The 72,089-nt window shown below is 45.3% G+C and overlaps 1 protein-coding gene across 1 annotated transcript; it reads left to right on the top strand.

Annotated features, from left to right (window-relative positions):
- The first annotated feature begins 29,175 nt into the window (after positions 1-29,175).
- Positions 29,176-57,318, top strand: LOC120052753 (carbohydrate sulfotransferase 8-like). The gene is made up of 3 exons (XM_038999851.1): positions 29,176-29,325; positions 56,020-56,445; positions 56,632-57,318. Exons 1-3 carry the CDS (start codon positions 29,176-29,178, stop codon positions 57,316-57,318), a joined length of 1,263 nt encoding a protein of 420 aa, XP_038855779.1.
- Positions 57,319-72,089: the final 14,771 nt, after the last annotated feature.

The following is a 72,089-nucleotide window of genomic DNA, read 5'->3' as shown; positions in this document are numbered from 1 at the left end:
GAAGCCCTGCAGACAAAAGGATTGCAAAGGACGATATGTTGATCTTGGTTCTACTACGTCATCTTATCAGACGGCTGAAAATGAAAGGCTTTTGGAAATGTCATTATCCACAGGAACACAGTTCACTGTGTGACAAGAGGAAATTAATATAAGAAACATGAGGAAGAAAAACTCATCCTAGACTTCTTATCCTAGACCTTTCATCCTAGACCTCTCATCCTAGACCTGTAGTATAAAAATAGGACATTTCTACTGAACCGGGGAAAAAAGACCCTAAGAAGATTGTACCAATCACATTTCTCTTTCCCTGTTCACCAGATTACCATGATACATTCAGCTCCTCAACCAATCCTATTACTCAGAATACCCGGCGACACAAAGGCCCATTGTACCCTACTGTATGCTCCCTGCTTTTTACTACCTCAGCACTTTACAACTAAGAGGAGAAATATGATTCACCACGCTTCCACAGAGGTCAGGTAGTGTTGGTGTTGGTGCCTTACACACTCACACCTCGATTGGACATGTTTTCTCATGCCTGCCCTTAAGCCCCTGGTATCAGCACGCCCTTGGGAGCTCCGAAGCTGCGTTCCAAACTGCACCCTATTCCCTATAGTGCACTACTTTTGACCAGAGCTCTATGTAGCCCTATGGACCCTGGTCAAAAGTAGTGCATTATAAAGGGAATAGGGTGCCATTTAGGATGCAGACCTAGTCTCATGAAGCCATCCAGAGCCTCTTAGATGAGATTGCTATAGTGTGTCTCTAACTGTAGAATAAATCAATCTGTAGGGAGGATAGCTGTTATAAATCAGGAAGGATGGCGCCAAGCGGCGTTGCCCTATTCCACACCACTGCATTCATTCACACAGAATTAGTTTAAGGTCAGCCTCATCGCGGGGCGAGCACAGAAACAACCAAGTTGCTGTCTGGGCAAAGGTGGTTTTATTCACTGTAATTTCTAAAGATCAATAGCAAGCAGCCACTGATCCACAAAGCTGGGAGGTTGGTAGAGCTAGCTATTTATAGCAGTGTGTATGTGTATGTGCGTGTGTGAGTATGTGTGTGCGCGAGTGTGAGTATGTGCGTGTGTGTGCGTGAATACGTTTGTGTGCTCAAATGCATGTGTTCATTCCATAACCTGCAGTTCTCTTCCCTTGACCCACAGTCTCTTTCAGACTCACAGTTTGTTCCAGATAGAAAATAGAACCTGAGCCAACCAGGAGCTGAGCGACCCAGCCCACCCGTTCTTTACTGCAGGGGACTGGGGTTGTAAATCTTTGCACCAGAGAACTGGGTGGAAGAAAAGGGGTCAGAGAAAAGACACCTTCCATCCAAGAGATTGTAATGAGATTCCTCCTGATGATGAGTCACAGCTGTGATCTCACCTAACGCAGATAGAGTGAATAGGTTTTCACACGGAGATAACGCCACAAAATACCACATTTGAATGGTACACTCACATGGTGCGGAAGAATGAATAAATCAATTAGACGTCCAATAAATTGGATGGTGGGCAGGGTGAGAGGGAGGGAAGGTTGGAGGGAGGGAGAGGGATGGAGGGAGGGAGAGGGATGGGAGGGATGGAGGGATGGGATGTGCAGCTCATGACATGCTCATCATAGTATTCATTGCCACCAAGGAATACTCTCCCAACCCTGTGGTTGGGTATGAGTGACAGATGGAGAGGGATGACTTTTATCTAGGGTTCCACTGAGACATGGTTTTAAAGAGATGGGATCATGCAGTAGCTACCTTTCAACTGTTTGGGGAGGAGCTGTTTCGGTTCAAAGCCGGGAGGCATGCGATAAAGAATTAATTTTTCACCTGCAATAATAAAGAGAACACTGTTAAATTATACATGTACTGTATGATCCCTTAACATGCATAACATATCTATCATCGCCAGGATTAAAAATAAATACTTTTTATGCCGAATACAAAGAGCACCTTGCGCCATATTAATTAGTCAGGGTGCTATAAAGAACAAATCTTAATGAACAGAGACACATTTAGACACAACATTAGGAGTCTTCTTTTTCATATTTTAACTGACACCTCCCTTCTCATCTATGTGTTGAGTAGAAACATTACCTTTCTCTTTGAGAAGATATCAGACATCTTGTCTTACAGACAGACAGACAGACAGACAGTAGTCTCTCCTCTTAAAGACAGACAGACAGTAGTCTCGCTTCTTAAAGACAGACAGACAGTACTGCCTCTCTTCTTAAAGACACACAGACAGTAGTCTCTCCTCTTAAAGGCAGACAGACAGTACTGTCTTTCCTCTTAAAGACAGACAGACAGAAGTGCCCCTCCTCTTACAGACAGACAAACAGTAGTGTCTCTCCTCTTAAATACAGACAGACAGTAGTCTCTCCTCTTAAATACAGACAGACAGTAGTCTCTCCTCTTAAAGACAGACAGACAGTACTGCCTCTCTTCTTAAAGACAGACAGACAGTACTGCCTCTCCTCTTAAAGACAGACAGACAGTAGTGCCTCTCCTCTTACAGACAGACAGACAGTACTGCCTCTCCTCTTACAGACAGACAGTAGTCTCTCCTCTTAAAGACAGACAGACAGTACTGCCTCTCCTCTTAAAGACAGACAGACAGTACTGCCTCTCCTCTTACAGACAGACAGTAGTCTCTCCTCTTACAGACAGACAAACAGTAGTGTCTCTCCTCTTAAATACAGACAGACAGTAGTCTCTCCTCTTAAATACAGACAGACAGTAGTCTCTCCTCTTAAAGACAGACAGACAGTAGTGCATCTCCTCTTACAGACAACCAGACAGACAGTAGTGCATCTCCTCTTACAGACAGACAGTAGTGCATCTCCTCTTACAGACAAACAGACAGGCTGTAGTGTATCTCTTAAAGACAGACACTACTGCCTCTCCTCTTAAATACAGACAGACAGTAGTCTCTCCTCTTAAAGACAGACAGACAGTACTGCTTCTCCTCTTAAAGACAGACAGACAGACAGACAGTACTGCTTCTCCTCTTAAAGACAGACAGACAGTAGTCTCTCCTCTTAAAGACAGATAGACAGTAGTCTCTCCTCTTAAAGACAGACAGACAGTAGTCTCTCCTCTTAAAGACAGATAGACAGTACTGCTTCTCCTCTTAAAGACAGATAGACAGTAGTCTCTCCTCTTAAAGACAGATAGACAGTAGTCTCTCCTCTTAAAGACAGACAGACAGTAGTCTCTCCTCTTAAAGACAGATAGACAGTACTGCTTCTCCTCTTAAAGACAGATAGACAGTAGTCTCTCCTCTTAAAGACAGACAGACAGTAGTCTCTCCTCTTAAAGACAGACAGACAGACAGTAGTCTCTCCTCTTAAAGACAGACAGACAGTAGTCTCTCCTCTTAAAGACAGACAGACAGTAGTCTCTCCTCTTAAAGACAGATAGACAGTAGTCTCTCCTCTTAAAGACAGATAGACAGTAGTCTCTCCTCTTAAAGACAGACAGACAGTAGTCTCTCCTCTTAAAGACAGACAGACAGTAGTCTCTCCTCTTAAAGACAGATAGACAGTAGTCTCTCCTCTTAAAGACAGATAGACAGTAGTCTCTCCTCTTAAAGACCGATAGACAGACAGTAGTCTCTCCTCTTAAAGACCGACAGACAGACAGTAGTGCTGCTCCCAATTTTCAGTCAGGCTTCCTCTGAGCAGTAGCAGCTGTGTGGAGACAAAGGACAGCTCTGCCTTCAACCTGTTTATTTATCCGCACAACACAGCTCTGTACCAATGAATCATACAGACGTTTATTTAAGCAGATTCATTCCCTCACTGTGTTTTATTCATCATGTTTTCTTTGAGGATGGAGCTCAACCTTGCTTATAATATTGCTTGTCATTTTCTTCCATTGACTTGCGCACACCTAAATTGTCATGAATAATGCACATGTTGGTAAATAAAACAACAGGGTTGGTGCGGGCGCCTGAGATGAACAGACTGCACACAGACCCCTCTGTCTCCAGGTGAGGAGACTGCTCTTACCTCGGAGAGATGGAAGTAGGGGGGGGGGGGCTGAGATGAACAGACTGCACACAGACCCCTCTGTCTCCAGGTGAGGAGACTGCTCTTACCTCGGAGAGATGGAAGTAGGGGGGGGGGGCTGAGATGAACAGACTGCACACAGACCCCTCTGTCTCCAGGTGAGGAGACTGCTCTTACCTCGGAGAGATGGAAGTAGGGGGGGGGGGCTGAGATGAACAGACTGCACACAGACCCCTCTGTCTCCAGGTGAGGAGACTGCTCTTACCTCGGAGAGATGGAAGTAGGGGGGGGGGGGGCTGAGATGAACAGACTGCACACAGACCCCTCTGTCTCCAGGTGAGGAGACTGCTCTTACCTCGGAGAGATGGAAGTAGGGGGGGGGGGGGGGCTGAGATGAACAGACTGCACACAGACCCCTCTGTCTCCAGGTGAGGAGACTGCTCTTACCTCGGAGAGATGGAAGTAGGGGGGGGGGGGCTGCACACAGACCCCTCTGTCTCCAGGTGAGGAGACTGCTCTTACCTCGGAGAGATGGAAGTAGGGGGGGGGGCTGCACACAGACCCCTCTGTCTCCAGGTGAGGAGACTGCTCTTACCTCGGAGAGATGGAAGTAGGGGGGGGGGGCTGAGATGAACAGACTGCACACAGACCCCTCTGTCTCCAGGTGAGGAGACTGCTCTTACCTCGGAGAGATGGAAGTAGGGGGGGGGGGCTGAGATGAACAGACTGCACACAGACCCCTCTGTCTCCAGGTGAGGAGACTGCTCTTACCTCGGAGAGATGGAAGTAGGGGGGGGGGGGCTGAGATGAACAGACTGCACACAGACCCCTCTGTCTCCAGGTGAGGAGACTGCTCTTACCTCGGAGAGATGGAAGTAGGGGGGGGGGCTGCACACAGACCCCTCTGTCTCCAGGTGAGGAGACTGCTCTTACCTCGGAGAGATGGAAGTAGGGGGGGGGGCTGCACACAGACCCCTCTGTCTCCAGGTGAGGAGACTGCTCTTACCTCGGAGAGATGGAAGTAGGGGGGGGGGGGGGGGGGGCTGAGATGAACAGACTGCACACAGACCCCTCTGTCTCCAGGTGAGGAGACTGCTCTTACCTCGGAGAGATGGAAGTAGGGGGGGGGGGCTGAGATGAACAGACTGCACACAGACCCCTCTGTCTCCAGGTGAGGAGACTGCTCTTACCTCGGAGAGATGGAAGTAGGGGGGGGGGCTGAGATGAACAGACTGCACACAGACCCCTCTGTCTCCAGGTGAGGAGACTGCTCTTACCTCGGAGAGATGGAAGTAGGGGGGGAGGCTGCACACAGACCCCTCTGTCTCCAGGTGAGGAGACTGCTCTTACCTCGGAGAGATGGAAGTAGGGGGGGGGGCTGCACACAGACCCCTCTGTCTCCAGGTGAGGAGACTGCTCTTACCTCGGAGAGATGGAAGTAGGGGGGGGGGGGGCTGAGATGAACAGACTGCACACAGACCCCTCTGTCTCCAGGTGAGGAGACTGCTCTTACCTCGGAGAGATGGAAGTAGGGGGGGGGGGCTGAGATGAACAGACTGCACACAGACCCCTCTGTCTCCAGGTGAGGAGACTGCTCTTACCTCGGAGAGATGGAAGTAGGGGGGGGGGGCTGAGATGAACAGACTGCACACAGACCCCTCTGTCTCCAGGTGAGGAGACTGCTCTTACCTCGGAGAGATGGAAGTAGGGGGGGGGGGCTGAGATGAACAGACTGCACACAGACCCCTCTGTCTCCAGGTGAGGAGACTGCTCTTACCTCGGAGAGATGGAAGTAGGGGGGGGGGGGCTGAGATGAACAGACTGCACACAGACCCCTCTGTCTCCAGGTGAGGAGACTGCTCTTACCTCGGAGAGATGGAAGTAGGGGGGGGGGGCTGCACATTAGTTAAGTTCTGGAAGACTTGGCCTCAGTCCAACACGGTAAAGGAAGGAAGAGAGAGAGGAGAGAGAGAGAGAGGGACCAGTTGGCGGCACAGAGTGCTGTAATGAAGAGCAAACACAGAGTACTTGTGAACAGAAGGCGAGGCACCATGGCTGCGTTTACACAGGCAGCCCAATTCTTATATTTATTTTCACTAATTGGTCTTTTGACAAATCAGATCAGCTCTGAAAAAGATCTGATGTGAAAATATTTTATGTTATTGGTCAAAATACTGATTAGTGGAAAAAATATCCGAATTGGGATTCCTGTATAAACACAGCCCATGAGGGGGCAGCCAGTCCTCAGGCTGGACAGACAGACTGAGCAGCTGGACTGGGTGGACACTAGGACTAGGAGCTGCTCTGCTTTCTTGGCCCAAGCTAGCTGGACTCTAACTGGGGGAAGGGAAAGAGTGTGATATCCCACAGGACTGCACACAGTATGGGAGGGAAGTGGAATCAGGGTGTTAGGACAGATCACAGTTAGCGGCAGTTTGTGTTTGTGATTTGGCCATGTTGATTTTTGTTTATTGTGTTGATAGCCAATAATTATCCCATTGACAAGGCACATGGCCATAGCATGGTATGTTGCTATGTTGAAGTATAGTGGTGACAGCTCTGGCTCAGCTGTCACATCATCCTTCACTAGAATGTAAGAGTGAGTGAGGGGAGGTGGCACGCGTCCAGGCATGACAGATGACATGTTTCAGTGCACAGCGTTCTCCTCACTCTGTATCACTCCCATTCCCCTCATAGAGAGAGGTTGTGATTGAAACTAATGGAGGTTTATTGAAACCTCACAGTGCATTTCCCTGTGCTGGGTTTGATGTGATAACTAATAGAACTGCCACAGTGATGCTCATGGGGAGGACAGGTATCTTCAGGAAGGTTTAGGATAAGACGAGGGACATGACATGGTTATTATAAGTGACTGTGTATGGACCCTATAGGTAATGACCAATATTCAGGGTGGGTGAGATTCCCCTCTGACCCTGATCACACTCTGCTACACTTCCATGTGGTATATGCTGCATATGATCACATATTGGATGTACCTGGTCTTCTGCAGCTCTCTCCTCTACCTGCCCTATGGTGAAGTGTATAGCTTGTTATGGGAGGAATGTCGCCGACAGTCAGGGGACGTGGGTCAACCCCAGAACTCCCCCTAAGCTTTTGAGGGTGAAACTTCATCTCACCCAGTTCTCTTTGTTCCATATACACTGAGTGTATAAAACCTTAGGAATACCTTCCTAATATTGAGTTGCAGCCCCTTTTGCCCTCAGAACAGTTTCAATTTGTCGAGGCATGAACTCTACAAGATGTCGAAAGAATTCCACAGGGCCCATGTTGACTCCAATGCTTCCCACAGTTGTGTCAAGTTGGCTGGATGTCCTTTGGGTGGTGGACCATTCTTGATACCCAAGGGAAACTGTTAAGCGTGAAAAACCCAGGATCGGCCTCCCGAGTGGCACAGCGGTCTAAGGCATCACTACAGACCGAGGTTCGATCCCAGGCTGTGTTACAGCCGGCCGTGAACAGGAGACGCATGAGGTGGCGCACAATTGGCCTAGCGTCGTCCGGGTTAGGGGAGGGTTTGGCCGGCCAGGATTTCCTTGTCCAATCGTGCTCTAGCGACTCCTTGGGACAGGCCGGGGGCCTGCAAGCTGACTTCAGTCACCAGCTGTTTCCTCCGACACATTGGTGCGGCTGGTTAAGTGAGCAGTGTGTCAAGAAGCAGTGCGGCTTGGCAGGATCGGGTTTCAGAGGACACATGGCTCTCGACCTTCGCCTCTCCCTAGTCCGTAGGTGAGTTGCAGGGGTTGGGACAAGACAGTAACTACCAATTGGAATCCACAAAATTGCGGAGAAAAAGGGGTATAAAAAAGAAAAACCCAGCAGCGTTACAGTTGCTGACACACTCTTTTGTCTTACCCATTCAACCTCTGAATGGCACACATGCACAATCCATGTCTCAATAGTCTGAAGGCTTAAAAATCCTTCTTTAACCTGTCTCCTTCCCTTCATCTACACTGATTTAAATGTGGATTTAACAAGTGACATCAATAAGGGATCACCTGGTCAGTCTATGACATAGAAAGAGTCTATGTCATGCTCTAAATGGTTTGTACACTGAGTGTACATGCGCTGATACCGAACACTGTCCCTGCATGGCCATGATGAGAGCTGCCTCCTCCTCGTACAACAAGGACTGTTAGGCAACAGAAGCTCAGAGGACCTCCTCATTTCATTAGCAGCTGGGCTGTGTGAGAAGCAGTAGAAGCTCCAGCATAATACAGGCTTTAGAGCTAGAGTCCCAGCGGAGCCACCAGGGGCTCCCTGCCAAAAAGCAGGAAATTAATACCGCCTCTCTGTGCCTCCAATCTCCCCACCTTCACACACAAGTGGGAAAAATTACAGGCGAACTGCAGCTCCTGATGAGGGAATACACCATCACACCACACCACAACATCTATCCATCCGCCCCAACATGAAAAGACACTGGATTAGTGCTTGGAGACTAGCTACTTGTCGCCACTAGAGCCCTCGGGAGTAAACAGGAAGTCATTCCACCCTGGCCCATCACTGAGCATGTTGTTGTCTCCTGCTAATGGGCTGACAGTTAGAGTGGGGACTTCATGTTTGTTTTTGGATGTGGTCTAGCTCGGTGCATCGCAAGGCGCCACCGACTCCTTCACTTAGCACCTTATTGGCCCAACAGTGTACTGAGCCCTGTTTAGTGCTCTGTTGTGTGATTTAATGAGACGTCTAGTTATGTAGTCACTGAGGGAGAGAGGAGAAAAGGGCCGCTTCCTGAATGCTGAACTGAGCACCTAATGATCCGCTCTGGAGACTAGTGGTGCCTGCAGCCCAGGGCTGGCTGCATGGAGCAGGCAGGTACTGCAGTAGGACTCGGCTCCAAGGCTGCAGAAGAGGGTTTCTGACTCACAATGAGTCCCCCTGTTGTTGGCGATTAGTTCAGTTGTGTCAAGTACCTGTCAGTGATTGAAATGTAATAGATGAGACCTTCTCGAAACATCTCTTCAACAAGGCGTGCTGCAGTCTTTAAGTACACAGTGAGGGAAATGGAGTGTCATTGAAATGTTGGGTTCTTCATGCACAAAAGCCCATTGGCTTAATGGAGGAGGGGAGTGGAGTGCTGTGCCCCTTACTTGTAATGTAAACTATACAGGGACATGATGAACGTTGTCCAAGTGGGCCATGTTTTGAAAACAGAGGAGGGGTTGTGTGTCCCCTTAGCACTGTTTTTTAGGTTGTGTCATTCGGACAAAGCAGCAGCTGATAAAACCGTGTCCTCCTATGACCTTGCAGGGGGCCATCAGGTGTGTGTGTGTGCGTATGTTCGTGCACGCATTTGTGTGTGTGTGTTTACGTGGCAGGGGCCATCAGGTGTGTGTGTGTTTACGTGGCAGGGGCCATCAGGTGTGTGTGTGTTTACGTGGCAGGGGCCATCAGGTGTGTGTGTGTTTACGTGGCAGGGGCCATCAGGTGTGTGTGTGTTTACGTGGCAGGGGCCATCAGGTGTGTGTGTGTTTACGTGGCAGGGGCCATCAGGTGTGTGTGTGTTTACGTGGCAGGGGCCATCAGGTGTGTGTGTGTTTACGTGGCAGGGGCCATCAGGTGTGTGTGTGTTTACGTGGCAGGGGCCATCAGGTGTGTGTGTGTTTACGTGGCAGGGGCCATCAGGTGTGTGTGTGTGTGTTTACGTGGCAGGGGCCATCAGGTGTGTGTGTGTGTGTTTACGTGGCAGGGGCCATCAGGTGTGTGTGTGTTTACGTGGCAGGGGCCATCAGGTGTGTGTGTGTTTACGTGGCAGGGGCCATCAGGTGTGTGTGTGTTTACGTGGCAGGGGCCATCAGATGTGTGTGTGTTTACGTGGCAGGGGCCATCAGGTGTGTGTGTGTTTACGTGGCAGGGGCCATCAGGTGTGTGTGTGTTTACGTGGCAGGGGCCATCAGGTGTGTGTGTGTTTACGTGGCAGGGGCCATCAGGTGTGTGTGTGTTTACGTGGCAGGGGCCATCAGGTGTGTGTGTGTTTACGTGGCAGGGGCCATCAGGTGTGTGTGTGTTTACGTGGCAGGGGCCATCAGGTGTTTGTGTGTTTACGTGGCAGGGGCCATCAGGTGTGTGTGTGTTTACGTGGCAGGGGCCATCAGGTGTGTGTGTGTGTGTTTACGTGGCAGGGGCCATCAGGTGTGTGTGTGTTTACGTGGCAGGGGCCATCAGGTGTGTGTGTGTTTACGTGGCAGGGGCCATCAGGTGTGTGTGTGTTTACGTGGCAGGGGCCATCAGGTGTGTGTGTGTTTACGTGGCAGGGGCCATCAGGTGTGTGTGTGTTTACGTGGCAGGGGCCATCAGGTGTGTGTGTGTGTTTACGTGGCAGGGGCCATCAGGTGTGTGTGTGTGTTTACGTGGCAGGGGCCATCAGGTGTGTGTGTGTGTTTACGTGGCAGGGGCCATCAGGTGTGTGTGTGTTTACGTGGCAGGGGCCATCAGGTGTGTGTGTGTTTACGTGGCAGGGGCCATCAGGTGTGTGTGTGTTTACGTGGCAGGGGCCATCAGGTGTGTGTGTGTTTACGTGGCAGGGGCCATCAGGTGTGTGTGTGTTTACGTGGCAGGGGCCATCAGGTGTGTGTGTGTTTACGTGGCAGGGGCCATCAGGTGTGTGTGTGTTTACGTGGCAGGGGCCATCAGGTGTGTGTGTGTTTACGTGGCAGGGGCCATCAGGTGGCTCCTGAAGGTGTCTGCTCTCGGCTCTCAGCCTGCCTTTAATATTGATGTGCTGTGTAGCCGAGGGCCTGTTGTCAGACTGCATTCAGATAAACGGCAGCACACGTACGCCCCACACACCCTGGGGGGCTATCTACCGTCTCAGGCCACTGAGGTGAGCAGAGCCGACCAGCCGGACGAGACAAAACCGAGCTCAGAGAGGGTTTGAGCTTCTGCCGTCCTTTGTTCTCCTCACATACCCATGGGGCTGCTCAAACACTACAGCCAACCGATGGGCGCTAAGAATCTGAGGGCCTGACTGTTAAACGCACAAAACAGCACTGGGCTACAGTTCAGAGGGGTGTTTTCAGACACGACTAGGGGAGGTTACGGAAATATAAATACTGTTGAGAGGGAATTAAAATCCCATTAAGTCAAATATGTTGTTGACCTTCCCTCTGTTAGGAGAAATGATGCAGGCGGCAGGCAAACTCTAACTGTTATATACAACTCTCCATCTCCCATGCAATTTTCAACAGCAATTGAACTGAAAATATGAATCATTACCTAACCCCTGTTGATACAAAAATATAAACAGCATCGTACAGTAGCAGTGGTTTGAAATCATTATTCACTAGTGTCCCATCAAAGTCAACCATACCACAGATATGGAAGCATCTGAACCGCCACTGAATGTGAGATAGAGGATAGATATAAACCTGCTGTGGATATTCATTTAGAAGGATATTAAAACACCTCCTCTGGGCAATATGACACACTGTCTTTGGGCCAGAAGATTTGAATAGCAATAAAATATTGCTTTGGATATTCATTATAAAAGCAGCATAATCTTTTCTCTGGGTTTCATTCATTTTGAGAATTATTTATTGGTTTCTGTGGCATCTCATGTCTATGAAGTGACATTTGGAAAGTGAGTTTCTCTTTATTATGAGGATGGGAGAGTCAGTGTACCCAACCAATTTACATGTGTAAAATAGCTGGCAATATCACACCTTTGTACCTAGGCCTACAGTGCATAGCTTTAAACATATTCATGGGATTCAAACTGTTTGCATGTAACTACTGATATTATTTATAATAAATGTTTTTGTTTTACGACACCAAACAGCAAAAGATTTACCGAACATGTATCTGACCTTAGCTAGACAACTTTCATTAGTATTAGAGCTACTGTACCATGATGTGTTGTACCATTCAGATTACTGTTGTATTCATTTTACAATTACAGCCTTTTGTGCCTCTTAAGTACAGGGCCTGACCTTTGACTGATAGATAGTTTTCTCTCCGAGTGAGACGTCTACGGTGGGAGGCTGGGGGGGATGGGGGAGGGAGGGATGAGCCTCTGCTCTGCCATGTAATTATGTCCCTCTCTCTCATCTCACCTCTCACCATGGCCAGCCTCTCCTCTCTCTCAGTACCGTGCCTGCTGTCTCTCTCTTCTTACAGCTGAGCCGCAGGTGGTTGCAATCTCTGCCTGTCCTGCAGTTATAAGTATACATTGAGCAATGCCTATGTAGCCTGAGACCAGGGGAATTACATGTGGTTTACATTTCAGAAAGCACATACAATGATGGCAATGCTCATTCCCACAGTACACTCCTGCAGTCACAGCTCCCCTGTCCACAGCAGACAACACAGCTCCCCTGTCCACAGCACACAACACAGCTCCCCTGTCCACAGCAGACAGCACAGCTCCCCTGTCCACAGCAGACAACACAGCTCCCCTGTCCACAGCAGACAACACAGCTCCCCTGTCCACAGCAGACAGCACAGCTCCCCTGTCCACAGCAGACAGCACAGCTCCCCTGTCCACAGCACACAACACAGCTCCCCTGTCCACAGCAGACAACACAGCTCCCCTGTCGACAGCACACAACACAGCTCCCCTGTCCACAGCACACAACACAGCTCCCCTGTCCACAGCACACAACACAGCTCCCCTGTCCACAGCACACAACACAGCTCCCCTGTCCACAGCACACAACACAGCTCCCCTGTCCACAGCAGACAGCACAGCTCCCCTGTCCACAGCAGACAGCACAGCTCCCCTGTCCACAGCAGACAACACAGCTCCCCTGTCCACAGCAGACAGCACAGATCCCCTGTCCACAGCAGACAGCACAGCTCCCCTGTCCACAGCAGACAACACAGCTCCCTCTGAAATCCTTCCAGAATGAGCTCTTTTCTTTTTAAAATTATTTTTTCTCTGGCCGGGTAAACAACAGGGGCCTTTTCACTAATATAGGTGATTTTGTCCCTGGTGTGGACAGTATAATCCATCTCCAGCATAGTGGGGGAGGTGATTTATTGTTGCACATTGTGCGTTAACACACCGCCTCCGTTAACGACAGACAGACGCTACCACGGTACCGCCTGTAACAGCTGACACGCTGGAATAAGATGGAGCATTCAGATTATCTCCAGTATCAAATGAATTGCATGCCATGGGGTTAACCCCGGCATTATAAAACAATATCATCAGATCGGCTGCGGTTGGGCATGACCGTGAATAAATGAGACAGAGCTTTGCGTGGGCTTGGTTCCCTCCCTCTGTACCTCTCTTCCATGGACTTGGTTCCCTCCCTCTGTACCTCTCTTCCATGGACTTGGTTCCCTCCATCTGTTCCTCTGTTCCATGGGCTTGGTTCCCTCCTGCTGAACCTCTGTTCCATGGGCTTGGTTCCCTCCCTCTGTTCCTCTGTTCCATGGACTTGGTTCCCTCCCTCTGTTCCTCTGTTCCATGGGCTTGGTTCCCTCCCTCTGTTCCTCTGTTCCATGGACTTGGTTCCCTCCCTCTGTTCCTCTGTTCCATGGGCTTGGTTCCCTCCCTCTGTTCCTCTGTTCCATGGGCTTGGTTCCCTCCCTCTGTTCCATGGGCTTGGTTCCGTCCCTCTGTTCCATGGGCTTGGTTCCCTCCTGCTGAACCTCTGTTCCATGGGCTTGGTTCCCTCCCTCTGTGCCTCTGTTCCATGGACTTGGTTCCCTCCCTCTGTTCCTCTGTTCCATGGGCTTGGTTCCCTCCCTCTGTTCCATGGGCTTGGTTCCGTCCCTCTGTTCCTCTGTTCCATGGGCTTGGTTCCCTCCTGCTGAACCTCTGTTCCATGGGCTTGGTTCCCTCCCACTGTGCCTCTGTTCCATGGACTTGGTTCCCTCCCTCTGTTCCTCTGTTCCATGGGCTTGGTTCCCACCGGTTGTTCCTCTGTTCCATGGGCTTGGTTCCCTCCTGCTGAACCTCTGTTCCATGGGCTTGGTTACCTCCCTCTGTTCCTCTGTTCCATGGACTTGGTTCCCTCCCGCTGTTCCTCTGTTCCATGGGCTTGGTTCCCTCCTGCTGAACCTATGTTCCATGGGCTTGGTTACCTCCCTCTGTTCCTCTGTTCCATGGACTTGGTTCCCTCCTGCTGAACCTCTGTTCCATGGGCTTGGTTACCTCCCTCTGTTCCTCTGTTCCATGGACTTTGTTCCCTCCCTCTGTTCTTCTCTTCCATGAGGCTACTGCTGTGTATCTTCTCTTTGTAAGCACGGACTTCACACACACACACACACACACACACACACACACACACACACACACACACACACACACACACACACACACACACACACACAGGTGCACACACACACACACAAATAAGCAGACACATGCACTCACACACACCTAGATCTTTTGTAAACCTGACATACTGATGTTGAATGTGTTCAGTTAGTCTGTCAAAAAGATTCAATTTGTTGACTATTTCATGCAGCAAGTCATTTTTTTATTTAATTCAGCAGACACTAATCATTTGCTTTTAACCCCGAATATAATGACGTTATTGAATATGGAGAGATATGTGCTATGGCATAATTGTAACGGTTTCTCTCCTCCTCTTCGTCTGAAGAGGAGGAGTAGGGATCGGACCAAAACGCAGCGTTGTATGAAGACATAATGAAGATTTATTAAAGCAAAGACGAACACGAAACACTTGGAAAATTACAAAACAACAAAACGACGTAGACAGACCTGAACATGTGAACTTACAATAAAACACGAAGAACGCACGAACAGGAACAGACTAACCAAACGAACGAAAACGAAACAGTCCCGTGTGGTGCGACAGACACAGACACAGGAACAGACTAAACAAACGAAACAGTCCCATGTGGTAACAACACTGACACGGAAGACAATCACCCAACAACAAACGGTGTGAACAGCCTACCTTTATATGGTTCTCAATCAGAGGAAACGTCAAACACCTGTCCCTGATTGAGAACCATATAAGGCTAATTACCAATGAACCTAAACATAGAAACACATAACATAGACTGCCCACCCAGCTCACGTCCTGACCAACTAAACAAAGCTAAACAAAGGAAAATAAGGTCAGGAACGTGACAGTACCCCCCCCCCCCCCCCCCCAAGATGCGGACTCCGGCCGCAAAACTAAACCTATAGGGGAGGGTCTGGGTGGGCAACTGTCCACGGCTCTGGCTCTGGCTCTGGACGTTTTCCCCACCCCACCATAGTCAATCCCCGCTTCCGTAGTCTCCTCCCAATGGCCACCCTCCAAATTAACCCACCTGGATAAAGGGGCAGTACCGGACTAAGGGGCAACACCGGAATGAGGGGCAGCACCGGACTGAGGGGCAGCACCGGTCTGAGGGGCTGCACCGGACTGAGGGGCTGCACCGGACTAAGGGGCAGCTCCGGACTGAGGGACAGCTCCGGACTGAGGGACAGCTCCGGACTGAGGGACAGCTCCGGGATTGCTGACGGCTCTGGCTGCTCATGGCTGGCTGACGGCTCTGGCTGCTCATGGCTGGCTGACGGCTCTGGCTGCTCATGGCTGGCTGACGGCTCTGGCTGCTCATGGCTGGCTGACGGCTCTGGCTGCTCATGGCTGGCTGCCGGCTCTGGCTGCTCATGGCTGGCGGACGGCTCTGGCTGCTCATGGCTGGCGGGCGGCTCTGGCTGCTCATGGCTGGCGGGCGGCTCTGGCTGCTCATGGCTGGCGGGCGGCTCTGGCTGCTCATGGCTGGCGGGCGGCTCTGGCTGCTCCTGTCTGGCGGAAGGCTCTAGCGGCTCCTGTCTGGCGGAAGGCTCTAGCGGCTCCTGTCTGGCGGAAGGCTCTAGCGGCTCCTGTCTGGCGGAAGGCTCTAGCGGCTCCTGTCTGGCGGACGGCTCTAGCGGCTCCTGACTGACGGATGGCTCTGAAGGCTCAGGACAGACGGGCGGCTTTGAAGGCTCAGTACAGACGGGCAGCGCAGGCGGCGCTTGGCAGACGGACAGCTCAGACGGCGTTGGGCAGACGGGCAGTTCAGGCGCCGCTGGGCAGACGGCAGACTCTGGCCGGCTGAGGCGCACTGTAGGCCTGGTGCGTGGTGCCGTAACTGGAGGTACCGGGCTAAGGACACGCACCTTAAGGCTAGTGCGGGGAGCAGCAACAGGACGCACAGGACTCTGGAGACGCACAGGAGGCTTGGTGCGTGGTGCCGGAACTGGATGTACTGGGCTGGAGACACGCACCACAGGGCTAGTGCGTGGAGGAGGAACAGAGCTCTGGAGACGCACAGGAAGCCTGGTGCGTGGTGTAAGCACTGGTGGTACTGGGCTGGGGCGGGGAGGTGGCGCCGGATATACCGGACCATGCAGGCGTACTGGCTCCCTTGAGCACTGAGCCTGCTCAACCTTACCTGGTTGTATGCTCCCCGTAGCCCGACCAGTGCGGGGAGGTGGAATAACCCGCACTGGGCTGTGTAAGCGAACCGGGGACACCATGCGTAAGGCTGGTGCCATGTATGCTTCATGACATCCGGCTCAATACTCAATCTAGCCCTGCCAGTGCGGGGAGGTGGAATAACCCGCACCGGGCTATGCACACGTACAGGAGACACCGTGCGCTCTACCGCATAACACGGTGTCTGCCCGTACTCTCGCTCTCCACGGTAAGATCGGGAAGTTGGCGCAGGTCTCCTACCTGACTTCGCCACACTACCCTTTAGCCCCCCCCCCCCCCCCCCCCCAATAAATTTTTGGGCTTGACTAACAGGCTTCCTACCGCGTCGTCGTGCTGCCTCCATTCGCCGGTATCCCTCCTCAAACTGCGCCAGAGAATCCCAGGCGGACTCCGGCACTCTCCTTGGGTCGATCGCCCACCTGTCGATCTCCTCCCACGTAGTGTAGCCCAGATCCTTCTCCTGTTTCCGTGCTGCCTCCTCATACCGCCGCCTCTCGGCTTTAGCTGCCTCCAGCTCTTCACGAGGGCGGCGATATTCTCCAGGTTGTGCCCATGGACCTTTACCGTCCAATATTTCCTCCCATGTCCATGAATCCTGCGATCGCTGCTGCTGCTTTCTCCCACGCCGCTTGGTCCTTGGTTGGTGGGTGATTCTGTAATGGTTTCTCTCCTCCGTGATAATGATACATCTTCTTTAATAAAATGAAGACGAAACAAATACTTATACAAACTAACAAAACAACAAACTGACGAACGTGAAGCTATACAGACTAAGTGCTAACATGCAACATAGACATAGGAACAATCACCCACAAACAAACAGTGTGAACAGCCTACCTTTATATGGTTCTCAATCAGAGGAAACGTCAAACACCTGTCCCTGATTGAGAACCATATAAGGCTAATTACCAATGAACCTAAACATAGAAACACATAACATAGACTGCCCACCCAGCTCACGTCCTGACCAACTAAACAAAGCTAAACAAAGGAAAATAAGGTCAGGAACGTGACAATAATTCAATCATTTTCCTTCATAATGGCACATCGTCTTTACTGGAGCTTTTAACTTCATGGTTTTTCAACTATGTTTGACAGAAATAATTTGGAGCATAAAACTTTACTTGTCTATGAAATTCAATCCCGCTCTAATATCCTTGTATTAATGTCTAGTTTTCTGCATCATAGTCATGTTCACTTGCAAATTCATATTTTGCCTGGAAATGAAAACATTTAGAGCAGCAATTATCTCATACATAATTACAAGTGCATGCATGAAGGCTCAATAACATCTAGCCATAGGACACTTGTATGAAAACACTACAATTTCACATAACATGACATGATATCTCAAATAACACAGCACGTTTTGTATTTTTCAACTTTCTCCCCCGTCAACTTTAGCCCGAAACTAATTGTGTCTGTCTGACAACTAATGAAATATTGAATTCTCTCTCAAAGAGATTTTACTAGCTATCACCTCCACATTCACACATCAACTCCACCACCACTAGGGCCGGTGCCTGGTGAGGCCCTAAATTAAATGGCTAGGAAATCCTTTCATTCTGTTGACCCATGAGAACTATTGATTGAGGGGGTATTGGGCAGAGTCCTGACTTTCTCCTTTAATCAATTAATCACACTTCCTCAATGCACTGATTTACAGCCAGGCCAACAGACTGGAGAGTGAACAGGATCTGTCCTCTGGGACTACAGACAGGCAGTCAGGAACACACTACCTTGGAACGCATTTGCAAAGCCAACTTACACAGCGCATCTGAGAATAGATCACACAGACATTGACAATCAATGACCGAGCTAGCTAACTTATAGAACCCCATTTCCAATGGTGTAGGAGGGGAGGAGCGGTGGGAGTGCCATGTCCATTCCCCAACCTTTCTGCCTTTCAACCTTGTTTGTGAGTGTCTCACTCTCTCTCTCTCTCTCTCTCTCTCTCTCTCTCTCTCTCTCTCTCTCTCTCTCTCACCCTCTCTCTCTCTCGCCCTCTCTCTCTCTCTCTCTCTCTCTCGCCCTCTCTCTCTCGCCCTCTCTCTCTCGCCCTCTCTCTCTCTCTCTCTCTCTCTCTCTCTCTCGCCCTCTCTCTCTCGCCCTCTCTCTCTCTCGCCCTCTCTCTGTCTCGCCCTCTCTCTCTCTCGCCCTCTCTCTCTCTCTCTCTCTCTCTCTGTCTCTCTATGTATCTCTCTGTCTGCCATTCTAACCAAAGGTTATTTTTTATTGATGGAAATGTCATGAATATTTGAAGGCCCCTTACAGCTGAACATGAAAGGAAACGGGAGTCTTTGTGAAGAGTGGCATTTGTCCCGCTCATGTACAATGCACTACACTCCCTTCCTAGAAGCCATTTAGAGTCTGGGATGGGAAGCTGCTGTTCGGAAGATTCACCCTCCTATGTGGCGAAATGTCAGTGGCACCCAAAGGCACCGCTACACCCCCACCAAATCAGACAGTCACCAGTCACAGGAGACACCTTATGGGTCTCTCATCAACACACCTAAATCTCCACAACACGGCAGACTAGCATGGCCGTGAGACTACAAATCGTGTGCAAAGGTCAACCTACGCAATTGACAATTTTGTATTGACATCTGCGCTATTTCACATTATTTTCTGCATATTTTATTGGTGCGAGACAAAACGTGAAATCTGGGGACGAGACTATGACCAGACTAGCATGGCTGGAGCCTACTAATCATTTTTGAAGGTCTACCTATTGCTCTGTAACATCTGTATTTGGTGTGTGTGGTCTAGGTCTGAGAGCTGATGATTACTGTGTTCCAAGAGTGCATTCAATAGAAGGATCTAGAAGAGTCCATAAAAGGATCTAGAGTCCATAAGGATCTAGAGTCCATTAAGGGAGGAGATCCATCCTGGAGAGTGTGATGATTACTCTCTAGACTCTCTGTGGTTCATTTGCCAGTGGATGGTCAGACCAAGTGGAGAGTAGATGATCTGAGTAGAGGAGAGCTCCTCATGTGTTTGTGTGAAGTGTCCAGAATAGGATGGGCTCGCTTGGCTGTCCTGTGGTGGAGTGGCTGGAGAAGGCTGGCTGTGGTGGCTAGTTGTGCTATCCAGTTTTGAAATGGCCAGAAGTCGCTGGCTTGACTGGGTGGTGGAGCCGTTTCCAGTTTCCACACCAGTTGATTCATTGCCATTCCAGTCTTCTCCTCTCCTCCATTTTAAAACACAGGTTACCTTTTATTTTCCCCTGGTAAGGCTACAGGATATAAGATCTGAAAGGCTGCACTGCATCTTCAGTAAAAGCTTTTCCTTTATTGATTTGTGTTACTTAATGTTTTTCGTTGTGTTATGGTGAAAGACCATTTCTACTGTGTTAAACCACAATATCAGTAGCTGTCTATCAACTGGTTGTCGTCATTGTGATGTTAATGCTTCCCCCTATATCAGTCTCAGTTCACCAGACAAAAGGTTTCAGAAATAACAAGCAACAGACTGTTTTTCTTTTGATGCTGACAGGATCTGCTCATGTTTAACATCCTGGACTAGGGTGGAGTGATGTTACTCCCATGTTTAATAACTTCCTGGACTAGGGTGGAGTGATGTTACTCCCATGTTTGCACTATTGAACAAAACTTGAGACTCAGTCTTGGAATTTCATTGGATTCATGCAGGGAAGGGAAACATATTCCACCTGAAACGATAGTAATAAAGTACCATAACTCTGGTTGAAGAACAGGAACAAATAACGTTATAAAACAGCTCATTAGCCCTGAGGTGCGAAGTCGTCCAGGTGAGTGCAGATAATGCAAAGTTGGAGATTGGCAATTATGAAAACGATCATCTTTCTGCTTATCTGGATTACTTGGGTATATTACGCCAACCAACATGTCCCAATGTTTGCATTCTGACCTTATTCCTGGGTGCCTATTTACTGTCAAAATATTTCTTCAGGCACATTATTTTTTTCCCACAACACAAACTTTAGGTCAGGGGAAATAAATTGGAACTAAATGTGAAAAGCAGGACAAATCAGAAGCACTCCCAACTCTCTACAGTGCTGTAAAGTTACAGCCCAACACATTTCAATAGAGCCATAGTAGTATAGAACTAGATGAAGCAGCGATGAGTGAATGATGCCTCCCAGGTTTAATTAGCAATTAAGGTTAATTAGCAGATGTACAGTCTCCTTTAATCTTGTGTGGCTGTGGAGTTATTAGGCTTCTCTGTATGACAGAAGGACACCCAATGGACCAGCACTGAACACACATTCAGGGTGAACTAATGGTGAGGCTGCAGTAATTAGCTTATGTTTTGTGACTTGCCTTGTTTAGCGAGGCCAAATGTTCCCTATCATTCACTTACTCGGCTACAGACCGGCAGACAGGTTTTTACATATTTATTATAAGATAAGTTGTGTAGATCCTTATCCAGGTAGATTGCTCACCTACAAATGTAACACATGTAATGCAATGTGTGCATGCGTATAAGTGCGTGTGGTAGATGTGTTTTGTTGTGAGTGGGTGTTCTCCCCTTTAATTCGATTTTTACCTCTATTCTATTTAGCATAGTGTGGTACTGAATCACAGTATTCTAACATTGATAGAACTGTTGAATCACAAAGTAGATTCACTTTGTTTGAGAGACAAACTAAATGAGAATTGACTTTTCAAGTCAACTATAAAAATCAACATGGAAAAGGCTACACAAGTGGCCTTAGTGCTCTGACACGTGGCCTTAGTGCTCTGACAAGTGGACTTAGTGCTCTGACAAGTGGACTTAGTGCTCTGACAAGTGGACTTAGTGCTCTGACACGTGGACTTAGTGCTCTGACAAGTGGCCTTAGTGCTCTGACAAGTGGCCTTAGTGCTCTGACAAGTGGACTTAGTGCTCTGACAAGTGGACTTAGTGCTCTGACACGTGGACTTAGTGCTCTGACAAGTGGACTTAGTGCTCTGACAAGTGGACTTAGTGCTCTGACACGTGGACTTAGTGCTCTGACACGTGGCCTTAGTGCTCTGACACGTGGACTTAGTGCTCTGACAAGTGGACTTAGTGCTCTGACAAGTGGACTTAGTGCTCTGACAAGTGGACTTAGTGCTCTGACAAGTGGACTTAGTGCTCTGACAAGTGGACTTAGTGCTCTGACATGTGGACTTAGTGCTCTGACATGTGGACTTAGTGCTCTGACAAGTGGACTTAGTGCTCTGACAAGTGGACTTAGTGCTCTGACAAGTGATGTGAGTTGTTGATTAATTTGAACCATTACCATTTCAGAATGTCATGTGACAATCCAGATGTCAGCGGAGACAAACCTTAGGGCGATAAGATGACATTAAAGGTTCCAATTTAACTGATAGTGTTCCATAACGTTCAGCATGATGAAAAACACTCAATAGGAGGCCCTAATTTTATGCTGACAGGCAGAGCAATTATTGTACAACACTGTGGGGGATCATTCTCCTAAAGTACTGCAACCCAACACTCCTTCTCTCCCAAGTCTCCTTTACTTCTAACTGCCTGAAAGCTTCATCGTCACAGTAATCTGTTCTACTTTCTCTTTTATCTAAATTACTGAAATTAATGATAAGCTAACTGCAGCTGACAGGCTGTGGGAGCTTACCTGTGGATGTGGGACTACTCTGTCAGAGTAGAGAACACTCGTATAGCTCTAACAAATCCAGGATAGATTCATGATTGCTATTAAATCTACTCCTCCAGTGCAGACATGTATTACTCCAGATATTTTAGTTATATTGGATAGTATAACTGTCATTGGGAATAACATTTACATAGGCTCTAAATCCTGTATTTTACTTATAGGCTACTGTTACATATGGAAAGAACAGGTTCTGTGGATGAATTTATAACCTACCATTCAAAAGAATCAGCGATTATCAAATCAAATCAAATTGATTTATATAGCCCTTCTTACATCAGCTGATATCTCAAAGTGCTGTACAGAAACCCAGCCTAAAACCCCAAACAACAAGAAATGCAGATGTAGAAGCACGGTTGGTAATAGATGTAGCGATATTACTTCAGCCATACAAGGCAGCCCTGCCATGCGTCTGAGCAGGGGAGAACCTGAGAGGGTGCATGAGCTGAAGGTGTTATAAGGCATTAGGTGGCTGTCATTAATAACTCAATCCTGACAGCTGTTATGGAGGTCTAGGTTGTGTGTGTGTGTGTGTGTGTGTGTGTGTGTGTGTGTGTGTGTGTGTGTGTGTGTGTGTGTGTGTGTGTGTGTGTGTGTGTGTGTGTGTGTGTGTGTGTGTGTGTGTGTGTGTGTGTGTGTGTGTGTGTGTGTGTGTCCATGCGTGTGTCCATGCGTGTGTCCATGCGTGTGTCCATGCGTGTGTCCATACTTGCGTCATTTAGTGAACCACTGCTGTCATTAGCTGGCCAACTTCCTTGAAGAGAAATAGGTCTCTTCCTCCACATTATCTAAAGCAGCCTCTCTGAGTTGACACCAAGCATGTCAATCACCAGACTGACAGCTCTTCCACCTGAGAGCTGACCTTAACGTCTCCCTGTTGTTCACTTTGTGCGACAGCAGGCAGACAGAAAGAGGAGAGATTAATGACAGGGGCGACATGTAGAGATGCTCCTTTATGCACGGTCTCGGAAAGTAACACCACCGCTGACTCTTACTATGCACAGGTTTCTATGTTGAAGAAGTCTTTCAACCACCACTGAGGCTGTGAACACTGCCTCCTCTTTACTGTAACTGACGGTATTTTTCTTACTTTTATTTTTCAATTCACACTTAGCTTGACCGCTTTCTCTTTCTCTCCATCTCTCTTTGTGATGTGGCAGCATATTGTGCACACCATGGAGCCTCTCTCTGACTTGTGTTTCAGAACACTGTCAGAAGTCCATTGTCAGCCACTGAGGAGGCCTGCCTTCAAATGGAATCCCATTCAATAACACACATCTCCTATTGTGACAGTGCCCTTGTATCGCACCGACCGACAAGCTGCACTTTACTAGGGAGCCATCACTGAACCTGCTTTTCATACTGCATCAGACCTGTCAGCCAGCACAGGGAAGAGACGCCTGAGACGCCTTTCACTGCTTAAGAGTCCTGCAATGGGTTCAATTTATAAACCTTTATTTAACCAGGGGAACCCATTAAGACCAGGGTCTCATTTCCAATGGTGCCATGAGAATAACAGTTCAAGCAGTGAGCAACATATTTAAGTACAAAATTAGTTACAACATCTCAAATAAATGATGTTCCATTCAAAAGGGCATTATAAAGAAATATATACAATCAATGAAATCAAGTGCAGTTTTCATTGGTCACATTTTTTATCAGTGTCACGTTCTGACCATAGTTCTTTTGTGTTTTCTTTGTTTTAGTGTTGGTCAGGACGTGAGCTGGGTGGGCATTCTATGTTGTGTGTCTAGTTTGTCCGTTTCTATGTATGACCTGATATGGTTCTCAATCAGAGGCAGGTGTTAGTCATTGTCTCTGATTGGGAACCATATTTAGGTAGCTTGTTTTGTGTTGGGGTTTGTGGGTGGTTGTCTTCTGTCTTTGTGTTCTCTGCACCAGATAGGACTGTTTCGGTTTTGCCACGTTTGTTATTTTGTATTTGTATAGTGTTCACGTATCGTCTGTTTATTAAACATGTTGAACACGAACTACGCTGCGTCTTGGTCCGATCCCTGCTACACCTCCTCTTCAGACGAAGAGGAGGAAGGCTGCCGTTACAATCAGAGCTCTAAATTCACCATTTGGGACCAAAGAATCAAGTTTTAGAGTGACCTGTAGGTCATTCCAGGACGGAGGGCCATAGTAACTAAAAGCAGCCTTCCCTAAGTCAGAGGAGACCCACGGAACCTCTAGTACCAACCAGTCTTGAGAGTCTTATAGTTACTAGATGTCCAATTTTGAAGTGAGGTGAGGTAGTATGGGAGTTTCTGGAGATTGAACTTTATATACGAATAATAGCCAATGTTGGGCCCTTCTGGTAGTCAGAGACTCCCAGCCAACAGAACTATATAAATGACCCGTTTCAGAAAGCTAGGCGTACAGTATGTCGCACTTCACTACTTCACAGCAGAGGTATTTAAACGCCTTGAATTGAATCAAAGCCAAGCTGAAGGTGGTGAATGGCCTGCTGCACTGAGGGGGCGTGGGAATAAATAACTGTGTCATCCGCATAGAGATGTAAGCCCCAGTTATTATTATTCAGGGACAGACCAACATTATTCATGTAAATAGTGAGCCATTAAGGGTCTAGTATTAAGCCTAATGGGAGTCCTTTGATTATGTTAAGAAAATTAGACTGAACTCCATCAGCAGATATATACACTACCATTCAAAAGTTTGGGGTCACTTAGAAATGTCCTTGTTTTTGAAAGAAAAGCACCTTTTTTGTACATTAAAATAATCTAGTTTGAGAAACAGACGCCTCACAAGTCCTCAACTGGCAGCTTCATTAAATAGTACCCGCAAAACACCAGTCTCAACGTCAACAGTGAAGAGGCGACTATGGCTTTTTCTTTGCAACTCTGCCTAGAAGGCCAGCATCCTGGAGTCGCCTCTTGACGTTGAGACTGGTGTTTTGCGGGTACTATTTAATAAAGCTGCCAGTTGAGGACTTGTGAGGCGTCTGTTTCTCAAACTTGACACTCTAATGTACTTGTCCCCTTGCTCAGTTGTGCACCGGGGCCTCCCACTCTTCTTTCTACTCTGGTTAGAGGCAGTTTGCGCTGTTCTGTGAAGGGAGTAGTACACAGCGTTGTACGAGATCTTCAGTTTCTTAGCAATTTCTCGCATGGGATAGCCTTCATTTTTCAGAACAAGAATAGACTGACGAGTTTCAGAAGAAAGTTATTTGTTTCTGGCCATTTTGAGCCTGTAATCGAACCCACAAATGCTGATGCTCCAGATACTCAACTAGTCTAAAGAAGGCCAGTTGTATTTCTTCAATCAGCAACAGTTTTCATAACATAACATAATTGCAAAATTTGTTTCTAATGATCAATTAGCCTTTTTAAAATGATAAACTTGGATTAGCTAACATAACGTGCCATTGGAACACAGGAGTGATGGTTGCTGATAATGGGCCTCTGTACGCCTATGTAGATATTCCAAAAATCAGCCGTTTCCAGCTACAATAGTCATTTACAACATTAACAATGTCTACACTGTATTTCTGATCAATTTGATGTTATTTTAATGGACAATTTTTGGGGGATTTTCTTTCAAAAACAAGGACATTTCTAAGTGACCCCAAACTTTTGAACGGTAGTGTATATTGACTACTGTCGTGCAGGTAATTTTTGAACCAGCCGCAGGCCGCTTGGTCTAGGCCAATTTCTGATAGCCTCCGTAGCAGGAGTGCATGATCTACTGTATTGAATGCTTTCGACAGATCAATATAAAGAGCAGTGTGGTGCTGTACCCTGTCTAGTGCATTAACTATTAATTTATGATTAGACAAGCAGCCAAGATGGTGCTGTGTCCTGGCCTAAAACCTGACTGTTGAGCATTCAGAATACATTTTCTACCTAAAAAGAATCACAGCTGAGAATTGACCAAGTTCTAATATTTTCACTAGACATGAACTTTTTCAAATTGGGCGATAATTATTAAGATCGCAAGGATTACCACCTCTGTGAAGCAGGAGAACAAGGGCCGCTTTCCACACCTTAGGAATAATACCCAAGATAATAGACAGATAAAATGTGTCAATTGTTCCACAATCAGAGGTGCAGCAAGCCATAGAAGACACGGGTCAAACATGTCTGCCCCAGTGGACTTTATTACATCAATAATTAAGAGAGCGTCCAGAACTTCCTTAGTAGTGACTTGCCGAAGAAAGAACAGTGGGTCACCATTTACAGTAGCAGGCAAGTCTGTGATTAAACATGGGTGCATCAGAGATGAGCAGTCTTTTCAGTTGTCCTTATTGCTGCTATTTCCCCTTTCAAATTAATGGCAGTTTGCCCGTTATAGTATTGGAGTTAAATAGAACGTCATTGGACAGAGAGGTCTGGCTGCTTCTTTTTAGCGATTTAATAGCATTCCAAAACTTCAGGTCAGGTCAGAAATGGAATTCATGAAATAGTTCGATTTAGCCCTTTTTATGGAAGCAGTAAATGTGTCAGTCAGTCAGTAGAGCTGCCAGTGTGTCTGGTTTCAGACCAAGTTTTATTCCTTAGTTGAATTAACTCAGCAAGTTCAGGCGTGAACCATGGGTTGACTCTATATGTAATTCTTAATCTATTCATAGCAGCATGTTTATCAGATACAGAGATAAACATGGTAGAGAATTGTTCATGAGCAAGTTCCGGAGTGTCATTAACACTAAGTAAACCTGAATGGTAAAGGTCATTAAGGACTCTTGCTCATGGAAGTGTTTAAAAGTATCTCTTAGTGATAAGGCGTGGTTTATTTTTAGGCAACTTTTTGTTTCTGACACAGATAGGGATCACTGAGGTTCATAGCAAATATACCACTAGTAAGGTATTTAGGAGGAATATTTGTACTTCAATCAGATCAATCAGAGTTGATTTAGCAGGATTCTTTACATTCAAATGAGTGGGCTCAGAAATCAGTTGGACTAAGTTTAGATCAATACATGCTGATTTAAGACAAGCAGATGAGGGAGTTAGCCAATCGAGATTCAGATCCCCCAATATCACTATTTCAGAGGCTATGAATTGGGCTAGCAGCTTAGAGACAGTATTGATTGCTCCTACTGTGGCGGAGGGAGGGGGTTAGATCCCTGCAACATGGAAATTAACATTCTGGGAAATAACAACATTTATAACTAGTAGCTCAAATCTCTTTAGAAGCGAGACATTGAGAGATTGGTTCGCCTTAAAGTTGTTTTTCATAGCTACACCGCCACCCTTCTTTGGCCTATCTATAAACATTATAATCATGAAGCGCAATGGAATTATCTTCAACAGAGCTTTTTAACTATGTTTCAGAGCACACTAAAATTACGGGATTTGAATCCCGGACCCAAATGTCCAACATGTCCATCTTGGAGATAATACTTTATACATTCATGTAGATCAGCCCAATCTCCAGGCTCGTTTTAAAGTCTGTGAGAGTGTACAGTCTAAGGAGGGGCCAGACTGGCAGAGAAAACAGTACTAATTGGTGAAGTATATCAACAGGATTTAGGTGACTGATTTTAGCATCCCTAGAACTGAGAGAATTTCTAGCAGACCATACACAGGACTGAATAGTAAAAAGGGGAATTACCTGGGGGTTTGGGCTGTCAGATAGTCACTGAGTTAGCGACTGTGCTATGTTCGAAGAGAGTCTCTGTACTTTGCAGCTGTTTGGGTGTATTCCATCTTCATTGAAACAATCCACCTGCTTCCAAAACCGGTCGAAATTGTCAATGAAAGACACTTTCACTGTGGCACATTATGTTTTAAGCCAGATGTGAGTCTTCTGAAGCAGTTAGACCCATGGCCTATTGAGGGAAGTGGACCTGGGATACTGTAAGTAGTCGCTTGCCTGCGTACTTTGCAGCTCCTATCAGGTCCATGAAGTCTTGCTCCAGGCATTCGGAGCTACCCTGCTTAATGTAATTCGAACCCACATGTATTACCAGAGAGCCAGCCTCAGGTAGCTGCTCCTGGATTGTAGGAACATCACTAGAATGTCATGGATTTTCACTCCAGGGAAGCACAGGGTTCTAGTATTCTCAATATAAACTAACTTCGGTACTTTTGATACTAGAATATTACAATTTTCCACAATTGTTTAGACACATTTGCTGAATCTTTGGCCCATTTTCTCAAAAATCTAAACAAAAACACAAAATGCAAAACTCAATTCTCACAATTCTCTAGCTAAAGCAAACACTACATTCAAAATAGTTTTATCTCTTTCCAAAATGTTTTTTTTTTGCATCAAAATGACACACACATGCGTCATATGATTAGATCTGTCTACCAACCAGCAACACACTGATGTGCTCAACACAAAACACTACTATGAATATCCCATCAGTAGGTTTATGCCTCTTGCATTTTCAGTGTTACACTGTAGCCGGTTGTAAAAGATTGTTACAGTAATGTATACCTACTCAAATATACATAACTAAACACACACAAATGCAATACAGTAACAAAAACATTGTCATTTATTTCCAAAAGCAGTATTTTTGAACACTTGTGTTTTGTATGTAACACTTTCCATACCCAACCGTAGAAAACCAGGAAAAACATTCAGTAAGATAAAGGGTTTTCTGTACAAAAATAAAACAAGAAAGTGGCTCATTCTTTCAAAACTCTAAACACAAAAAGACAAAAACACATGCAAAATGTAAGAAAAAAGACATTAGGCTGCATCCTGCCTCCTATTTTGGTCTGGCCACAGCACCTCATCTACATCACAAGCCATGTGTTCCCTGGCTAAACAGCAGGGAAAGTATCTTCTGGAGTGACGGATCCAGCCGCCCAAAGCCCCCACATCAACTTCACCACATGCATCTGCCATTGTCTGGAGAAGAGGCATGCGTGTGAGGGGATGGCGGTCATACACCTTCCATCGCCATGCCGAAAAAAACTCTTAATTTGGGGTTAGGAATGGGGAATATGGTGGGAGGTATAGAACAATAAATTGTGGGTGGTCGATGAACCAGTTGCGGACCAGAGCAGCCCGGTGGAAACTTGTCCCAGATGACAACATACCTGGGCTGCTCTGGTCCACCCCTCCACTCGGCTGGAATGAGGATGCCATGTAGTGTGTCCAGGAACGTGATGAGAAGGGCGGTGTTGTAGGGACCAAGGTTGGCATGGTGATGGAGGACACCTTGCTGGCTAACGGCTGCGCACATGGTGATATTCCCTCCACGCTGTCCAGGGACATTCACAATGGCACGGTGACCAATAATGTTCCATCCTCGTCCCCTTCTTTTGGCTTGGTTGAAGCCAGCCTCATCAACGTAAATATAAACGTGCTGAATTGCAGCGTCATCCAGCTCCAAGACTCTCTAAAACAGACAACAAGACAATATGTGACATAGACCTACTGTAGAGCAGTCAATACAATACACTAGATTACAGTACTGTAATGTGTCTATACAGTGCTGATATGATAGTAAATTCACAGTATAGTACTTACTTGCAAATATTCATAGCGCTGTTCTTTAACCCTCTCTGAGTTTCGCTCAAATGGCACCCTGTAGACCATCCGGATTCGGTTGCACTGTAATACACGGTCTAATGTAGACAAGCCCACCTGGTGAATGTTATTGAATATTGTGTTGTCTGCAAGTATGTGGTTCTGGATTTCTCATAGTCTAATGGTGTTGTTTGCCACCACCATGTTCACAATAGCGGTCTCATGTTCTGGTGTGAACAGCCGGTGTCTTCCATCACGGCCTGGCCGTCTCTCAGTTCTGCAGAAGATCCACAAATATGATACGATTGGTTACAGTAAGCTAAAATAATCTATTTTCTTTCAATATGAAATGGCATTACTGTAACATTGGCCAACAATCACTGAGTAACATAGGCCTACTCATGTCGGACTGCAGTATACTACAGTATACATACATAAAGAGCATAGTGTAGATGGTAGGTAACTTACCGGTTGTCATTTCTGAATGTACGGATGATAGATGCAACCTGAATCAACTGTCCTTCCTCGTCCTCGTCTTCCTCGTCTTCCTCTCACTCCTTCACCTCTAGCTCTTGCTTCACCGTTGACTTCCATTTTCCTCCAGAACAGGAGAGCTCATCTGTGGCCTCTGATTTCTAACTGAACATTTCAGCAACTAGTGTTTACACCTGTGAGGAGTGGGTGTTGCCAATTGGTGTATAGAGCTTGGCATTGTGATTGGCGTTGCTTTCAAAAGGGACTAAAGATATTTAAATTCTGAATGTTGTGCCTAATGTAGGGAACTGTGTGTAGTGTTTTGCAAAAAGTGTGATATTGTCACATTCGTCGTATACATAATGAGCGGACCAAGTGTGGAGTTCCACATATTTATTGAAGTGAACCTTCAAAAAACAACAAAGAATAAACGAACGTGCAGTTCGTAGCGCACATAGCACTAAACCAAAACAAAACAATATCCCACAAACGCAGGTGGGAAAAGGACCACACTAAGTATGATCCCCAATTAGAGGCAATGATCATCAATGATCATCACCATACACCAACATAGAAATTCAAGACTAGAACACCCCCTAGTCACGCTCTGACCTCTATGGTCAGGGCGTAACAGTACCCCCCCCCCCCCCCCCCCCCCGACTGCAAAACCTGGATGGGGAGGGTTAGGGTGGGCAACTAGCGTCGGTGGCGGCTCCGGTGCGGGACGTAGCCACCGCTCAGACCGCGGATCTGACCCTGAAGCCTGGCTGAACGCCGTGCCCGAATTGGGCACCGGAGCAGAGGAAGGCTCCGGCCATGGAGCGGGACTGGACGCCGTGCCTGGACTGAGCACCGGCGCAGAGGAAGGCTCCGGCCATGGAGCGGGACTGGACGCCGTGCCTGGACTGGGCACCGGCGCAGGAAGCTCCGGGCCGTGGACCATCGCTGGAGGCTCTGGACCGTTGACCGTCGCTGGAGGCTCCGGACCGTGAACCGTCGCTGGAGGCTCCGGACCGTTGACCGTCGCTGGAGGCTCCGGACCGTGAACCGTCGCTGGAAGCTCCGGACCGTGGACCGTCGCTGGAGGTTCCGGGCCGTGGACCGTCGCTGGAAGCCCTGGACCGTGGACCGTCGCTGGAAGCCCTGGACCGTGAACCGTCGCTGGAACTCTGGACCGTGAACCGTCGCTGGAAGCTCTGGACCGTGAACCGTCGCTGGAAGCTCTGGACCGTGAACCGTCGCTGGAAGCTCTGGACCGTGAACCGTCGCTGGAAGCTCTGGACCGTGAACCGTCGCTGGAAGCTCTGGACCGTGAACCGTCGCTTGAGACTCCTGACTGTACACACGCACTGGTGGACAAGTGCGGGGAGCCGGCACAGGACGTACCGGGCTGGGGAGGCGCACTGGAGGCCTGGTGCGTGGAGCCGGCACAGGTGGCACTGGACTGATGACACGCTCTTCAGGGCGAGTGCGGGGAGCCGGCACAGGACGTACCGGGCTGGGGAGGCGCACTGGAGGCCTGGTGCGTGGAGCCGGCACAGGTGGCACTGGACTGATGACACGCTCTTCAGGGCGAGTGCGGGGAGCCGGCACAGGATGTACCGGGCTGGGGAGGTGCACTGGAGACCTGGTGCGTGGAGCCGGCACAGATTTCACCGGACTGATGACACGCTCTTCAAAACGCCTGCACTGCAGCATACTCCTAGCCAACACCTCTCTCCGATATCCTCCCCTAAACTGCTCCATCGAGTCCCAGACGGTCTCTGGCTCTCTCTTAGGCCGACCGGCCCTTGTGCCCCCCCCAAAAAAATCTTGGAGTTTCTGTGGCCACGGACCCCGGCGTTGTTGCTGTCCTCCTAAACTCCTTGGCGACTCCCGCCAAGGAAGGGTCTCGCATCCACCCATTATTTCCTCCCATGTACAGCTCTCCTTTACCTCCATGGCACGCTGCTTGGTCCTGTAGTGGTGGGATATTCTGTCACGTTCGTTGTATACATAATGAGCGGACCAAGGCGCAGCATGAGTAGAGTTCCACATATTTATTAAAGTGAACCTTGAAAAAAAAAAAAAAAGAATAAAGGAACGTGCAGTTCTTAGCGCACATAGCACTAAACCAAAACAAAACAATATCCCACAAACGCAGGTGGGAAAAGGACCACACTAAGTATGATCCCCAATTAGAGGCAACGATCATCAGCTGCCTCCAATTGGGAACCATACTCACACCAACATAGAAATTCAAGACTAGAACACCCCCTAGTCACGCTCTGACCTATTGCACCATAGAGAACCCCAAGGGCTCTCTATGGTCAGGGCGTGACAGATATAGAATTGAAAACTGAATGTAAAGCAGGAATTGTGCTTCCAATTTTGCAGACTTGGTTTAGGGATTTGGTACATATTTCAGGTTTCGGTGATTGTGTTTCAAGTTCCAATTTTAGTGTGTAAACAATTGGGAAAAACTGTAAGAAATTAGAATTTTTGTTACTTTCGGTACTTCTGTCAAATGGGTATGATGGATTAAGCCTGTCTATCAGCGCAGACGACCCCTTATTATAGTGCATTTGGCCTGCTCCACTTACTCATTGCTAGCCTGCACTGGGAGTCTGAGCTGCATCATGTTAGCTCCCCATTCATGCTGCACAGAATTTAACACAGTCTTTCCTTGCTAGCTGACAGCTAAAGATAACATCAATTCACTACCCTAGTACTTTGTTTGTGATACAATAGCACAGAATATGCTGATTTCAAAGCTGATTGACACCAAAAACTTTATTCATTCACTTATTCAGATTATCCTATTATCTTCTCCTACTTCTATACATTTGTATTGGCAGATCGCAACCAATTGAAAGGTGCATACACCGCCACCTACAGTACTAGAATGTGAATTCATTACACATTGTGACACAAAAAGGGAAGGGAAAGGGACAGGGAAAAGGGAAGGAAATTGCCCTACCAACTAACCCTACACCCATTAAAACCTCCCCACTATTCCACTACCATGGCTATGAACTCTAAGAAACCAGCCAACCTTACTGTAGCACATGCTATTCCTATCATTCTCTATTGACCTCGGCCTAGTCACAGGGAGTCTCTTAGGATCCATCGCACTGGACCCATCTTCCTCTACTACTCTCTTCACTGCCTCAGAATACAACACTTTTGGAGACAGGCCGCTGCCTTGGAGAGTGGCGCTGTTGAGAGGAGCTACGAGGTTCTCCATTGGCTTGGTGGACCGATGCTGCAGTAGTCCGGTGGTGAGGTGGACCTCTGTTGGGGGCTGTCTGGCTGCCATCTGGAGGCGATTCGGATGGTTGTGTATTGGTGGGACTGGTGTTATCACCTGGTTGTTTGAAGGTAGCGACTGCTCACCTGGTATCGGGCCAAAGCTAGTTCCTGGGACTGCTCACCTCCAGGGCCAAAGCTAGTTCCTGGGGCCAGACAGTCACTTCCAGTGGTGGGCAGCTATTTGTTAGGCATAGCAGATCTTCCAAGGCAGGAAGGGGCCGTCCAGGTCCTTTGTAGGGTTCTTTTGTAGTGGAGTCAAGCAAGCCACCTGCTCCGAGGAGTGGAACAGGTCGGTATTGCCCATCTCACCACTCCTATTGGTGAGAGAGAGATTTAAAGGTGAGATGTGCTTAGTCTGGGCTATAGCAATGTCGGTGAACTTGTTGATGAGGCTCTCCCCTTGCTTTAGCTCCTTTGCTTTAGCTTCTCTCTGAAGCCGCCCGATGTCATCAACACATACAAGCTCAGATCTCAATCTTGTTCTATGCTCATTTTAACCGAGCATGGAAAAAGGTCCTTTGATTACTCAGACCCCTGGTGTTGGAATTCCCTCCCAGTCAACCTAAAACTGCAGGACCTGGTGTCCCTGGAGGAGTGTAAAGGAATTGAGACATGTTCAGACACATATTTGTATGTCCGAACATACGAATACAAATGCCTGGCCGTGTGGTGCCAGGACAACAACCTCTCCTTCAATGTGATCAAGACTAAGGAGATGATTGTGGACTACAGGAAAAGGAGGACCGAGCACGCCCCCATTCTCATCGACGGGGCTGTAGTGGAGCAGGTTGAGAGCTTCAAGTTCCTTGGTGTCCACATCACCAACAAACTAACATGGTCCAAGCACACCAAGACAGTTGTGAAGAGGGCACGACAAAACCCCTCAGGAGACTGAAAAGATGTGGCATGGGTCCTCAGATCCTCAAAAGGTTCTACAGCTGCACCATTAGGAGCATCCTGAATGGTTGCATCACTGCCTGGTATGGCAACTGCTCGGCCTCCGATCGCAAGGCACTACAGAGGGTAGTGTGTACGGCCCAGTACATCACTGGGGCCAAGCTTCCTGCCATCCAGGACCTCTATACCAGGTGGTGTCAGAGGAAGGCCCTAAAAATTGTCAAAGACTCCAGCCACCCTAGTCATAGACTGCCCTCCTGCTACCGCACAGCAAGCAGTCAAGTCTAGGTCCAAGAGGCTTCTAAACAGCTTCTACCCCCAAGCCATAAGACTACTGAACATCTAATCAAATGGCTACCCTGACTACTTGCATTGCCACCCCAACCCCTCCTCTTTTATGCTGCTGCTACTCTCTGTTATTATCTATGCATAGTCACTTTAATAACTCTACTCACATGTATATATTACCTCAATTACCTTGACTAAACGGTGCCCCCGCACATTGACTCTGTACCGATACCCCCTGTATATAGCCTCGCTATTGTTATTTTACTGCTGCTCTTTAACTATTTGTTACTTTATTTCTTTTTTTTTGTTGGTATTTTTCTTAAAACTGCATTGTTGGTTAAGAACTTGTAAGTAAGTATTTCACTGTCTACACCTGTTGTACCTTAAATAAAGGTAAAATAAAAATAAAGAAAAAAATTGGTGCGTGACAAATACAATTTGATTTGAACTAGTTGTTAACCGATGTCACTAGTTTGCATTGCCTTATGTAAGGAAGCATGTTGTTTTACTTCACACACCACACACATGGCTGCACGCACACACACACATCCACTGTTTATTTGCTGTTGTATTTGTGCTGTTGCCAGTGTCTTCTGTCTGTGTTGTCCATTTTGTCTTAAATCACTTTTTTTTATCCCCTGTCCCCACAGGAGGCCTTTTGCCTCTTGCCAGGCCGTCATTGTAAATAAGAATTTGTTAAATAAAAATAAATCCATCATCCGGTCACACAGGAGGAGCTTTTTACAGACAAATCCCTGCCCCGAGTGCATTCGGTCTTCCTCCTCGTCCTTTAGTTCAGTGAACATCTCACAGCGGCTACAGTGGAGATTCAATGGTTAGCCATTGGTAGCCATTTGGCTAAAAACATGGTAGGCTAGCCACAGCTTGCAGAGCTATCTAAAAGTTAGAAAGTCCAGTAAAGCTCCAGTAATAGCGACTTCCACAGAAGGGAAAATGTAAACAAGGCAGAATAGATTATAAACGATGGTAAAAGTTGTGAAGTAGCAGTGAATAGAGACGCTAGTGGCAAATGCAAACTCTAGCTACAACACTACAGCACTGTAGATGAGTGTGTCGTGTGTAATATACAAAAATCTAAAAATAAATACACCAGATACAAAAATTAAATTAAAGGAAAGTAGACAAAAGCTTGCTAAATTGACTCTCAATAAAAAAAAGTGTATCTGTGACATTTGATTTTTTTAAACAAACAACACAACAACAGTGTGCCCAGTCTGGGCGCAGTAGGATTATCTCAAGTCTGATCATTAGTTTCATTAAAACTGAATTAGCTAATGGAGCATAGCTGAAGAGTTTTCCTGCTATCAGACTCTGCATGTAAAAGATAGGGCTATCTTTGCTGTTCAGTTACCGGTCCACAAAATACACTGTATGTTGAGGTTGTACTGTTTGCCTGCCTAAGCATGACATACTAACTAGATCAAATTTAAAATTACATTTGACCTGACTTGTGTGAGCTGGGATGCCCGGTATAACATTGGTAAAGTGCCTTATATAAGTGCCACAGAGGAGTTCCCTCCTCATATTCTCCAGATAGTGTATAGCCAGGCAGGGCAGTGTACTGGAGCTACAGATGGTCAGAGAGTGTCTTACCCTCAGGTAAACATTCACAGATGACAGAAGGTCTGAAAGTGCTCACGAGGTCTGCTGGACCTGCATGACATGATTCCTTCCTATGGACAACTCTGTTCTCTCTGACTGCCCTGCACTACACTACACTGCACACTTTACTGGAGCCTATCGTAGCTGAACTAGGCAGAGGAGGGGGATGCTGTTCTGGGCCGTTGCCTGTCTGTCCTGAGGGAGTGGACCAGAGCAAAGAGGTGCCTCAGCCTCCTGCCTCCTTTAGCCTTATCTCTGCCTTTAGACACAGAGCCAGGCCCTAAGAGCACAACACACATCCAGTCATCTAGCCACTCCATCCTCGTATAGAAATCCCATAATGGAGCCTTTGATGGCGCTCTAATCAAATCCGCATCAGTGGTGCCTAACCAGGAGTACTGGAGATGTTTTTTCCCCCATAGTTATAAGAGTAATGTAGCTATGATGTAGCTACACAGTGTAAATCAGTGGTTCCTAAACTGTAGGGCAGGTCATGTTAGTCATTGCATACCTTAGAGAGCTATTTATAACTTGTCCAGATCAACTAGCCCATGTCAGCTAAAAAAAATGTATTCAGGTTTTTTAGCCCGTAGACATTGTTGTAATATTTTGAGTCACTCAAATATTACATGAATACACATTAAACATGGCAAAATGTATAATATTGCAAGAAAATGTGCTTTAAAACTGCTAAATGTTCTTTGCACCCCATGACAAAATGTGTAGAATGGCAGGAAATAAGCTTTAACCCTGCAACATTCTCTCCACCAACAAGAGGAGTGTGAACAGTTTGTGTCATGAACAGTGCTTGTGCCCATAGAAATAGACGTGGCACTTGCGCGCTGGTGGGGGGTGGGTGGGGGTGGGGGTGGGGGGGGGGGGGGGGGGGCTGTTCCCCAATACTGGAAGGGGAGACTGAGTGAAAATGTTTGGGAACCCCTTGTGTAAATATCTTTATACTAATGGATCTATCTGTAAATTACACCAAGACTGATGTGAGTGAACACAAAAGCACTTGTACACATCAGGAGGTGAGTGAGCTGGACCGTGGTTGTGTAGGAAGAAAGGAACACTAATGTATCTGTAACTTACACCATAGACTGATCTGAACATCACAAAGCCTGTGTACTTGAGCTGGACCTTGGCTAGGTGGGAAGGAAGGAGCCATATAATTACCTATAGAATCCTCATAAATATAGAGAATTCATAGGATCTCAGTGGAAGGAACACTATTGGAGGATGGCAGTACTGACAGACAGACAGCAGGAGACTGGCCTGAGACACTTTGGGCTCACAGCTCAGATCACCACGCCATGAATAAAAGACAGGCTGCTGCTGTGTGCATAACCATCCGCTCACTGAATTCCCTTTGATACTTCATAGCCCCTATTCAGCTTCATTATATGGGGTCTATCTCTGGACTTAAATTGCCAATGAGAGGTTGGACTGTATTGGTTAGCACAGGAAGGGCTTGATAAACAGATGTGTTTGTTTTATTTCCTGTGACTTGCTCAATGATCTTTGTAGCCTACTGATACTACCATGTCTGAAACCCAAGCAAGTATAGAGAATAATGTCTAGAGAAATGTGCAATGTGCGTCTATCTGCCTGTGCATTTGCAATGTGCAAAATAATTCTGTCAATGTCGTTATCCGAAGTAATGCCAGTGAGTTCTCTATTTACCAAGACCAAACTCTTGATGTGGTTTTCTAATTGGTCATCCAGATCTGTGAAAGCAGCAGCCTATCATCTCATCCTATTGTGGGTCATCTAGATCCCTTAGGGACAGTTAGAAAAATAATGGGGTATAGAGGGGGGGGTCCAAAATACAAGGAGGGTTGTCAACTTTGTTTTTGCTTTGGGGAGTGTTGTGTGGTTTATTACTACCAACAGGTGGGGTATTGTGTTTACATTCACCGGTTTTACTATGAAATGTCTTCCATTTCCTCATCATCTTGCATACGCCTCCAATATCAAGCTGTTGCGGTACTTCCCTTATGCATGCTAACTATGCCACAGCTCAACATAGTCTACCAGTCTAACTGTCTATCCTGCCCTCTATCCACCATTCCTAGTGACAATAGTGGTAGGAGGATCGTTTGTCCAGATCTGCAATAGGCTAACTAGCAATCATACCACACAGAAAATCATTCAAAGCCGCACCCATTTTCAATATAAATCCACAAGAACATAGAGGAATAGCTGATAGGCAGCGGAGAGGCCACGTGCATCACTGCACATGAAAGAACAGCGAAGACATGAGACACGCAGATCAAAAGCTCCCCTATTGATCTTGTTTAGGGACAATCAAATGATCTAGACTAGCCTACAACAAGACCATGCAATGAATAATTGCATTATTGTTTTCAAGTGAGTACAAAATTATATTCTAGGCTGTAAACTGCAGTGAAAATGACATTTGAATAACGGTGCAAAAGCCTTGTGATTTGAATGTTTCATTCCATTAATTCCATTTGAGTCAGTCGTGACTCTACTCTTAACAGTCTATAAGGTCTAAAAAGGCACAGTACCAGTCTGGCTGTATTTTTACTTCTGATACTGAGATGCGCTGTCTGTTATGGATCATAATTCTCCCAAATTATGTCGTCCTATAATAATGTGGCCACATATGCTTCCAGCAGGCCCAGTTATTCAGGAAAGTTTAACGTGCGCTCTGCCTCCCCCCGATCCGAGCGGCTATTCCTTGCGCACCTAGAACCTAACGCTTCAATATAGCCTAAATATTTGTCATTTAACTTTTCAAATGTATTACTTTTTATGTGTGGCATAAACACAACCATTATGTTTTACCTGCACACATACATCTAAAATATCCTTCCAGTATCAAAACTGTGCACCAGCCACGCCATTTGATGAATGGGAAGAGACATCTGTTACAAAACATCAACAAGTTTAATGACATTCGGAGATTGTCAAGCCAAGTCTTCTTTACTGGGTAGAATGTAGGGAGGGATGTATCTGTTGAGATTGACATAGTCCTCTACCGGTCAAAAGTTTTAGAACACCTACTCTTTCATGGTTTTTCTTTATTTTTACTATTTTCTACATTGTAGAATAATTTTGAAGACATCAGACTATGAAATAACACATATGGAATCATGTAGTAACCCAAAAAGTGTTAAACAAATCAAAATATATTTTATATTTGAGATTCTTCAAAGTAGCCACCCTTTGCCTTGATGACAGCTTTGCACACTCTTGGCATTCTCTCAACCAGCTTCATGAGGTAGTCACCTGGAATGCATTTCCATTAACAGGTGTGCCTTCTTAAAAGTTAATTTGTGGAATTTCTTTCCTTCTTAATGCGTTTGAGCCAATCAGTTGTGTTGTGACAAGGGGGGAGGTATACAGAAGATAGCCCTATTTGGTAAAAGACCAAGTCCATATTATGGCAAGAACAGCTCAAATAAGGAAAGAGAAACAACAGTCCATCATTACTTTAAGACATGAAGGTCAGTCAATACGGAACATTTCAAGAACTTTGAAAGTTTCTTCAAGTGCAGTCGCAAAAACCACCAAGCGCTATAATGAAACTGGCTCTCATGAGGACTGCCAAAGGAATGGAAGACCCAGAGTTACCTCTGCTGTAGAGGATAAGTTCATTACAGTTACCAGCCTCAGAAATTGCAGTCCAAATAAATGCTTTACAGAGTTCAAGCAACAGACATATCTCAACATCAACTGTTCAGAGGAGACTACGTGAATCAGGCCTTCATGATCGAATTGCTGCAAAGAATCCACTACTAAAAGACACCAATAAGAGGAAGAGACTTGCTTCAGCCAAGAAACACGAGCAATGGACATTAGATTTTTGAGTTCCAACCGGCGTGTCTTTGTGAGACGCAGAGTAGGTGAACGGATGATCTCCGCATGTGTATGTCCCACCGTGAAGCATGTAGGGGGAGGTGTTATGGTGTGCCGGTGCTTTGCTGGTGACACTGTCTGTGATTTATTTAGAATTCAAGGCACACTTAACCAGCATGGCTACCACAGCATTCTGTAGCGATACGCCATCCCATCTGGTTTGGGCTTTGTGGGACTATCATTTGTTTTTCAACAGGACAATGACCCAACACACCTCCAGGCTGTGTAAGGGCTATTTGACCAAAAAGGAGAGTGACGGAGTGCTGCAACAGATGACCTCACACACCCCCGACCTCAACCAAATTGAGATGGTTTGTGATGAGTCGGACCGCATAGTGAAGGAAAAGCAGCCAAAAAGTGCTCAGCATATGTGGGAACTCCTTCAAGACTGTTGGAAAAGCATTCCAGGTGAAGCTGGTAGAGAGAATGCCAAGAGTGTGCAAAGCTGTCATCAAGGCAAAGGGTGGCTATTTGAAGAATCTCAAAAATGAAATACATTTTGATTTGTTTAACACCTTTTTGGTTACTACATGATTCCATATATGTTATTTCATAGTTTTGATGTCTTCGCTATTATTCTACAATGTAGAAAATAGTAAAAAATAAAGAAACACCCTTGAATGAGTAGGTGTTCTAAAACTTCTGACCGGTAGTGTATATTTGATTGTGGTGTTTCAAATGCAAACCATGATGTTGAAGCCCCCAAAGTCGGTATGCTTTGCTTATTGGTTGTGTGGTGCATTGGCACAGAAACCTTTTGGTGGAAAAATTGTTGCATATATTTTATATAATTGTAAATATAGCATAAAAATGTTGAAAATCTGATTTCCCCCTAGCTGATCATTTTCTGCAGCCGATTCTGATCATAGTGTAATGAAACAGGCAGGGAGAGTGAGCTCATCCGTGGTGGTCGGCCAACCATCAACCTACCGGCCTGCATGGCTTTGAATGTGCCACAAAAGCATGCTGAAGTTGCAAAATCGATATCCACGTGTATATGTTATTTGTGGTCGTAAACATTATTTTGAGTTATAGGTCATTCAATAAGGGGGGAGGGTGTGCACATTTTATACAGTACGGAGGGGGGTCATTAAGCAGAAATCATGAAACTAACAGAAACCAACAGCACTGTGCGTGTTCTTCACAGCAGCACCAGAATCTGGCCCAGTCATATCAGCAGCAGCAGTCCAATCCAACAGAGTATTCCCCCTCCGCCTCAGATACAAACACATCTGACAAAAGGCCAGATGTCTCATTTGTCTGATTAACCCAGTTCTCTTTGGCCAGACATCTAGTGAAATCTGCACTATTCATGTCTTTAACATTGGTGTTTTCTTACTACTGCTTGACACACCGACTCTCTCCCCTGTTGGAGTTGAATGGAGTAATTGGAGAAATCCTCGGCTGTCACACGTGACACGTAAATATTATTCTAATTACAGCATGTCCAGTCCGCTAGCTGTCAAATTACCAGCGCCGGGAGCCGAGCCGCACCTCTCTCTCCCGTCTTTCTTACACCTCCAGACAGAAAGGTACGCGAGACACAAAGAGAGAGAGGAGAGGGGTGGAGCCAGGCAGGATGTGTGTGCAGACAAGGTGGTTGAGCATTTTAAATGATCAAGTGATCAGACAGACCCAGACAGACCCAGACAGATCACAGATTCTACAAGGCTGTTTCCCCCTCATATTTAAGGGAACTCACTAAATGCCTTAGTGTCTGAGCTTTGTTTTTGGTTTGTTTCCTCTTACATAGGTACATCAGCACTGTGGTGTGCTGGCAGTAGCAGTCAGTATGCAAGGCTATGTCATCCCTAGCAGGATCCACAAGTAGCTGTGTGTGTTTCACATCTCCCAGTGACACCTCAGCTCTGGAGACCCAGGGGCACGAGCCACCTGACGTGTGGGAGAGTTATTTCAGGCGTTTGAGAGCATCAGTCAGACAGAGAGACAGCGTGGTGTGGAGCAGAGTGGCGCGGCATAACACACCCTGCTCTCATTAGTACAAAGCTCTGGAGGAAGCTGAGAAATAGTTGCTGTGCTGTGACGATCAGCCCAGCCTATCTTACAGCCTGTATCAGACACAGCACAGCACAACACAACACTACACGGTATAGCCATCCAATCAATATCAGACAGGAAGGAAGAGCTGCTTGTGTGAAAAGCACAAAAAATTATGTAGTATTATTATCATCATCATTTTAGTAGTATAAGTAGTAGTAGTGGTAGTGGTAGTAGTGGTGGTAGTAGTAGCGGTAGTAGTAGTAGTGGTAGTGGTAGTACAAGTAGTAGTAGTAGTGGTAATAGTAGTACTAGTGGTAGTGGTAGTAGTGTTAGTGGTAGTAGTAGTACTAGTAGTGGTGGTAGTGGTAGTAGTAGTACTAGTAGTAGTGGTAGTAGTGGTAGTAGTGGTACTGGTAGTAGTAGAGGTACTAGTAGTAGTAGAGGTACTAGTAGTAGTGGTAGTAGTGGTAGTAGTACTAGTAGTAGTAGTAGTAGTAGTGGTGGTGGTAGTACTAGTAGTGGTAGTGGTAGTAGTGGTAGTGGTGGTAGTAGTAGTGGTAGTAGTGGTAGTAGTGGTAGTGGTAGTGGTAGTAGTAGTGGTAGTAGTAGTAGTAGTGGTAGTGGTGGTAGTGGTAGTAGTGGTAGTGGTAGTGATAGTAATAGTGGTAGTGGTAGTAGTAGTAGTAGTGGTAGTGGTAGAAGTAGTAGTAGTAGTAGTGGTAGTGGTAGAAGTAGTACTAGTAGTGGTAGTGGTAGAAGTAGTACTAGTAGTGGTAGTGGTAGAAGTAGTAGTAGTAGTGGTAGTGGTAGAAGTAGTAGTAGTACTAGTAGTGGTAGTGGTAGAAGTAGTAGTAGTGGTAGAAGTAGTAGTAGTACTAGTAGTGGTAGTGGTAGAAGTAGTAGTAGTACTAGTAGTAGTAGTGGTAGTGGTAGAAGTAGTAGTAGTAGTAGTACTGGTAGTGGTAGTAGTAGTAGTGGTAGTAGTGGTAGTAGTGGTAGTGGTAGTGGTAGTAGTAGTGGTACTAGTAGTAGTCGTGGTAGTGGTGGTAGTGGTAGTGGTAGTAGTGGTAGTGATAGTGGTAGTAGTACTAGTAGTAGCAGTGGTAGTGGTGGTAGTGGTAGTGGTACTAGTAGTAGTGGTAGTAGTAGTGGTACTAGTAGTAGTCGTGGTAGTGGTAGTAGTGGTACTAGTCGTAGTCGTGGTAGTGGTAGTAGTGGTACTAGTAGTAGTCGTGGTAGTGGTAGTAGTGGTAGTGGTAGTGGTAGTGGTAGTAGTAGTAGTAGTGGTAGTGGTAGTGGTAGAAGTAGTAGTAGTAGTGGTAGTGGTAGAAGTAGTACTAGTAGTGGTTTGGTTTGTTTCCTCTTACATAGGTACATCAGCACTGTGGTGTGCTGGCAGTAGCAGTCAGTATGCAAGGCTATGTCATCCCTAGCAGGATCCACAAGTAGCTGTGTGTGTTTCACATCTCCCAGTGACACCTCAGCTCTGGAGACCCAGGGGCACGAGCCACCTGACGTGTGGGAGAGTTATTTCAGGCGTTTGAGAGCATCAGTCAGACAGAGAGACAGCGTGGTGTGGAGCAGAGTGGCGCGGCATAACACACCCTGCTCTCATTAGTACAAAGCTCTGGAGGAAGCTGAGAAATAGTTGCTGTGCTGTGACGATCAGCCCAGCCTGTCTTACAGCCTGTATCAGACACAGCACAGCACAACACAACACTACACGGTATAGCCATCCAATCAATATCAGACAGGAAGGAAGAGCTGCTTGTGTGAAAAGCACAAAAAATTATGTAGTATTATTATCATCATCATTTTAGTAGTATAAGTAGTAGTAGTGGTAGTGGTAGTAGTGGTGGTAGTAGTAGCGGTAGTAGTAGTAGTGGTAGTGGTAGTACAAGTAGTAGTAGTAGTGGTAATAGTAGTACTAGTGGTAGTGGTAGTAGTGTTAGTGGTAGTAGTAGTACTAGTAGTGGTGGTAGTGGTAGTAGTAGTACTAGTAGTAGTGGTAGTAGTGGTAGTAGTGGTACTGGTAGTAGTAGAGGTACTAGTAGTAGTAGAGGTACTAGTAGTAGTGGTAGTAGTGGTAGTAGTAGTAGTAGTACTAGTAGTAGTAGTAGTAGTAGTGGTGGTGGTAGTACTAGTAGTGGTAGTGGTAGTAGTGGTAGCGGTGGTAGTAGTAGTGGTAGTAGTGGTAGTAGTGGTAGTGGTAGTGGTAGTAGTAGTGGTACTAGTAGTAGTCGTGGTAGTGGTGGTAGTGGTAGTGGTAGTAGTGGTAGTGGTAGTGATAGTGGTAGTAGTACTAGTAGTAGCAGTGGTAGTGGTGGTAGTGGTAGTGGTAGTAGTAGTGGTACTAGTAGTAGTCGTGGTAGTGGTGGTAGTGGTAGTGGTAGTAGTGGTAGTGGTAGTGATAGTGGTAGTAGTACTAGTAGTAGCAGTGGTAGTGGTGGTAGTGGTAGTGGTACTAGTAGTAGTGGTAGTAGTAGTGGTACTAGTAGTAGTCGTGGTAGTGGTGGTAGTGGTAGTGGTAGTAGTGGTAGTGATAGTGGTAGTAGTACTAGTAGTAGCAGTGGTAGTGGTGGTAGTGGTAGTGGTACTAGTAGTAGTGGTAGTAGTAGTGGTACTAGTAGTAGTCGTGGTAGTGGTAGTAGTGGTACTAGTAGTAGTCGTGGTAGTGGTAGTAGTGGTAGTGGTAGTGGTAGTGGTAGTAGTAGTAGTAGTGGTAGTGGTAGTGGTAGAAGTAGTAGTAGTAGTGGTAGTGGTAGTGGTAGAAGTAGTACTAGTAGTGGTTTGGTTTGTTTCCTCTTACATAGGTACATCAGCACTGTGGTGTGCTGGCAGTAGCAGTCAGTATGCAAGGCTATGTCATCCCTAGCAGGATCCACAAGTAGCTGTGTGTGTTTCACATCTCCCAGTGACACCTCAGCTCTGGAGACCCAGGGGCACGAGCCACCTGACGTGTGGGAGAGTTATTTCAGGCGTTTGAGAGCATCAGTCAGACAGAGAGACAGCGTGGTGTGGAGCAGAGTGGCGCGGCATAACACACCCTGCTCTCATTAGTACAAAGCTCTGGAGGAAGCTGAGAAATAGTTGCTGTGCTGTGACGATCAGCCCAGCCTGTCTTACAGCCTGTATCAGACACAGCACAGCACAACACAACACTACACGGTATAGCCATCCAATCAATATCAGACAGGAAGGAAGAGCTGCTTGTGTGAAAAGCACAAAAAATTATGTAGTATTATTATCATCATAATTTTAGTAGTATAAGTAGTAGTAGTGGTAGTGGTAGTAGTGGTGGTAGTAGTAGCGGTAGTAGTAGTAGTGGTAGTGGTAGTACAAGTAGTAGTAGTAGTGGTAATAGTAGTACTAGTGGTAGTGGTAGTAGTGTTAGTGGTAGTAGTAGTACTAGTAGTGGTGGTAGTGGTAGTAGTAGTACTAGTAGTAGTGGTAGTAGTGGTAGTAGTGGTACTGGTAGTAGTAGAGGTACTAGTAGTAGTAGAGGTACTAGTAGTAGTGGTAGTAGTGGTAGTAGTAGTAGTAGTACTAGTAGTAGTAGTAGTAGTAGTGGTGGTGGTAGTACTAGTAGTGGTAGTGGTAGTAGTGGTAGCGGTGGTAGTAGTAGTGGTAGTATTGGTAGTAGTGGTAGTGGTAGTGGTAGTAGTAGTGGTACTAGTAGTAGTCGTGGTAGTGGTGGTAGTGGTAGTGGTAGTAGTGGTAGTGGTAGTGATAGTGGTAGTAGTACTAGTAGTAGCAGTGGTAGTGGTGGTAGTGGTAGTGGTAGTAGTAGTGGTACTAGTGGTAGTCGTGGTAGTGGTGGTAGTGGTAGTGGTAGTAGTGGTAGTGGTAGTGATAGTGGTAGTAGTACTAGTAGTAGCAGTGGTAGTGGTGGTAGTGGTAGTGGTACTAGTAGTAGTGGTAGTAGTAGTGGTACTAGTAGTAGTCGTGGTAGTGGTGGTAGTGGTAGTGGTAGTGGTAGTAGTGGTAGTGGTAGTAGTAGTAGTAGTAGTAGTGGTAGTGGTAGAAGTAGTAGTAGTAGTGGTAGTGGTAGAAGTAGTACTAGTAGTGGTAGTGGTAGAAGTAGTACTAGTAGTGGTAGTGGTAGAAGTAGTAGTAGTAGTGGTAGTGGTAGAAGTAGTAGTAGTACTAGTAGTGGTAGTGGTAGAAGTAGTAGTAGTGGTAGTGGTAGAAGTAGTAGTAGTACTAGTAGTGGTAGTGGTAGAAGTAGTAGTAGTACTAGTAGTAGTAGTGGTAGTGGTAGAAGTAGTAGTAGTAGTAGTACTGGTAGTGGTAGTAGTAGTAGTGGTAGTAGTGGTAGTAGTGGTAGTGGTAGTGGTAGTAGTAGTGGTACTAGTAGTAGTCGTGGTAGTGGTGGTAGTGGTAGTGGTAGTAGTGGTAGTGATAGTGGTAGTAGTACTAGTAGTAGCAGTGGTAGTGGTGGTAGTGGTAGTGGTACTAGTAGTAGTGGTAGTAGTAGTGGTACTAGTAGTAGTCGTGGTAGTGGTAGTAGTGGTACTAGTAGTAGTCGTGGTAGTGGTAGTAGTGGTAGTGGTAGTGGTAGTGGTAGTGGTAGTGGTAGTGGTAGTAGTAGTAGTAGTGGTAGTGGTAGTGGTAGAAGTAGTAGTAGTAGTGGTAGTGGTAGAAGTAGTACTAGTAGTGGTAGTGGTAGAAGTAGTACTAGTAGTGGTAGTGGTAGAAGTAGTAGTAGTAGTGGTAGTGGTAGAAGTAGTAGTAGTACTAGTAGTGGTAGTGGTAGAAGTAGTAGTAGTGGTAGTGGTAGAAGTAGTAGTAGTACTAGTAGTGGTAGTGGTAGAAGTAGTAGTAGTACTAGTAGTAGTAGTGGTAGTGGTAGAAGTAGTAGTAGTAGTAGTACTGTTAGTGGTAGTGGTAGAAGTAGTAGTAGTGGTAGAAGTAGTACTAGTAGTAGTACTAGTAGTGGTAGAAGTAGTAGTAGTACTAGTAGTGGTAGAAGTAGTAGTAGTACTAGTAGTGGTAGTGGTAGAAGTAGTAGTAGTACTAGTATTGGTAGTGGTAGAAGTAGTAGTAGTACTAGTAGTAGTAGTGGTAGTGGTAGAAGTAGTAGTAGTACTAGTAGTGGTAGTGGTAGAAGTAGTAGTAGTACTAGTAGTAGTAGTGGTAGTGGTAGAAGTAGTAGTAGTACTAGTAGTGGTAGAAGTAGTAGTAGTACTAGTAGTGGTAGTGGTAGAAGTAGTAGTAGTACTAGTATTGGTAGTGGTAGAAGTAGTAGTAGTACTAGTAGTAGTAGTGGTAGAAGTAGTAGTAGTACTAGTAGTGGTAGTGGTAGAAGTAGTAGTAGTAGTACTAGTAGTAGTAGTGGTAGTGGTAGAAGTAGTAGTAGTACTAGTAGTGGTAGAAGTAGTAGTAGTACTAGTAGTGGTAGAAGTAGTAGTAGTACTAGTAGTGGTAGTGGTAGAAGTAGTAGTAGTACTAGTAGTGGTAGTGGTAGAAGTAGTAGAGGTAGTAGTAGAGGTACTATTAGTCTTGTTGTTGTTTGTTGTTGTTTTTGCTGCTGTTGTTTTGTTTTTGGAGTGAACCAGATGCAGTCAGGGGGCACGTAGCACGAAGCGAGAAGAAATTATAGGTTGAAGGCTGGAGGCCAAAGGTGGGGTACTTGAAAGATGAGGCACTCTGGGGAGAGGTAGAATACAAGCATGGAGAGGCAAAGTAAGGGTCTGGAGGGTAGCTAGGAGAAAATAGGAGAGGGCTGAGACTGGAGGGAAGGTAGATAGCAGAAAGTAGGGGAGGCTTAAAGCTAAAGGGGAGTTACCATAGAGGCCTGGGGTGTTATTGAAGGCGAGGCGGAGGTTGTGATTGTTGCAGCCCAGAGTCTACAGGGCTTGTTATGAATGTAGGCTTGGTTTCGACAGCACAGAAAAAGTCAGACAGTCTAAGTGTCGAGCTCAACCATTCCTGTTGCCATTATCCTGTCTTCCTGCTGAACTCATACAGACAGCTTCCAAGGTTTGCTGTTGACAGGTAATCAATCTGAGCGATGCCCATGTGTAGGTCAGTGTCAAGGAGCAATACGATCAGGCTGTTTCAGCATCTCCTCTAATCCCCTCCACCTTCAAAAGTCGGGGTTGTTACTCCTGTTTTGAGAGACAGCAATCTTCCCCTTATAACCCATAGTAACCCTTGGCACTCCACTCCTCATCCTCCTAGGATTACTGACTTGAACTGTGGTCAGTGCAGAAGCATTGAAGCTTATCCACAGATACAAGGACGGGGCTATCCCGTCTGCATTCTATTTCACTTAGCATTCCACCCACTGTTCCACAGCTCCACTCACATGTCCGCCCTCATCAGGCCTGCCTGTAATCAGTGGGGCCGGTGACAGGAAAACACAGAGTGTGTGAAAACAGCAGGGCTTACTTAAAAGAGAGGCCAAAGTAAACAGTGACAGGGCCAATTCCATTTACCTATCTCACAGCAAATATTCAGCAGGTAGATCACCACTGGTTATTGAAGATACAAGAGGAGAGGAGGAGAGGGAGGAGAGGAGGAGAGGAGGAGGAAAGGAAGGAGAGTGAGGAGGGGGAGGAGGAGAGGAGGAGAGAATGAGAGGGGGGGAGGAGAGGAGGTGGAGGAGTAGAGGGAGGAAAGGGAGGAGAGGAAGAGAGGGAGGAGAGGAGGAGAGGAGGAGGAGGAGAGCAGGAAAGGGAGGAGAAGAGACCAGAGCATCTCAACTACGGGAGAGAGGAGAGAGGTTCCAGTGGCTCAGAGATAATGTGTAGTCTGAACACAGACACCACATGGAAACACTGAGGGCAATATCCCCCTCTTTCATCTGTTTCTCTCTCTTCCATCTAGCTTTTCTCTCTTCTTTCACCTTCCACTCTTTAGTCCTCCTCTCCATCTGTTGCCTCCACCACAGACACAGGCAAGAGAGCAGCCAGCCGTTTCCCCGCAGACTTGCCTCCCTACCCTCTTCTAATATCCGGCAGCGAACCAGCCAACTTTGAAAACATTACGTGCAAAAAGTGCTCCACTTTCTGAACTTTTATAACAACCTCCAGCAGCCTGTCTGAGCTGTCATCGATAGGGGAGGGGAGGGGCTCTGTGGCGTGTGCTGCTGTGGCATGCGTGCTCTGCTGATAGGTCAAGAGCTTCTCAAGCATCCTAATAAGATATGTGCCAATTAAAGCCTTCTGGTGCTGCGGCTTCAGCACAGATAATTAATTTAACCCGTGGATCGCTGCTGACAGGTAGCATTTGTTTACACGTCTCTACTTTCATGAGCTGCCAACCAACCATGCCTCTGACGACTCTGCGTAATATTTACACAACCGCCCCTTCCCATCCGACTACATACAGCATAACACTGTTACCTGCAGTTTCCATGGGAATCACCTATACGAAGGGACTGTCTGCATTCCCTTACCTTGAGCTTGTTATAAACTAATAAGCAGCAGTGTGGTGATGCCTTGGCTAGAACAGCTGTAATGTCTCAGAGCATGAAAGTCAACTACTCTGAAAACAATATACTGAAGATGTTCATGTGGAGGCAGCAGGCGTCTCCAACTTTATTTTAAATAGCTTTCTTTCAGCTTTCGCTGCTTTCAGTTGTATTCCACTGAATATTGATGTGGTTCATTATGCTTAGCTTGTACTCTTACAGCTGAGACATATGAGTCAAGCCATGTGTTATTTATGCTTCTTGGGCTGCTGATTAATGCAGTCTGGTTGTATACAGTACAGTACATGCTGGCCTGCCCTCAGACTTCTACTAATAAGACTGTAGCCTACGACCCCTGCGATCCTGTCCAATCTCTGACCTTCAGTTAGGATCAAAGGTTGAATAAAAGCCAATACATTTGCAGCGTCATGCAGCTCATTAACAGTTGAAGTCGGAAGTTTACATACACTTAGGTTGGAGTCATTAAAACTTGTTTTTCAACCACTCCACAAATGTCTTGTTAATTAACAAACTATAGTTTTGGCAGTCGGTTAGAACATCTACTTTGTGCATGACACAAGTCATTTTTCCAACAATTGTTTACAGACAGATTATTTCAATTATAATTCACTGTATCACAATTCCAGTGGGTCAGAAATGTACATACACTAAGGTGACTATGCCTTTAAACAGCTTGGAGAATTCCAGAAAATTATGTCATGGCTTTAGAAGCTTCTGATAGGCTAATTGACATCATTTGAGTCAATTGGAGGTGTACCTGTGGATGTATTTCAAGGCCTACCTTCAAACTCAGTGCCTCTTTGCTTGACATCATGGGAAAATCAAAAGAAATCAGCCAAGACCTCAGAATTTTGTTTTAGACCTCCACAAGTCTGGTTCATCCTTGGGAGCAATTTCCAAACGCCTGAAGGTACCACGTTCATCTGTACAAACAATAGTACGCAAGTATAAACACCATGGGACCACGCAGCCGTCATACCGCTCAGGAAGGAGACGCGTTCTGTCTCCTAGAGATGAACGTACTTTGGTGCGAAAAGTGCAAATCAATCCCAGAACAACAGCAAAGGACCTTGTGAAGATGCTGGAGGAAACCGGTACAAAAGTATCTATATCCACAGTAAAACGAGTCCTATATCGACATAACCTGAAAGGCTGCTCAGCAAGGAAGAAGCCACTGCTCCAAAACCGCCATAAAAAAAGCCAGACTACGGTTTGCAACTGCACATGGGGACAAAGATCGTACTTTTTGGAGAAATTTCCTCTGGTCTGATGAAACAAAAATAGAACTGTTTGGCCATAATGACCATCATTATGTTTGGAGGAAAAAGGGGGAGGCTTGCAAGCCGAAGAACACCATCCCAACCGTGATGGCAGCATCATGTGGTGGCAGCATCATGTTGTGGGGGTGCTTTGCTGCAGGAGGGACTGGTGCACTTCACAAAATAGATGCGCCACGTTAATCTTGTTTTGCTAATTACTTCAGTAAATGTGAAGCCCCAAGTTCCTTGTATTCGGAGTCTTCCTTATTATACCCTTAAAGTCATAAGAGCTAAGACACTACAGGCTCAGTGAGCTGAATGATGAAAAGCTAGTGGCTGCTCTTTACCCACCGCGGGCACAGGCCTGGAGGGGGCATGGACACTAAGTCTCTCTGTCTTCCTCCAGGCTCTCTCCTGAGTTTCTGCTGGTTAAGAATAGGGCATTTAAAAAGTTCCTCCCTGTGTCCATGGCAGTGATCCTTCATTTAACAAGCTCATTATTTCACCTTGTTTTTGTCCCTCGTGCTCCTCTCTGCCTCGTGCTCCTCTCTGCCGCGGCTGCGTTTGCATGAGGCGAGCGGCTGTGGTGGCAGCGATCGGGGGAAGGAAGGAAGTGTTTGATGCGTGTCGGTATCGGAGGAGAGCCGTAGAGAGACAGAGGTCTTTCAGAGGGAAAGGCGGTAATGGATCCCACTAATGATATGGCCTTTGCTTTCATGACTCCCACAATAACACCAACCTGGTTCTACATTGATTAAGATTATGATTACCATGGCGACGCTGAGGAGGTCACGCGTCTTGCCGGTTCCTGCTCCACTTTCCTTTTTTATTGCAATGTTTCTATTCTACTGAGCCATTTACTTGATGTTCCTATTTTTATGTTTGATTATTTCTTATTGTTGCATTTTCGAGAAGCAACCTGCAAGTAAGCATTTCGTTGGACGATGTATACCATGCGTATCCCGTACATACGACTAATACAACTTGAAACTTGAAACATGGATATTCAGGGCCCATATTGAAAGGATAACCTTGGGAAGCTGAAGGTTGGGGGTGTGGGAATGTAGACTGTTCTCTGAAGGTGTTAGGCAGGAAGGCAATGCATCTGATCACATCACATAACAATGCATTAATATCCATTATCCACCTTCAATCTGCTCAGCTACTGTAATGGAAGATAAAAATAACTGAGAAAATTGTTATTGAATGAAAGGAAGTATATTTCAGCTATGCTATCCATCACAATGAATATGTTAAGTCAATGGGGACTTGCATGCTCATTTGATTCACCTGGGTTTTGTACTATTGCTGCAATTTGTGACACAGAAATAAAAGACAAATGAACACAGTTTACTTGCATCACTTCGGCAGAGTTTGTGGATTCCTAACTTGTATAAGCGAATTTGCTGAACCTCATAAGGAAGCAAATTTGAACAATTGATCATTGTTTCACAGCCTGGAGAAAATCAATAGAATAGTTTGTTTAAGGGTGAAATTGCAATCAAACAGCAACATATATATTAGTTTCAACGAAATTCATGGTATAGACAAATGTTTCTTACAAAACTAAACACACAGCTTTTTACAGTAAGGCATTTTGATGCTATTCAGGGCATTGCCTAGCACCCAGACTGCATTGGGAACCAGATAAACTAGGGGAAAGAGAGAGAAAATGTATTAGTAAAGGCAAAGATTAATTTCCTTTTTAATTGAAAGATCAGTGAAAGACTGAGATTTTTACAGCTATCTATTGCACATGCAATTACCTATCCACAAAGTCAATTTCATCTAAATTCAAGCAGTGAAGACATGTACTCAACTGTATTCAATTCAACAGACAGAAAGTGAACTTGCATTGAACCCAACGAGGCGCACATTGGAATTACTGATTGTACTAATTTGAGGAGAATCCAGCACGGGGTAAAGCTGGCTATAATCCAGCACATTAAAGCCACATAATTAAATAGAACACTATTATACTGTTTCTCTATGGATAAAGCTATGGTTGTGACAGTGAGCAACATCACTGACAAAATCCTGGTCCCAGATCTGTTTGTGGAGTCTTGCCAACCCCATACAACGTGACAATTACTATACAGTAGGAGTTGGCCAGACCGTACAAAGAAATCTGGTACCAGGCTAGTGAGCAGAGCAGTGTGAGTGACAACACAGTGCTCCTGACAAAAACAGCACTTAGCAGGAAGCAGTTATTAGACCTCAGGAGATTTCAATTACTGGCCTGATGGGGTTCCTGATCAATGGTGAAGCATGTATCTAGATGAGATAGTCCAGGAAAGATGCTTCTGTGTGTGTGTGTGTGTGTGTGTGTGTGTGTGTGTGTGTGTGTGTGTGTGTGTGTGTGTGTGTGTGTGTGTGTGTGTGTGTGTGTGTGTGTGTGTGTGTGTGTGTGTGTGTGTGTGTGTGTGTTTGCATGCGTGCGTGAGCCATTGGAGCCTAGCAGTGCTGTGTGTAGTGGACATTTTATCTTGGTAATAGTATGGTGTGTCCTGTTAGATATGCATGTGTTTTATATTCAACAATGTCAACTGACATACAAGATGCACTGAGACATTATTAGGGTTAGGAGATCAAATAAGGCTCCGACAGCTGAACAAGATTAGAAAATGTCAAACTGTGTGCCATCACCTCCCTAAACCTGCTACAGAGGAATAAACAGAATCCCAGACACTACAACAACCAACCCCCCAAGCCCTTCTGCAGTGCATACTAATCTAAAACAACATTGTATCTGGCTGTATGGTTGTATGGTTTTCTCCCAACCCCTCTGAGACGTATCTAAGTGTTAGAGGAGACGGGGGCCTTGCAGATCTCACCAGTTAAGGGGGGTGGTGGGCCGTGACCCACATCTGGGGCCCCCTCACTCTGCAGGTTCCTATTACTTCCCTCTGTAGATTGGAAGTGACAGGCCACTCTGGCAAAAGTGTCTGAGCCCCTCTCCCATCAGCAGCCGCACAGCCATCCGCCAAGCTGTCAGCCTGATTACACATCAACGAGAGAGGGGGACGGGGGAGGGGATGGGGGACCCCGGGAAAGGAGATGTCCAGCTGGAGAACACACACTAAACACAACGCCTGTCTGTCCTGTCCCACTGGTTGACTGGCTCAGTCACATCTGCCAATAGACACGTCACCACCTGTCTGTCTGTTTGTCCCTCAGCTCAGACATTCCTCTCTGTGTCGCAGAACCAACCTATCTTTTCTAGCTACCCCACTAAGAAATCAACCTAGCAAATAGTTCACAGACTCCTTACCCCACAACTAGGACCATCAAAACACAACTCATTTACCAACGTTTCATGGTGCTGCAGATTCATTACTTAAATAGATCTAGATACCTACCTGTCTCTGTCTCCCCCCTGGGTAAAGCAGCTGATGTGGAGGAGAGGAGAGCGATACAGTGAGTCAGCAGGCCTTCTACCTGATATTACAGCAGGAGGAATTCACTCCATTACCTGGGTCTGATGCATCAAAGGACTACCTCTCCTCCTCAACAAGCAATAACTAAACATGTTGTCTCGTTTACTTAAGTGCTCACTCTCGCTCTCTCCCTCCCTCCCTCTCTCTCTCTCTCTTCTCTTCTCTTCCCAGGTGTGAAGCTAAGAGGAACAGCTCGGCAGTCCAGAGAGGTACGTTGTTTTCTACTCCTCCTCCTTTCAAACAGAGAGAGAGTGTATGTGTTTTTTTATCTAATATGGTGTTGAGTGGCAGTGCAGTTTCTGTGTGTGTGTCTGATAACATCAGTGTAGCAAGGCTGACCTAAGGCTTCCCCCAGTGTGCCAGGGGTGGGCCAGCTCTCTGCAGCCCATGGAGAGTAAAGTAGTCTTTGTTTTTGCAAGCTGGAATGGCTCATAGGAGCAGGAGCCTGTTTCTGTAGCGTGCAACCCCTGGACAGGATGCTAGTCTATTGCAGGGCCTTACCCCCAGTCTATCTCCTTAATGCTGAGTGCCAAACAGACTGAGGCGCATTTTTACAGTCTTTGGTATGATTCGACCAGGGATCGAACTCCCAAACTTCCAGTCTCAGGGCGGACACTCTAACCACAAGGCCACTGAGTTGGTCCAGCCCAGGGAGAGCCAGGGGATAAAGGCTCTGTGGAGGTCTTGGTGTGAGGCTGCAGGAGCGAGAGAGAAAGCGAGAGAGAGGGCACAGCCAGGGCTCCGACTACTAGATACTGTAATACCAGCCTGGAGATGAGGGGGTTGTGTCAGTGTGTAGCTGTAGGAGAGAGAGAGAAAGAGAGAGGGGGCACATCCAGGGCTTAGACTACCACCTCCTGTAATACCAGCCAGGAGACGAGGGGGTTCAGTGTGAGACTAGCTGGCTTTGAGGCTGCAGGAGAAAGAGCACAGCCACGGCTGGTTGCTATGTCAGGCACACTCCTTCTGGTTCCTCTCTTTCCTCCCACTGACCTCAGTTTGCTCTGGTGTTCTGCTCTCAATAGAGATGAGAGACTTCCATTAGTGTGAGTCCTGCATGTGGGTTTCTGATGTGGGCTGGCTACACTGTGGCTGATCCTGCTCTGCTTCCCAAAATGAAACGGTCAGGGAACCATTCCTACTACTGCTTCCTCCTTTGGAGGTTTCCCAGGGGATATAGGTGGGAGTACTGGGCATCTGATCCAATGGATGTCAGATAGGAGATGAGCACAAATTCATGATGTGTTCCCATCACGTTATCCGTACAATTAGGATTATACATGCAATCTATTGGCTTTATGGCGCCATAATGACTTTTAATTGAAATAAAATGTCAAAACGCATGATAGCCTCAGGCCATCTTACCATGGTAATCTGCCTGTAGATGATTCAAATTTAGATTTCCCATTAAGTGTTTATAAGACATTTATATGACATTAGAGCTCTGTTTATTGGTAGTTCACCCAGTCATTTACAGTGTGTGGCATTTCAATCGGAAAGGTTGGAGAGTTGGTCAAGATGTAGAGAAACAGCACCACTAAGTGTTGAGTCTGAGCACTGCAGAAATCAGGAACGTATAGATTTTTTTTAAATCCACCGAAGGTTTTTAAAAGAGGGTTGCTGAATTAGTTCACGGAACTTTACAAAGAGTGTTTCACTGAATAAACATATTTTCATTTTGAATCCCAGAGAAGTTTAAATAACCAACACCTGTTCAATCAAATCAATAAAATGTATTTAGAAATCCCTTTTTACATAAGCAATGTCACTAAGTGCTAACCCGGCCTAAATGTCACTAACCCGGCCTAAAACACCAAAGAGCAAGCAATGCAGATGTAGAAGCACCTGTTATTGAAGTCTTGCATACATTTGACATCTTTGAGTGCCATATGTAAAGTCGATGTGTTATCTTTGTCCATCAGGCGCTGTGTACTCAGGACAGTGAGGGTGTGAGATTCAGCACAGGCCAGGACCAGAGACTGGCTGTGGAAGGCCCCATCCCCCCCATGCAGTTCCCTGCCTTCCAGTGGACTAGACATTCAGCCACCCCTGGCTCTAGGGAACAGGACATGGGCTCCCTGCGCGTCACCAAGCGCCACAGGAAACTACTGAAAACCAGCCCTGTGGTCTCTAACAACTCACTCAACTCCTCCTCGTCCTCCTCGGGTTCCCCGGACTCTCCTGAGGAGAGCTGGCAGTGGCACAGACTGTCCCACATCCAGGAAGCTCGGCGGAGGCTGATGAAGGAGGTCTGTGCCAAGTACAAGAGCAGCATCTCCAGGACCATCACACCTCACCACGTGTCCCGGATCTATGTGGAGGACAAGTACAAGCTGCTGTACTGCGAGGTGGCCTATTGATGATCTGATTATTGATTATTGGGCTTCTGAATATTGCTGTTATATACTGCTATCTATATTTATACAACTTATTAATTATTGATGTGTTTTTTTCATTATGACTGTGATGCTGGCTGCAATGATTTAACAAACCAATTAATAAAGTATTTTTTAAATCTAATCTTATTTCTTTAGGTGCCCAAGGCGGGCTGCTCCAATTGGAAGAGGATCCTCATGGTGCTGTCTGGCCTGGCGTCGTCCACCCACGAGATCAAACATGACGCCGTCCACTACGGCAACCACCTCAAGAGGCTGGACAGCTTCGACCGCCAGGGCATCACGCAGCGCCTGGAGACCTACACCAAAGTCCTGTTTGTCCGCGAACCCCTGGAGAGGCTGGTGTCCGCCTTCAGGGACAAGTTTGAGAACCCCAACACCTACTATCATCCTGTATTCGGGAAGCCCATCATCTCCAAGTACAGGGTAAACGCCTCCAAGGTGGCCCTCAGGACAGGCAGCGGAGTGACCTTCCAGGAGTTCATGCAGTATCTGTTGGATGTGCACAGGCCTGTGGGCATGGACATTCACTGGGAGCCTACCAGCCAGCTGTGCAGCCCTTGTCTGCTGGACTACAACTTCATCGGCAAGTTTGAGACCATGGAGGAGGAGGCTAATTTCTTACTACGTAGAACTGGTGCCCCGCATAACCTCACCTTCCCCAGGTTTAAAGACAGGAACCCCAAGGCTGAGAGGACTTCAACTCATTTAACCCATCGCTACTTTGCACAGCTCAGCACTTCACAGAGACAGAGAGCTTATGACTTTTATTACATGGACTACCTTATGTTTAACTACTCCAAACCTTTTAAAGATTTGTATTGATTGACTCTCTAATCTCTGTTTGAGTCCTCAAATCTCCCCTGGCTTTAAGTGGAGGAGCGCACCATAAAAATGACTTCCTTTTACAAGTATTACTAGAAGATCAACACATGAAAACAATGTCTTGGTCAGGCATGTCAATGTGGTCCTGTATTAAATACCGGTGGCTAACTGCAAAACATCGAACTCACAAACAATTTATCACTGCACAGTCAGTGACGTGAAAAGACAGTTCAATGCTTTAAAATGTGTTACGTGAAGTGGTACCCACCTATCATTTTTTGCACTTAGTGTAGCAAATTCTTTCTCCAAAAACATATTGACTCAGACTGAGCATTAGTCTGCCACACTACTGCTGGAGAGTGTGTCTGGACAGTCTTATAGGGCAGCATCCCCCTTAAGTATTCCTAAGTACTACTTTACCACACCATCCCACTACCCTTTAGAATAAACATCCTCATCACTGTCATCAAGGCTTTTTCTGACACTAATATTTAAAAACTGTACAAAGGGCATTCAGATGACTATATATATTTTTCTATGTATTTCTATAATGGATATATTCACTGCTTCTTTGTGGGGATTTTCATTTCTGATATCACTGATTGTTATTTCAGTAATTATATGGTGAGTGTGTGTAGAGAATATCTGGCTATATTTAGGCCTCTTGTGTCCCCCTGTACATCAGACCCTGTAAAACACGTGTCAAACTCATTCCATGGAGGGCCAAGTGTCTGCAGGTTTTTGCTCCTCCCTTGTACTTGACTGAACAATGAAGGTCATTGATTAGTTAGGAACTCCCCTCACCTGGTTGTCTAGGTCTTAATTCGACACAAATATAAAAGAAATAACAAAAACCAGAATACAGTCGACCCTCCATGGAATGAGTTTGACACCCCTGTTGTAAAACATGCTGGTTAACACATGGACATGTAAAAATTCCACTCCAATCTTTCCCTAATTACCCAATATGCCCCTGCAGTGTTAGAGAGAGCAGAACACTGACACCATCTCTTATACTGACACTGACAGAGTCACAAAGCAGCTTATCCTACCTGTGTGTGTGTGTGTGTGTGTGTGTGTGTGTGTGTGTGTGTGTGTGTGTGTGTGTGTGTGTGTGTGTGTGTGTGTGTGTGTGTGTGTGTGTGTGTGTGTGTGTGTGTGTGTGTGTGTGTGTGTGTGTGTGTGTGTAACAGAGAGCGAGACGTGTGTGAGAGAGAACAACTGGAGCAGCTGCTATGATCTCTTTTCATGGCTCTGAGGAGGAGTAAGCCCTGGCCCACAGCCCAGACACACTCAGACCTGCTACCGTAGGTCCCACACAAGACAGACAACTGTGAGGACAGCTTTACGATGAGATCTCTCAACAGGGTAACAATTTACACAGCCCATAATAACACAATCTACTGTCCCACAAACTGTACAGGCAATGGGTTGTAGGATCTGTGTGAGAAAGCTAATGTTCAGAGAAGCCAGCAATTGGAGCAGTATTTCAAAATATCCTCTTCTTCCTCCTATGAACAACACTGATTTATAGCTCCACAGTAGAGTACCACAGCTATTCTGCACAGTGGGAAAGCAGGGAGAGGCAAGCACACTTGGGGCCAATCAAACACAGTTTCCCGGATAAGTCAGAAATATGATTCATCCCTGGCTGCTAGAACGCTGGGTTGAGTGGCTTTGTGAAATCCGTCTGTAACAGTGTTACAGTGTAACAGAAAGAAACTCAATTGCATATGCTGTTGTGTTGTGAAGTGTATACAGGTCATATTATCGACTTGTCCCTGAAACGTGGTTGCTGCTTTTAACTGAATAGGCTTCTAACAAGTAAGTAGAATGATCCTCATATTCAGTTGTGTTCTGCTCTGCAGCTCTAGTCAGAATGAATACCCCAGACAAGCCAGGGGGGTGTCTAAAAGGATACAGCACAGGGGGAGATGCCTTTCTCTATGTGACCAATTACAAAGAAATGCAGATTATTTGAATTATATATAGACACTATATTGAGATTTTAATATATTTTTTAAGACGAAACAGAAAGAGATTACATATTTATGATGGCAAATATTATAGGATTATGTCAATGTAGTGTGTTGGGTTTTGCAGTTCCAAAATCTATATGTTGTTTAGATGGTGGTCTGATTCTATGTAGTTAGCCAGACTCTGTTCCGAAGCTAAATAGCATAATATAGGTATTACTTTAACCTACAAAATTCTCCCTCACTCACCAACCCTGTTCTATGGGGTTTCTTGGAAATGTAAGTATGTGGGTCTATGGGTACAACACAGATATATCAAAACTATTTACGGTAACAAGTGAATGTATACCTGTTTTATCGTTGGTGCAAAAGTGTATAAATACCTGTACATGGTCTGGAACCCTTTGCCTTATTTTACACTGCCAATCAAAAGGTGTATTTCAGGAAGACATTCTGCAGGTGGTTGGTTTCTGTCTGCTGAGTGTCTACTAATAAACTGTCTTTGGCATTTTCACAATGCTGCTTCTTTTTCATGCTTAACACTCTCAACAAACCATTTAAAATGTTATTGTCTCCAACAGTTTCCGCATGTGGAAACAGTCAAAAAGACACTTTTTCAGGTAAGAAGACACACTCAAACCAAAGTTGTGCACCCCTGGTTTACGTATACTCTTTATTTTGTCTCTCTAAAATATACCTATTTCAACATCCGTTGGAAGTATACTCAATTCGTAGGCAAGGAAAGAAGGCCTAGATACTCTTTCCCAGTCCACAAGAAATGTTATCTTGAAGGCTCCTGTGAATGTAATCAAGCCCGGACTACTGCATTTGGGGCCCTTGGGCCATCGACTTCCTTTTGTAGCACTTTTACATATTCTGCCATGGGGTTGTGAGAAAATGTTCAGTTTTAAAGCAAATTTCAAGCTATTCTACACATTTTGCAATGAGTCTAAGATTTAATTTTTCTGTTTTAAAGATAATTTCCTACAATTTTGCACATTTTGCTTAGTTTTTTAGTGGAGCCGAGTGGTGGATGAACATGTCAGCTCAAATGTAGAGTAGAGAGAATTTGAATAAACGCTGTAGGCTGATTTCCACAACAGCCTTCTTTATTAGTCATGAGAACAGTCAGGAAGTTTAAAATTCTGTTTAAATCCATTCAGAAAACAAAGGCCATCCATCTACCTCATTAGTGGGAGAAATCTCTTGACATGCAGTGGAGAGAACTTCTATATTCTTTCAGCTCCAGGCTACAGAAAACAAGGAATACAAGAAGAAGTTGCTGAAGTGAAAACAGAAGACAACTTCTCAACTCATAAACATTGTACTGTGTTAGATATAAAAAAATAATAATGATTTGAATTTCAATAATAATTCTATTTTCTACTAATGTCAATTAAGCCCACAGCTAAACATTCTATTTCTGCCTGTGAGGTAAACTTTAACATGGCTGAAGAAAATTGTGGCAATGTTTCTGCTGTGAAGAAATAATACAGCTCTCTGTTGGTGAGCATAAACCCTTTTGCACGCACACATACACACACACACAAATGTGCTCGCGCGCACACACACACACAAATAAATGATTGACACTGTGATGGCATGACAACCTGAATCAGATCAACGGGTTGGCCCACTCTCCCATTCATTACCATAACAAATTTGCTACTTTGCTTTCACTTCTCAATTCAGCGGGTTGCATTCCAGAGACATCTATCTAAATAATATTTCATCAAAGGTTGATGATGTGGGTGAGCTCATCTGATTCATATGCATGCCAGAGTCATTTTCTCACTTTCACATGAATTTCTTGTTTATTTTGACAATGTGCTGGAACACACCCAAGACGCACCCTCTGCATTGAACTATTTGGGAGTAAAGCTCATTAAAATGATTTGCTAGGGGTCTATTAATAACTGTTTGATTCCAAGCAAAACGAAACATAAGAGATGTTTAGCTTTTTCTATTCAAAATCCACAGAACACATCATTATTGTGGACATATCCTTAAACACTCTGCTTTAAGACGTCATCTCATTTGGTTAACTGGCTCATCCACCAACAAGCTGTTGAGCCTGGATACAGGCCTGGTTCAGCATTTGCCAGGATGGCAAGGCTGTGTCTGGCCATTGTCTGAATAGATATTTATTCCAAGGTTAAAATCTTTGGTAACACTTTAGTTGAAGGGCACCTACAGAAGAACGTCATAACATATTCAAAAGCCATACATAAACACTTTCATGTACTTATGAAATATATCTGTGTAATTTTATGTTAATTTCTATGGCACATACACCAACGGCCACATTATTGCACTATTCCCTGTTATTGGACAAATCCAACATGAACACAAGGTGGCAGCACATGATCTGAAACAAATGGCATGATGTGAAAATTCTACTGAACAAAGAAATATTGCATACTGGACAGTAGTATCCAGTGCTTCAATAGAACGTGATGTAACCACAGTGTGAGTTCATACACATGCCATGTATAATAAAATTGCCACTTGTTTCAGCATATAATTCAAAAGTTGTCACGGCTGTTGTCAGAGCTCAGATTTGAAAGCAAAACATCCGTAAAATCGACTGCAACACTTTTAATTAAGCTATATGCTGTCATTGACATGAATTATGCAACAGCTTTAATGAACTTGTATCAATACACACAGGATCTATAATTAAGCTAGTCACGCAAGCTGGTGGGTGGGCATAGAGTCGTTCTCTAACCTTCAGGCTATAGCTATCTCTCTACAGAGGCGATAAAGCTTGTTTGGATCGCTGCAACATTTGGGTGATAAAAGATACTCCTGTTTGTCTGTTACTATCTAAGGAACAGAAGTATTCCCCTCATGAAGACATTATGCACATGTTTTTTTAATGTAGAAGTACATTTAGGCTGTGTGGAACATCTGTGCAGTGATGAGGATGGATAGGAGTAAGTATTTTCTGATGAGACGGTTTAGAGAGGGAGAGGAGTGGGGAGGAGAGACAGTGAAAGGACAAAGATAATATATTGACACTTGGTAGATGGAGTAAACAGTTAGTACAAGTTTAGTACAGGTAAATGACAAAATTAAGAAAACACTTGAGTAAATGAGGGATACAAAGTATATTGAATGCAGGTGCTTCCACACAGGTGTAGTTCCTGAGTTAATTAAGAAATTATGCTTAGGGTCATGTATAAAAATACTGGGCAGGCCATAATTTTGGCCGCCATGGCTATGGCCCCATAGGATCAGCAGGCATAAGAATGACAATGCCCCATCCACAGGGCACGAGTGGTCACTGAATGGTTTGATGGGCATGAAAACGATGTAAACCATATGCCATGGTCGTTTCAGTCACCAGATCTCAACCCAATTGAACACTTATGAGAGATTCTGGAGCGGTGCCTGAGACAGCGTTTTCTACCACCATCAACAAACCACCAAATTATGGAATTTATCATGGAAGAATGGTGTCGCATTCCTCCAATAGAACTCCACACACTAAGTAGAATCTATATCAAGGTATATTGAAGCTGTTCTGGCTCATGGTGGCCCAATGCCCTATTAAGACACGTTATGTTGGTGTTTCCTTTATTTTGGCAGACACATGTATCTCGTTCTATATATCTGACAGACATACACCAGGATTGGCTCATATAACCACTAGTCCTTGGTTGTAATTTATACATTCCATTAACAACCCTTCAGTTCATAAAGGCATGTTTAGTGATGCTTGTCACATTGATGATGAAAAAAGTGTGTCTCCTTTTTGTCTCATGAAGCAAAATCATATTTCATGCATGTATGTATTTGAATGTCTATTTCAAATATCATGTGACACTTATGAGGGTAGAATTAATAGAACTACTCAGACAGGATTGCCCTAGTCTATAGGTGCAGAGGTTGGCTAGCTTCTGTAAAGAATTAGTCTATGGTGTATAATGTTCTCCATTCGACACCTCCTCACCTCCAGGCACAGCTAACAAACAGGTACAGATATAGAATCTTAATTTGAGACAGTTTGCTACAGCAGGAAAATAATCCGGAAACAGGAAATGTGAATTATTATGTGGATTCTAATTAAGGGACATTTTTGGGGGGGTTGAAACATTTGTAGGGGTTGCTACATTTTTAAAGTGGAAATTACAATCTTTAGAAGCCTTATTTAGTTTGTGCAAGAAAATTCTCAACAACAATTTCTCAGTGATAAAAATGAAGATCCTACATCTGTAGGTATCCTATAGCACAATGCAGAAATCAGCAGGGTTCCTTTACCAATTGAAAAAAAGTCTCCCTAGATTTTAATCATCGCAGATCAGAGTTGTCTCATGTCTACTGAAGTACTCAAACTGCAGTCTGAATAACACTTACAGCACACTAACAAGGTTGAAATACTTTGTTTTACTCAGGCTATTTTTCTTGCCCGTGGCTCACAGCATCATTATCTCACACACCTAAAAAGCCCTGCATCTATTTCCCTCTATGCCTTCCTCTACTGCTCCTTTCAAGGAGAGAGAGACATACCGAGCACAGATTCAGTGAATCATTTCCATTCTCTGACACCTTCCTTCCTAGCTGTCTATCTCCTCCATCAAGTAGAATGAGGAATGAGAGTGACAGAGAGACACCTGGCCCTGAACAAGTGAACGACTGCTGACAGAGAGAGGATGGGAAAGAGAGGAAAAAGAGTGAGGGGCCCGCATCGCACTGCCTGATGGGATAGAATCGCACGCGGAGGCAACAAACTACATGGGACTATCAGTTATAGTGACAGGGCAGGCGGTGGCGTTCTATTAGCAGGCCGGGGGATAGGCCCAGAGCAGAGCCCGTCCCGCCCAGGATGGATGGGCCTTTCTGGTGGGACTAAATTAATACTGGGGAGTCTAGTCTAGTGAATTGCTTTTGGAACAATGTCCTCCTGAGGAGCTAATCAGACAGGAGTTACCAGAGAGTGCCTGTGGGGTTAGGGCTCTGTGTATCAGGGCTGCCTGGGAGAGAGAGAGCAGGTGCACCACCACAGAAACAGGAACTCATTCCAGGGCAGGAGATAGGAGCTCTTGTCTCGTCCCTCTTGGTCACGATGGTACAGTCTTAGACCACTATATATAGACTCTTTACAATATAGAATAACTAAATGTTTTTGATGTATTCACGAATGGCAATTAAAGGCTGGTACTTTTACAGGCTGTAAACTTAGATAGTAAACTGATACACCACAAGTAACTTATTGAGGTATCTGAGGACCCTTATAGAAGTATTCACATTTCAAATGTGCCTCAAAATGATGTGGTTATATTTTCTGCGAAACTGAAGAAAAAAACATATTTACTTTAATACCCACTACCAAAGTCCAGTCCAGTCCAGTCCACTGGCTACTGAAACCTCTGCTATTCTAATGTGAACTCACAGAAGTAGAAGAACTTGAAGTATTTCTGAGTTAGGACCTGACAGGATGAGGTCAGAGCTGAAACAGAGTGGATAACAAACCTGATACCATACATGACTGAGTCGTTAAGATGTGTAAGCGAACACACTGTATGGTTGCTCACAATGGAAACCTGGCGTAACTAATGGCTACTTAACGCAAAGTGTTACTGAAAGAAATCTATGACCACAGGGTGGGGAAGAGAGTGAATGCGCCCCGGCCGGCTAGCGTTCCTTTCAGCCTGACATCAGGCCAGTGCGGCACAGTGGAGAGGCTTGCCTTGCTGCCCTGAGAGAGAAGAGTGCCTCTGGCCAAGTGTCTGTATCACTGCAAACACATTCACAGTGTGATTCACTGCTCAAAGGAGACACATCACAGACTCACAGGCTCATGAAAACACATACCATATTCTATAGTAACTGAGTTATACTGTAGTGTTGAGAATGCTACTGATGGTTTTGGAGCAGCCATTGTCTTTGTTTACCAAAATTGGTATTGAGGATTTCCTAATGATAATATCTGAGTAATAATAAACACTCACTAATGACTTAGGGTCTAAAATGCCTTATCCTGCTCCTTGTAACAAAGGCAAACTCAAAGACTATGATGATATACAGTAGTACTATGTAATATTCTATATGAGGATGAAACAAAAACAAAAACATGATGATTTGTTGCACGTTCAGTGTGCAAAACTGTTTTTTCCATGTGAAGTTGGTGGGATTGCATGTTGTGACCATCAAATGTAATCAGCTAGCAGCTCTAGTCCCTATCAGCCAGCTTGCTGCACAGCACAGAGCTCTCTCCCTTCTCGCCTCGGGCAACGGCCACACTCGCACCCTTCCCCCCTTCTGTGTCTGTCTGTCTCTCTCTCTCACCAGGCTCCAGAGACCCCCCCACTGCCCCGGGGCCCTGGGCTCCCACAGTGTCAGGGAGGCTTGAGTGTTGACAAAGCAGCTGGCCTTCAGAAGACACATCAAACCCAGGCCCTGGTTGCGGTTAGGGGCTGAACACTCAACAAAAGGACTCCAAGTTTCAGTCCTAGGCCATTACTAGCCCCAACAACAGAACTATACACCCACAGACAGAGAGAAAGCAGAAAGGCCCTCAAGGGGACATAATATATTATATTCCCTGTTCGAAACAGGATCCCTGACTGCTGTATGAACTCAAAACACGTCCCATACATTGTGAATATTCAGAAGATGGCAGTGGAGTGATGGATTATCATAAATGTAAAGCATAAATCGAGGTTAGGGGGTTGGTATCATTTTAACACATGCATCCTAATGACAATTCTGGGTCCCCCTAATGCTGTTTTTCTCCCCCTAGGCAACATTAACCAGCACCTTACATGTGATGTATATTAGATATGACTGGAAGCATCACACTGTTCACATTGTTACTGTGAATAAAATAGTGGACACCAGCCAGTTACAAAGGAGAAAAGTGTATTTTTTTATATTGGTCCCTTCATCTTCAAAAACATTATTGATCACGTCCCACAATTAGGAATTGAAGAGAATAGTTCTCTTAGTAGACTATAATGTTTTTACTCTGTTAGTAGTAGTATACAGTGCATTCTGAAAGTATTCAGACCACTTCACCTTTTCCACATTTTGTTACGTTACAGCCTTATTCTAACATGGATTAAATAGTTTTTTCCCCTCATCCATCTACACACAATACCCTATAATGACAAAGCAAAAACAGGTTTTTAGAAAGATTTGCAAATGTATATATTATTTTATTTTAAATACCTTATTTACATAAGTATTCAGACCCTTTGACATGAGACTCGAAATTGAGCTTAGGTGCATCCTGTTTCCATTGATCATTCTTGAGATGTTTCTACAACTTGATTGGAGTCCATCTGTCGTAAATTCAATTGATTGGACATGATATGGAAAAGCACACACCTGTCTATATAAAGTCACACAGTTGACAGTGCATGTCAGAGCAAAAACCAAGTCATGAGGTTGAAGGAATTGTCCATAGAGCTCAGAGACAGGATTGTGTCGAGGCAGAGATCTGTTGAAGGGTACCAAAACATTTCTGCAGCATTGAAGGTCCCCAAGAACACAGCGGCCTCCATCATTCTTAAATGGAAGAAGTTTGAAACCACCAAGACTCTTCCTAGAGCTGGCCGCCCGGCCAAACTGAGCAATCGGGGGAGAAGGTCCTTGGTCAGGGATGTGACCAAGAACCCGATTGTCACTCTGACAGAGCTCCAGAGTACCTCTGTGAAGACGGGAGAACCTTCCAGAAGGACAATCATCTCTGCAGCACTCCACCAATCAGGCCATTATGGTAGAGTGGCCAGACGGAAGCCACTTCTCAGTAAAAGGCACATGACAGCCCGCTTGGAGTTTGCCTAAAGCCACCTAAAGGACTCTTAGACCATGATAAGCAAGATTCTCTGGTCTGATGAAACAAAGATTGAACTCTTTGGCCTGAATGTAAAGCGTCACGTCTGGAAGAAACCTTACACCATCGCTATGGTGAAGCATGGTGGTGGCAGCATAACGAGGTGGGGATGTTTTTCAGTGGCAGGGACTGGGAGACTAGTCAGGATCAAGGGAAAGATGAACAGAGCAATGTACAGAGATATCCTTGATGAAAACCTGCTCCAGAGAGCTCAAGACCTCAGACTGGGGCGAAGTTTCACCTTCCAACAAGACAATGACCCTAAGCACACAGCCAAGACAACGAAGGAGTGACTTCAGGACAACTCTCTGAATGTCTTTGAGTGGCCCAGCCAGAGCCCGGACTTGATCTCGATCGAACATCTCTAGAGAGACCTGAAAATAGCTGTGCAGCGACGCTCCCCATCCAACCTGACAGAGCTTGAGAGGATCTGCAGAGAAGAATGGGAGAAAATCTCCAAATACAGGTGTGCCAAGCTTGTAGCGTCATACCCAAGAAGACTTGAGGCTGTAATCGCTGCCAAAGGTGCTTCAACAAAGTACTGAGAAAAGGATCTGAACAACTTTGTTAATGCAATATTTCAGTTAGATTTTTGTTGATAAATTTGCCAAAATGTATAAAAAACTGTTTTTGAGGGGGAAAAAATATTCAGTCCATTTTAGAATAAGGCTGTAACATAACAAAATGTGGAAAAGGTGATGTGGTCTGCTTACTTTCTGAATGCAACGTAGACCTGTCATTTAAAAAGATGAGAAAAAAAGATGAGAGATTTAACTGAAGCACTGAACATTTTCCTCTGTGATTAGGGTCTTATAGACAACCACATGATGGCACTAGAAAGAATTCTTTATCAAGAATGAAATTGAAAATATTCTCCAAATAATGTCAAAATAGAAATATGGTAAAACCAAAACAAGAATAGCTGAATAGCTAGGGTTAGGGTTAGGGTTAGGGTTGGGGTTAGGGTTAGGGTTAGGGTTAGGGTTGGGGTTGGGGTTAGGGTTGGGGTTAGGGTTAGGGTTGGGGTTAGGGTTAGGGTTAGGGTTGGGGTTAGGGTTAGGGTTAGGGTTGGGGTTAGGGTTAGGGTTAGGGTTGGGGTTAGGGTTAGTGAGGGTTGGGGTTAGGGTTAGTGAGGGTTGGGGTTAGGGTTGGGGTTGAACCAGGATGTGGACATGAAGCTATGGTTAGGGTTAGGGTTGAGAATAGAGTTAGGTTTGAACCAGGATGTGGTAATGAAGCTATGATTAGGGTTAGGGTTGGGGTTAGGGATAGGTTAGGGTTAGGGTTGGGGTTAGGGTCGGGGGTTAGGGTCAGGTTAGGGTCGGGGTTAGGGTTGGGGTTGGGGTTAGGGTTGGGGTTGAACCAGGATGTGGACATGAAGCTATGGTTAGGGTTAGGGTAAAGTCCAATCCATGTCAGAAATGTTATTAGCATTTTTCAAGACAATAAATTGCATGTTGCATTTTTGATCCAACCCAAGTAAATGCTGTTTAGTCTGCGAAACTAAGTTGACATTCAACAGCTGCATCAGACTAGGATAAAGTACCAGCCCTCGTTCTGCACTTTTCCCAACTTAATTGCCAACATTTAGGACTTGGGGGGAATCACTCTGTGCCTGTTAAAAGGTGTCTCTATCTGTCTATATGCAACACAATTCCACAAATTCTATGAATAAACTGGCACCTCTCATACTGCCTTTGAAATGATGAACAATGAGTGTCGCTGCTGCACCTCAGACACATGCCAACATCAAGCAGAATGTCAAATGACTGAGAAATGGAGCAATTGACAGGAGCGAGACTCCATAAAGCATGCATATTACTAAAAGCAAGTTCTGGATGTTCTTTTAAAACTTCCGCCACACTTGCCAGGGGAAACAGAGGAGTGTCGAGAAGGGGTGCAATACTCGGGTTAGGTTACAGTTGTGAAGAGTAAGCAGGCATTTAGATAAGGTGAGTACGACTACAAACTGTTTCCTCTTCAGTGTTTCATACAGTTACAGGGTTCACTCCATGAACCTGATTAAGGCATAAAGGAACAGAACAATTCGGTAACCAACTTTTTTTTAAAACACTTCAATTCAAAATGTGTGATTTGTGGTCAGGCTGAATATTCTAATGCATTACTTTGACAACGTTTCAAAGATCCCAGCAGGTAGTATTATGTTGCACCTCTCAGGCCATTACTGGAGCAGAAAAGCAATTGAGCAGAGTGGTGAACAGATTAGTGACTTGTGTTATACCGATGATCCAGGTTTACCCTGCCTGTTAAATTTGTGTTGTAACTCAGGTGATGTCCATACAGAGCGTGTATGAGCCAAAGGGGAGAAGTGTCACAGTATAGCAGACTGGGTTTGGCACCTTGACTGAGATCTGAAGACTTCCATATATTTCTAGACTTTAGCTCAACAGGTTAATATGGTCTTGAGTACCACCAACAAATATGTAAATAGTTTTCTCAATGTCCCTCTAAGATTTCGAATACTATTTCCCTCAATGCAGACGCACATTAAACATCTGAAATAATGGAATGGCCTTTACAATATGTTTCCTGGTGCACTGTACACAATATTGAAATGTCATCCAATCAAACATAATGCTTATACAATGCTGAGTGCAGAGGATAACAAATTGGATGGATGTTGTAATTCCTGTGCACCCATGCCCCACATCACATCATACAAATGGATCTCCCAAGAGCAAAGTCTCACATACAGTTTGTACAGACCAGAACCAAAAAGCATTCCAATTACTGCGTGTCAAAACCACACATAAACACTGTATCAAATGAATATTGTTATGGGTCTAGGAAATCATACAAGGTATATGTATAACCCTTTACAAAAAGGACAAAATGCTGGATAATAGAATAGCACAATATTGTAGTCCTCAACATGTCGATTTGGGAATCACTATTAGTGACACCTGGTTTAAACCTCCAGGCTCTTATTATTCTCAACGGGTCATGAATGAATGCATACAGCACATTAACATAGGATCTCTCCAACAGGCCTAGCACATCCTGACTCATTCTTTCTTTCTCTGTTTTCCTGGTGTTAGTACACTGCACTCAGAATCTATCGTGCAGAATACATTCACAATATTGTCTCTGGCACTGTAATAATATTCATTTGTTTTTGTGTAATTGTAGGCTACTTTCATTTTACTGAATACCTGAAGTGTGTAGGCTTTCGAAGGGAATACAATTGAATTTGATCAAAAGGAAGATTATGTTTGTGTCTGACACATTGCAAATATGAGTGCTACAGTACCTCACTAAGTGGTCAAGTGGTGTGATATTTTTCATTCAAGGTTGGACTTATATACACTGAATAAATAACCTCATTTTGATTCGTTTATAGACTCACTTACAATATTTTGACATTGTTATTGGTGTGTGAACTCCAAATACTCATTCATTTACTATTCTAGTGGTCAAGAGGGCCATATATGAGTCCTGTATTAAGTCTACACTACATGCAAATCTTCAAACTGACCTACTTCTTCTTTTCACATCAGACACTCAGCTAAAATCCATAAATTAAGGAAATTAACTGATGGGGCCCAGGGCAACTTTGTAAGCTATTTAAATCTTTAAATTTACACCATCCCTGCATACTTCATGTAATTGAACAAACTGCAGGGTTGTTACTTTAATGAGAAAAAATCCTGTCTTCTTGCCTCCAATTTGTACTCCTGAAGACAACAAATGCATGCCAGAGGGCAAGTTTATCTTGCCCTGTTAGGGGGGGCTGCTTCCTAAGGCAGCTCTGATTTCTATCCAATTCTTATAGCCGTTCTTTGGCGCGCCAATCACCAGACATGAACCTGGTAACCACCTCCTCTACGAGACGCGTTTTAATTCGATCAATCAATTAAATTGGAGCACAAAAGGCAACTCTCATTGCAATCGAATTCACCTTATTATTGTATTCCTTCACTATTCTTTTTTTCTTTGGACCAATAATCATTTCCCACACTGGTTGGCGCCAAATATCAAGAAACCAAATAGCTGAGCGCGGTGGAGAGCCTGGATTCGACAGTAGGCCTACGGTAATTACCGTGTTCAATGCATCAATTATTCACAGTTATTTACACGCAAATAAACAAACACGCAAATAAATAAATAATCACAAGTCTATGTGAGCACCTGCACAGGAAGGAGGCAGAGCAAATAGATATCACTTTGACTTACACAGGTGCCTTTCAGGCTACTATAATAGGGATGCAACGCTGATATACATTTTTTGGGGCATTGTGGCGTTTTATATAACAAAATAAAAAATTTGCCCGACATTTAACATAAAGCATCTTTAGGTAAATTAGTAAAATCCTCTAGCTGGGCTGGCAGTCTGCTTCGCTGTTTGCATAGGAAATTGTCACTGCAGACATCTCCATCTAGCCCTGTGCTATAATTGAAATGGCGCGTTTAGCTGGAGGCAGGTTGTGAGGGCGCTTTCTGCAATAGCAGAATGCATGTCGATAGACGTCATTTGGTTTTAATGGCCTACAGGACATTTGGTGTTACTACTGGAGACATTAGTGGAGAAGGGACAGGGGAAAATCGCCGCATGAAAAGTATCCAAGGAAATCTACATATTATTATTTTATTGACACTTTGTCAACAAGTTACTAGTGTGCCTTTATAATAGCTGTAAGTACACGACTAGGGAAGCGTGCCCTGTTTTACTTATTTAACTGGAGAATGGAAATGTATGCCTAGCTGGAAATGCCTGGGGAAATTTTACATCAGACGAAATGACAATGATTAAAATCTGCTTTTTTCCTGCTCTAAATATATTGAGCGACGTGACACTTGCTTGATACTGAATAGCACTTAACCGTTACCCCCTGCACACCAGAACGTTAAACCGTTACAGGGGCTGGTCTATTTATATGTTTTACCGGAAAATACGAAAAACCTAACATTAATTATTATATCTGGTCATAGACATC

This window comes from Salvelinus namaycush, chromosome 1 (assembly GCF_016432855.1).
Source record: "Salvelinus namaycush isolate Seneca chromosome 1, SaNama_1.0, whole genome shotgun sequence".
Taxonomy (NCBI): domain Eukaryota; kingdom Metazoa; phylum Chordata; class Actinopteri; order Salmoniformes; family Salmonidae; genus Salvelinus; species Salvelinus namaycush.
This window is presented reverse-complemented; position numbering and strand designations above follow the sequence as displayed.

Bases quoted from the DNA above. Each gene is read 5' to 3' on its own strand.
- LOC120052753 (XM_038999851.1), top strand. From the start codon at position 29,176: ATGGTGATGGAGGACACCTTGCTGGCTAACGGCTGCGCACATGGTGAT. The intron at 29,326-56,019 runs GTAAATATAAAC...TTTGTCCATCAG, and splicing joins TTGAAGCCAGCCTCATCAAC to GCGCTGTGTACTCAGGACAG. The intron at 56,446-56,631 runs GTGGCCTATTGA...TTATTTCTTTAG, and splicing joins ACAAGCTGCTGTACTGCGAG to GTGCCCAAGGCGGGCTGCTC.